We start from the raw sequence: 72,089 nt of genomic DNA on the forward strand, positions 1-72,089 counted from the left end.
GGTGATTTAAGAAAATAACCTGAAAGTGGAGCTGCCTCATTTTTGCAGCAAACCCTTTAATTGTAATTAAACATATATCCTTTACCATAGATACATTTCAAAATTACATTTATATTATTTTAAAATGTACATTTACAAAATCAGAAAAGTATAGCAACATGAGTAGTTTTATTGGCAGACAAAATGTTGCAAGAAATACTATGTGGTCAAGAATAATACATTGTCTAGCAGAAAATAATCGAGATCAAACCATCATGGATATAACATACGAAGAAATTGGAAGAAACATCTTTTGTATTAATATTCGCCACGTGATATCTATCTGGGGAGTTTTATACGGATGTTGTTCGGTTTACGGTATATAATCCCTTGGAAAAACTCCTCCCTGCAGGCGTTTTATTAAGTATTCCACGTGGCGCGTGTCAGTCGTTTGAACAGTCAGGGGTGAAAAGTTACACCGTAGGATTTCACCGGAAAAACCCTGGGATCCGACGCTATCGAGAGCTGATCAAAATATATCATTTATCGCGTGAAACCGTCTGTCCGGTCGACACGTGGGAAATTCTGATTTTAGTTGACCATGGGGAACGAGTTTTGCGAGGATTACATAGATACATATTATATTGCGGGTAAAGAAGCGTAGGGTTTAGCATTCAGAGTTTGCTACAGTCAAGAGGAAAAATATAAGCAATGTATTTAAAAGAAAAAATGGCAACTTTTCATTATTCAAGTAATATTTACATTTAAACATAAAGATGATTCAAGTTGTTTAAATAACGAATATCTAAAGTTAAAATTATGTTTACTTTTATTAATCCATTTGTACATATATGAAACAAAGTGATGATATTCGTTTATCAAATATTAGAGGGATATCTGTTTATTTTGTTAAAAAGTAGACTTTTGTGAAGAGAATAGAAATTCGATATTACCGTAAACAAATTAATTCTGTAACATCCAATTAGATTACTGTAATTTTCAACGTTCGCGTGTGCACAATTGCCATGGAAATGAATGGCGCATACTTTGTATTTTCATTTATACATGTAACAATTATGATCATATTATAAAATACAAACATCGATAACTGAAGTCCTTTGTAATGAAAATAAAATCCTATTTAGTTTCAGATTAAATTATTTAGTTGTTAGTGATTTGATGAAAGATTTTGACAGGATAATTTTTGGACAGGTCTTGCATAAATAATTGGTACAATTGTAACTGCAATTGATGTCTTTCATTTGTAATTTTAATTCTTATTGATTATTTTGTAAGAAAGTAGTTAATTCTTTTAGCCTTCATTTAAATGTGTTACAAAGAAATTATGACCATTTCCCTTGAGATTGCTCTACTTGTTACACGAAGATTCTCCTATTAGAAAGTTGTATAAATACTTTCGTTTAACGAAATGAAAACAATTTTTAACATATTATTTTTATTTATTTTTCTAATTAATCATTCCAACAAATTACTCTTTCACAGATTTTTTTTGTACCAATAACAGTTCCGAATAATTTTTTCTTATTCGATTGTAACGATATTACCTACTTACATAGTGAATACAATGACGTTTACAAAGTTTAGCACATTTTAAAATATATGCTATATATTATAATATAAATACAAATTATTCATCAATTAAAGATACTTTTAACATGCAATGACGATCACCATTAATTATAATTACACTGCTCTTTTACTCTATTGTATTCTGAAACTCGATTGGAATTTAATACTCGGTCTTGATGTGTTCGAATTTTCCGCACATTAATAGGTAATTAACTGATAGGATATAATTACTGAAGTTGTACAATCTATATTCAATTTTAGTTATTAAATATGAAGACGTACAATGTTTATATTTGATCTTCATTAAATGCATATTATGTAATAGAATATCTGTCTGCTATGTTCATGAAAGTAACCAAGAGGTATATTTCAAAATTGTTCTAAAAAAATATGTTGTTTTATGATATAGCAATCCTACGGTTATCCTTACTGTACCTTTAGATGGCTATGTTATTAGTGAATATGTTCCTGCATCATAGTAATTTTGCTTTCCTTGAACTTTATAATTATTTATTACAACTTTTGCGAATAGCTGTTATGTACCTATACTTTACTCACTAATTTAACATTAAAACTACCAGGTGGGTCAACAAGATCTATTCCTGATTTCTTTCTTTCGTAATTATTAAATATATAATAGATGTTTCTCTGAGAAATGATTAAAGAAATTAGTTTAGCAATAGGCAAACTGAATTGTAAATCAATTAAAGTCTCATTAGACGCACTCTTGGAGTTTCTATACAGAAATTTCGAAAAGTCAATTTATCTGCTCGGTAGCTTGGATTAAAAACAAGCCTCTGAATCTTATATGATTACAGCTAGAAGTAGATCCAATTTCAATAATAATTTTTAAAGATGTTACACTTAGCACAAAAGCACTTTCACAAATCGGCTGAGGAAACACAATTATTCAGCCACAGTAGCTGAAACCATTTATGGTTTACACTCTTAAGTCTTATACTCTTTTCGCGAACGATAGAACAAAATGAGACCATTTCGCCCAGCCTCTTTGTCAAGCCCGATTTTACTGCCAGTTATACAGAAGCTATCACTCGGAATAGGAAAATTCGTTTCGAAGACAATAGCCGCAGTAGTATTTCAGGATTGATAAAGACCCAGGCTGTGTAACGGCGCACGTTGGGACAGGTAAAGCTATTACAGTGGTTTTTTCCTAGCTCGGACGTTTGTTCTCTCTTGCGGATGAGAGGACGACGTTCATCATGAGATCCAGCCACGCAAGCCGATGATCGATATCCGTAATCTCGGAATTCGCACCTGTATTTCAGTCCTCCCCTCAGATACTAACGGTATTAACCGTAGAAACGGGGGAAAATTCGGTGCTACCAGCTATTACGTTAACGACCAGGTGAACGCATTGCCCGCCGCTTCTCTAATGGGTACACATTGCCGTCGTGTCAGAGTAATAACGACTCTTTCGCGGCTGTTTTCCGGGTATGGAAATCGGGGGCGGCCGATAGCCGGTGTATTTTCGTGCAATGCCCAGTTCGACTGGCCGCTGTCGGGTAATCGTCGGCTGATTCCCAATCTCAATAAAGCCAGTAATAGACCAGTTACATCCTAACAGGCTCCCGTACCTATCGACCGCCGTGCCGCGCCGGGGTTTTCCCTCTTCTATCCGTGGCTGTCCCTCGAAATATCTGGCCGGGCGGCGTGGCTTAACCCTCGCTGAGAGCCACCCCTGACCATTACAAAAAGTCAAACATTTTTAGCATTGCATTTCCTTCGTGATGGTTTGAGTAGCCGTTACGTCATTCGAATTTGGGCGGCGGAACTGTTTCTGTAGGCTTAAAAGCTAATTTTTAAGTGAGGTATCGAATAAACTTAATTTTCTTGGGTCTGTGGGGTGCAAAGTTGAGAAAGTGTAAAAATGTGAATTTTTTTAATTTCTGTTTGCTTAGGAAAATCGTTTTGATTTTATTAGTAACTTGATGAGTGTTGATTTAACGATTAATGTATTACATTTTTAAAATATTGTAGTAAATTGATATGTTGGATGTTAAAGAAGGGGTGAATTTAGAGAGATATATGCAGGAACGTATTTAGCCAAATAAAAAGGTATTTTGGATTGGAATCGAAAGGCAGAGATTTCAAGTCAATATTTATTTACAAAACGTATTATCGAACGACTTGCACTTTGAGTGGAAAGTGGCTGTTGAACTGCTGGTCACCAAATGTACGTGACTATCAAGGCCTCTATCATCAGTTGTCAGATCATCGATAATCTCCAAATGATGCATCTTAATACTGATTTAAAAAGTTATAACTTACGTAGACCTGTATAAGAAAAGAAAAGAGGTTTCATAACCCAGTAACAAGCTTAAAAGAGATAAGCATTAATAAAGGTGACGGTTGAATGGAGAATGCCGCAGACAGAAAAGGGAACTAAACCATCATTAAAAATAAAAAAATATTTGTAAGCTTACATAAAATTCCAGAAAGTACTAGGTATGGTCCTATTAAAAACAACAGAATATATATAAATAATAATGATTAATTATTAATAAATAACATAATAATTAATACATAACTTATACAACGATCGCTTTTCATTAAAGCCAATTTTCGGTAAATAAAATGAAATCTTAACCAAGAAGAAACAATTTTTTTATATCATCAATACGAAACTTCTGTGATGATGTTGATTACCTTTCAGATGAGGTTCATCTCAACGACTCTTCTGCCATCAATCAACTTCTTATACTACTTACACAAGCTGTTTCTGTTTTTCTCGGCAAATGTTTTCTAATTCTCACCAAATTAAGCGTATTCTATGCTTAATAACAAGAACAAATTTTATATAAATATAAATCGTTAGTACTTATTAAGTGCATAAATAGAATCTGTATTCGTATATTAACTGTTTTACATAATGATACGAGCATTGACAAAGATATCGATGCTAGTTTTACTAACATATAACAGCTATAAAAAGTTTTCTCGAAAATCAACATTACAAAGAAAAATTTCTGATATTTTTCAAATAGTGTAGCGTTGGTGTTCTGAAGTAATCAATAAAACATCAACAAATGATCAGATATTCTGTTCGATCGGAGTAATTGAAAATTGTTGAATGTTTGACTACCGTACTTTATGACTATCCTGATTTATTAATTACAAGCAACTTATCGCTACTTTATGATATGATTATAGTCGATAAAAGATTTAAAGACACGTAATAGCTTCCCAAAGCCCTCGAATGGTTTTCTTTCAAGCTATTTGAAGATATCGGAACCCTGCCACCCTACGACGTCGTTTCTTGAGTTTCTATCGGGTGTCTGTAATTTATATGACCACTCGAAAGAAAAGTTGTGCAATGTCCCACGGACGATAAGAAACCGTTTTTCATTCTGTCTACACGGGACCAACGAAAACCAGTCGGCTGGAGGAATGGCAATAAAAAAAGGGGCAGCCCTTCGAGATTTCGCAGCTTCATGAAGGGTTCGATCGTTTCCCGAGACTTAATTTCATCGGCACACCCCCACTGCTAACAGTTATTCTTAGTATTTCTTCTTTCCGTCCCTAAATCATCAATTTCCCTTATTACCTATATTCTTAATTAGAAACAACACCCTGCGGACCACGTAATTCTCCGGAGATATTTTTGCAGCAACTTAATAAAATCTTGATATCAACGAAGCATTTTTATCCTTACCTTTAAGGGAAATGTTCTGGAAAAAATAAATGGGTTAATAAAGTCTTGTAGAATTACGAAGGAAATAATTACTAAACCTTTCGAAATTCTGAACCTCTATAGAACTCGTTCAGTTTAAGAAAGGAAGCAATATCAGAAAACTTCCTGATTATTTATTATTATATTATTTCAAATTGATGTTAATTAATTCTATATCGTTTTATATTTCAGTTATACCTGGGACATGTAGGTAGTTCCGATTTTCCAATAATCATTCTGAAGAATTGAAAACGATGAATTCAAAGTTACATGGATTATATGTTGTGATTTTCTAAAGAATGGTATTGACATCACTTGCATTTTTAAAATCATTATCACAGTCTCGTCATTATCATTTATGTATGTATAACGAATGTATTTTACCCGTAACAAATTAAATTTTGTTTATGTTTAATATGAATAAATAGGGAAAACAGTATTTCTGGTTTCAACTATTTATCACATTATTAAAAATTAAATGTATGTTGTTGAGCGTAGCATTGATATGTATAAGATTTCAAGCATAAAGTAATGCTTAGAGTTTAGAGTGTCAAAGAAACTTATAAGGAATTAAAAACATCTGTGGCGGAAAAAATTTTAATCAAGCTTTTAGCCATAAAATGCAAAGCATGATGTATTATCTCAAAACGCAATCAACGCGACCCGACTTTTTTCATATAAGATCGTTAAGGTCGAAGGTACTTCCCATTCAATATTCGATTCGGTTGATTTATTAACTCTATTAAGAATCCACGAAATTGTTTTGGCCGATAGGAAATGGTTAGGGTGGGACAGAATGAAAGTTCGTAATATTGAGGGTGGCGCAACATCTTGTCTTACTTGATTGCTAACATGGAAATCAGCAAAGGTACTACAGTTTCCTGTGTTTTTGTCCTAGTATTATGAAGAACTGTCAATTTACCAGTTTCAGTCTATAAATTGTTCGCAACGATATGATTTCACCTAATGGAGTTTTCAAATATTTAACACATTGTTGGCCTGCAATTTTACGTAGAAGCTATCCCTGTCACTGGTTATTATTTCATAATTAACACTAACCGTACTGGGAACCGGTCTAATAACAGAATTTAAAATTCAAGGTTTTTTCTTCTTTATTCAATTTTATATCAATTCCTATATTGTCCGATTAATTGGTTTTTCAATTTTTATCCTTCCTTTTGTTTCTGCTTCTATTAAAAAAATTTATCATCTAATTTGTTTATCTGTATTTTGTAGCCAGTTATTTAACTAGTTACGGTAAGAAAAGTGTCGGTATGGTTAATGTTAAATATGAAAGTGAAATAATTTAAATAAAGTTCAACATACTTTATTTATACGAAATGAATTGAAATGAACCTTTGGACATATCTGTTCTATAACTTTGAATATTTTGTTTTTGCAATATTCTATATTGCCTTGCGTTTCAGAAATTGTAATAGCTAATGCAAGTGCAAACACGAGTTGACTCCTGACCGGTCAACAATGTGTTAAGGCGTTCTATATCCTTTTCTATAACATTAATCCTAAAACTTATTGAACTTGAGTCATTACATGAAAACATAAGAGAGGGGTCTTTTGAAATCACTTTTTCGTAGACAGTTGCCCATATCGAAGGAATGAGAGAAATATTAAAATTTCAGTTCACTTGCATTTTATACTTTGCAAATTTGAATAATTCAAAAATTTATTTAACATCACGTTTATGGACATTTATTGTACGGTTTATTCCACTGTTCCTAGAAAAATTGATGTTCGTTCAGTGCGGTCTTGAAAGTACGGAAGTTTCAAGATAGGTAATTGCGATACATACTGATCATCAACATCCATCAAAGTTGACGTAAATATTTACCAAATAGTGTTTATAAAATTCAATATGCGTCAGAGTGACGCGTTTCGTAAAGCTAGTGTTAAATAAGTATATATATGCTTTAATTTACTAAATTCTAACATAAATAAGCTCAGTTAAAACTCAGAATTTAGTTATACATATGTAAATACTCATTATAAATGTCCAAAATTGTAATTCAATGGAAATTACCTGTATTTAGTTTAACCTCTTGCCCTATGATTTCCTATTGAACACTGATCGATCTACCTACTTTGTTATTAATAACTTATTGAAAATAAGAAAAAGAATTCTAGACATATTCTATGTTAACGTTTGCTGTAAAATATAAACATTGGTAACGGAGAAAGGATATTTAATTTGAATTCAAACGAATTGAATAATATTTATATTCGTTAAATTTTGTTTGAAATCTTTATCACGAGTCTGACACGATATTACAGAGCAAGGGGTTATACCTTACTGTTTCATTGCTTTATGAAATTAATAATAATACAAAAAATATTAAATATGATTGAGTTTATTTGTGTTATAAACTAATACTTCTGAATTCAAGTAAACTTTCGTTGTTCAAATGCATGTAATGCTACAATTTTTATTGTATATGTTACGAATTTATGTTACGTTATCAAATATAGTAGATTATTTTGAAAAAGATTCTAAGCAGTTGACACAACAGCGATTTGCAATCAACTGTTCAAGAAAAATGTTGCCTGAAATCATGGATATCTATTATTCTTCAGTTCGATTTCGGAAGGGAAGCTGGTTTCACTGCTGAGAAATCAGATTACGAGAATTTATAGGGTCACTCTTCAGCCCTAAACCCTCGGTCGATCCCATGTGATCTGCAGAAAACGTACACAATTATACTGCCTTAGGGCTTTCGTGAGTACTTCCAGCCAGCTTAACTATGCCACGATCATTTCCACGTTCATCGTAGGTTAAACCAGGAACATGCTCATAGTTCTAACATAATTAACTTCTGTTGGGTCATCTCACAGCTAATGAGTTTAAAACAACGCAACTGATTACGGCACTCGGTTATCTCTTTGGTATTTATACTACCGTAACTACGAACGTGATTCGTAAGTGCATATGTAGGTGCATATCGAATGTAGCAAATATTACATATAATTAAAAGTAACGTCTGACAACACAAGTTTTTATTTCTTTTTGTGTTTTTTAAATATTAGTAACTAATTCTTCTGGACTTTTAAATGCAGAATAAGAATCTGAAGTTTGTGTATTTCTCCACCACTATCAAACCAAAATGTACAAGTTATAGAAAAATATTCACGTCGTACAGTGTGAAAAGTATTTTGCTGTTGTAATATATATTGTAGTATTATTTTTGCAAAACATTTTCGTATTATATTTACTCATATATTTTTATATAAGTATATATTATTATTATCTTATCGAAGAGAATATCTACTATTTCATTTGGAACAATAGAATGATTTTTTCCAATGCACGTTTACATAACTTTTATAGTCAACACACAAATAATTATGAAATTTGAAATGTTAATTCTTTCTTTAACATTAAGTTTGTTTTAAAATAAAGAGTAACATTTCCTAATGTGTATTGAGTGTACAAAAGTCTACAAGTATTACCTATTCAATATTGAAAAACCTAAACATAGCTGAAAATTTATTTTCGACATACAGTTCCTGTTTCAAAATTTCTTATTCCATACTTGATACTGGTGGTCACTAAAATTTTATAATTTTCTATCGAGAAGGCCACAAAGTTCTATGAATTTTACTTTGAAGCAGTGAAACTACCCCTTGAAAAAAATGCAAACTTTTCTTTCTGGGAAAATGCAAAAGTTTAAACGAAGAATACACTGTTCTTTCACATCTATAAAATTTCAAAATAGAATTTCTCAGAAACTTAACATTCTTTTTCTTTCAATTTGATGAAAAGTTTCACCCATTCAAAGTGAATTTCGGCACGAAAACAAATTGCGATGCATCAGGCTTGACTTACTCTACTTACACACAAAGTTTCATAACTTTTTGGAATTTCCGGGTTCGATCACTTCCTCTGTGAGTTCTGCATTAAAAATACCGCGGACAATGTGTTCACGCGTGTACGTACGGCATGCCGGTAACCAAGGACAGGATAGACAGCCGGTAAAAATCGTCCGTCAGACCCCACTCGATTGATAGACTCGACAAGCATGAAATATTTAAACCGCTTAGCAAAGACTCCGCGTCGTTTTTCGAGCGGCTTAAAACGTATTCACCGCGCCTCTGCAGGCGGAGAAATAATTACAAAGTTACCTTCCCGGGGAAAAAGTTTTCCCGATACGGCGGTAGGCCCCGGAATATCGTTTCCATCAGACGGATTGCTATCGTCCGTGTCGGAAGGGTCTTTCGAGTCGTAAAGCGGGTCCAAGTGCTCTTTACATGCATATTGCCCTTCCTCGAGGAGCACCGAGTGTAGTCGAACCGTCCGTTTGTTGAAGCAGCGCCGAGGATTTCGACGGTCGACGCGCCGTGACGCGACGACCGTGCAAACGAGAACTCTTCAAATTTCACGGCACATTTCACCTGTGATCGATTTTCTCTTTAGATCGGAAGAAAGGAACCGCGAAAAGATAGACGTCAACGAACGATCGTGACGAAAATGCCGTCACACGTGACGCCCTTTAACCAGTTAACTGTGGGACTTAGTTTGAAAACTCTCTGATTGTGCGCGCAATAAAATTAAATAATCAAATAACAAAGTCTTGTCAAGTACGGAGCAAATGAATCTATAATAGATTCTAACGAAAAGCTGAAGCAAAATGAAGAAAAATTACATGTTGATTTGAAGAAATAACTAATTTATTGTTAAGAGAATTAGTACCATTTTGTGTTTTAAGATGGCGTGCATACTCGTTGAACGCGGTTAACTGGTTAAACTTTAGAGTTGTTAACAATGACGTTACGTTATCAACCGCCTTCTTCCGCACTTGTAATCATAGTTTGTAAGTATAATGTATAAAATGAGATGAGAGTGATGACGGTGTAAATGGTCAAAAGTCAGTACGTTTTAATTCTTGGATTATGGGTCACTTTGATCCATGGCGAAGTTTCTTTTATACGCGGAGTTCTAACTTTAGTTGGAATTTTACGAATTCCAACGGATCTTCTTCTTTTTTTAGTATACATTATATTGATAATGATATTATTGTAAGTACAAAAAGAAGAATGATAAGTTAATCCATCGTTTCCATGGAACGCGATAGCACTGGAAATGACAAAACCAATCATTTCAACTGAAACAGAAAATTATTTATAACTTTGAAAACATTAATTGTTACATGTTCATTAGATTTTTTCGTGCTGTTTAACGAGTCCTTTTCTGAACGATTTTTTAAACACTTTGCATATCAGAAAATAGTTTACATAATAAAATGAAAATTAAAAAATTTCAACTTGTAACAATTTCTTTTTGTAAAAATGTGTCTTTTAATTTGAAATGTAATGACTTTTATACCATTATTAATCAAACATTTTTGCTTATTTTCATGAATATATAGGCTGTATACGCATACACAATAATATTAATAATTTAAAGTGAATAATGTAATTCGAAGAAAAAGATTAAGTTATCAAATTCATTTAGTCTTGAGTAATATAACAATAATAATTAAGTTTATAAATAATGTATTTAGGATATCGACCAAGTTTCAGTGAAAGTTACGCTAGCGACACGAATGAAACTGCGAAAAATGTAACGAATCACGGAATTTTCCGTCAACTCGTCGTGCGATGCAGCCACAACACAAGCCACGATAACAAGTAGCTTGTGATTAATGTTTTTGCTGCAGACCGTTCATGGTGATGAGCCCATAGGGAGCTCTCACTGTTTTATTCTAGCTATTTGCCACTCGCTTCCATACCATGTACTACGACAGGTACGATGTCCACGTCAAGACTCGTCGCTCCGAATATCATTTTGATCCAACTGAAATGTAGCAAAAGGAAAATTGATTTATTACAACTAAGTGTTTAATTATAGTAAATATAAATGCTCACTCTTAGGATCAATGGAAGATAACTGATAACTGTCAATTTGGAAAACCTCGATTTGATTGTGCTGATCTCTTTATATTTTATATAATATTTATTTGATTTCCTTTATTCTTAAATCTGTGAAAAAATTATGCGATATAAAGAAACAACTATGTTTTGCATAATTAATGCAATGATGAATATGCAGATGTATTTTTGACAAAAATGAAAATTATTATAATCATATCTTACTTTATCTAATATTATTTTAATTCAATCCTGTTTATTCTTAATTTATAAGCAAAACGATGTGACATAAGAAAGAAATTTTCTTATATAACTTATAATAGTAAATACAGTGGTGCCTGAAGTTCAAGTTTGAAATCTCATTATGAGTAGCGTTCAAGGAAGTATATATTTCCGAGAATAACCTGACTAACTGATTTCTCTCTTGAACTTGTACACCTCTGAATGCGTTAGTAGTTACTTCTTGTTTAGCACTTAATATTTCTCAGGGAGAAATACAATAGAAGAAAGTACGAGAAAACCGCGAATTAATATTTAAGAAATAAAGGAAAGGGTGTGAGAATATTGGATTATCTCATAAACAGTGTGCTTTTTCAATTTGATGCATTGTATTTTTCTTTACGAAGAAATGAATTTTGGAAAAGTAGAATCGAAAGTTTATCAGAGGGATAAAACAGTATTGGGGATAACGAATAAGAATACATTTTAGGTTAAACAAAAGTTTCGTTCATTTTAATGTTTAAAAATAAATGAAGTATTAAAAAGTCTCATTATTTATGAAATGATAATAATGAGATGAATGATATAAATATTGTCGAATTATTACTAATGCTAAGCTAGCAAAAGCAAAATTGCCCAACGTTCATATATCTTTAATCTAAACAAAGGCGATAGAAAGTCAACCAGATGTGTCTGGATTTAGTCACGCAAAGTCAAGAGACTTTTCTCCAGACAAGGCCATAAACGGTCTTGTAAAGAAAAGCGGACCCCAACTTACCCTTGGGTGCTCCGAGTTATTCGCATCCGAGAACCTGAAAGAATTAGACGTGTTGTTCAAAGTCGTTATAATAAAATCATACTGTAATATATATACTATTTCATTATTTAATCACCCATTTCCAATAAGTATTAATATGTACTTTAATTTATGAAGGATCGTAAGAATGGATATACGCAAGTGTGGTTAGTATTCGATCAAAGATTTCCCTTTATTTGAGTGCACTACTCCGCACCCTTCCTCTAATAATAACGACTTTGACAACGGTCGTTTCGGTTACAAATCAATTGTTCACGTTCTACGTGTTCTTCTTTGTAAGAGTACTTCACGCCAAATCGATCATTTTTTGATGTCAACGTCAGCGATTTTGTTGAAAATGAAATATGACCTCCTGCCCGCGAAATTAAGAAGAAAAAAGGTTTTAAATCTTCATTTTATTGGTTCTGACTCCATTTAAAAAAAAACGAACCTTGAAATTTGCAGTTATTTAAAATTTTCTAACTCGACATTGAAAAAAAATTCGTAGAGTAGGGATTGCTTTATAATTTTCAGTTATCAAGATAAAGTCGATTAGAAAAAATATCATAATAGAGCAACCTGTATAAATATTAAAAAGACATCAACTCTATTTGACATACATGATTGTCTTCAAGATAAAAGTTTAAAAGTATTAGGAATTTCTACAAAAATTGGCAAATTTGAAACCTAGATAAAAAGTATTGGAAAAAGTGATTAATTTGATGTAAATTGTAATGATATCACAGCTGATGCATTTGTTCAGTTAATAATAACATTCTAAATTAATAATCTAAAGAAATTTTAATAAGTCAGAATGTATGATTCTCTTAATATCTTACGAAATATTCAATAATACTTCTCTTCCTGTGAATGCTAAGCTTTGATGTTGATGTTTATTATTAATCAGGTTTAATTCACAATTTTCTCTATTCAGAGTCTCAGTACAACCAAATTCGCGCTGAGATTTTGAATCTTCTTCATATTTTTATCATTTACATTGCCAAGTTAATAACAAGTTTTAATTACTAAGTCAGCTTAAGAGTTTTTTTCTTTAAAAAGAAGATATTCTTCTCAACCTAAACACGAAGTTATTACACTGGTTAGAAAATCTCATTGCATCCCTGAATGAAGTTTAATAATATTTCTTCGTATACTGTAAAACAAACGTCACATTGAAAAGTGAGATGACGATACCTTTTGGCCAAGCTACTATACATGACTTAATGTAAGGGTACTGAATTAATTCGAGCATCTTATGAATGCTTGGCGTCGAGCGTTTTACATGGAAATACAGAAAACCTGGTTGCAGGCCAAGTGTTTATTCGCAATCGTAAAGTTTTGTACGCGGATGAATTCATAGATTCACGCTGTGTTGAAAGTTGTCGACGATGCTAATTGGAAGTGGTTAGCTTGCGAGCCAACCCTATCTCGCACTGTGCCACCCCCAAGTTTTCTGAGATTTATGGGCTCACAGTGGAATGGCGCGAGTAAGCTTAAGTCGAGACCAGAGACAGAAGACACACAAGATTCTGAATTAAACGTCAACCACACGACAACACACAAAACTAACGCCATGTTCACAAGCACTAGCATCCTTGACTTTGTTGATGATTTGCACCAACTATCTGCATAATAATTCATGGAGAAATATTTCGGGTGTAACTTTGAAGATTATTACTCGTCTTGTACTCCACCATTAAACACATTTCTTCTTAGGTCTAAACAAAGGTTTATTCTACAATAACTTGTAGTCATCGTGTAAGGAAGTAATTATATATTTATAGAAGGAGGATTAAATAATTGCATTGTTCCAAAATTGAAAGATAAACTGGGAATGATTATAGTTTTTAATTGTGTGTATAATCATTCCATTCGTAAAATATGTAAGAAGCTATTAGACATAAATCATGTTACTTACTTTTTTTCACTGACATTACCGGCAACTCGAAGTAATTTTAATAGAAAAAGCATATTAACATATAAATAAATGATACGCTCATGAAAAGAAAAGTCATAAATGTATTTTACTGTTTCTTATCAATTATAAATATAAATATTATAATATATTTAATGAAAAAATGTTGCAGTTTGTCATTATAAATTTTAAAAGCAAAGGGTTAATATTGCTGACCATATATTTTATTGCGAACAGTATTCTGTAGCCACTTATTTCGTGCGTGAAAACTTTTAAGCTACTTGCAACATGTCAATAGTTGAACTCATTGCAATTTGAAATATCTAATCCGGAAAATATTTTTAAATTGCATATATTTCTAAAATTTGCATTAATTATATAAGATATAATATAAACTATAAAACTCAAAATACCTAATCATTAGTTCAAAATCCTTATAATATTGATACCAAAGGAAATAAAGACTGCAATATGTGCATATGTGAATGCCACAAAGTACTAGATAATAAAAATAATAAACAAACTATTGTTAACATTTTTCTGCAAATTCATAATATTCCATATTTTTCCCAGAATTTCGGTTCGTTTCGTGCTTTCCCCAAGTAACATTTCGTTTATTTCGCATTTTTTATTTCATAATAACCAAAACTGTGATCTTTTCGGTTTCCCGTCTTTACGAATTCCGACTGAAATAATTTTCTGTTAACCTGAAATGAATGTCGCGATCGATAACGCGATCTATCCACGTATCATAAAACATTAATCGCATCGGTGTTCGATCTACATTATCCTACCATTTGGATCACAAAATTCGTTGTGCACAAACCAGCACAATGTTCGATCACAATAGATACACATCTAGCTAGTTTAATAAACCGGAAGAAAAGAAAATTCGTTACATGTAAAGAATTTCTTTCTCTGCAGTCTACATTAGCCAGCGTCAGACAATGGGAGCGGAGTTTTAAAATTCACCGCAGCTACAATAGAATTCATCCCCGATTGCGCTCATTCAAATCAAGGAAAATCACACGATCCATCGTGTTGCCTGAAATTCCCCAAGTAATCTCAGCAGGACGAAAAGAGAGAAAGAGGGAGAAAAGGGTTCGCCGGGGGTAGTCGGGCCATCGTTGGACCATCGCCGAGCAGAAATTCACGTTTCATCGGGCCGGATCTGCGGAGACAAAACCACTCACGTCCACCGAGCGACGTCAACACGAGAAAGACCGATAATTTCCGAATAAAAAGGTAACGTGGCTGCGCAGTGCAGCTTTCACATTTCTCGCATCTCCAGGGGAGGCTATTTTACAAATTCACGACGTGGCATCACATTTTTCGGCGGAGTTTTCACGCTCGAACGCGTCTCGAACCGTCCGCATGGAGCTACTACCTATCTTGGGTTAAACAGGTTCACCATCGAAAACCGTCTAAAAATAGAGTTCGCGATTTTCCTAAAGGTTAATTAAACGAATTGAATCTTAATAATCGTTTATCAGTTAAATCAATTAATATATGAAGATTTTTTTGAAGAATGTAAAGGGAAGACAGAAATGTATCTTTTAATTATTGGGAAATAAAAATATCATAAAATAGAAAATTTATGTAGTATTTTTCAAATTTCTTTTGTTGGAATAACTGTCGTTGAGAAAGTTGAAAATAGTTATTTATATATAAACAGAAATGTATACCTTTAATGCAACGCATTATTAATTTCTTATAAAATGTATCTATAAAGTTTGCAAAAATTGTATGACAGATTTTGCATTGGTCAAGCGAAAAGTATAATTTCAAGGAAAATGCAAAGGAAATTTCAAAGTAACATTTTTTTTGGATACAGCAAGGTTTCTTAAATTTTACTTTCAAAGCACGTTAACCAATTGTCGAACTGTATGAACTTTTAATTTAAACTTTTAATTTAAACTTTTCAATTCTAGTTCATTAATGTGCTCAAAATTTTAAGAAAATTAAACAAAAAACATTTAGTATTTTTAAACTACCAGGGTGGTATATGCTGTTAAGGGTACAGTGAGAAGAATACGTGAAATTATATTATAATCGAGCGGTAAGGGTAGCTTCGTGTCTCTGAACTGTACCTGAATAATAAGAGACTTTCTAATAAATTAATTTTCGATCCTAATATCTACCGAATCTTATTTTATCATTATAAAATATTAACCCATTATCTTACGATGTTTTTCACAATTATGCTTGGGGAACTATTTTACCATTAATAATTTAGTAGAAAAAGATAAGAATTTGATGCTTGTTCTATGTCCACATTTACCCTGAAGGATAAAGTTTGATAGTAAACAAGTAAGATTTAATTTATATGAAAAATAAATAAATAACATTTTGATTTGTAGAATTTTGAAAATTGTCATCATGAATCTGACTCGATATTATGGGAGAAAAGGTTAACATATTAATAAGATTAATTGGCTTGAAGAACAATATTCTTAGAATATAAAAGTATATTAAAGAATTTATTCGATATCCGTGCACAATTAATAACTAAAATGAACAAGAGATGTGATACGTCCCTCGGGTTTGTTCGATAATTAATAATGAATGACAAACGCAGGCGGAAACCCGATCAGAAACTATTAGCCGCCCCAAAAACGAAACGACCCTTTGGGAAGGAAAGAAATTGGCATTGTGCGGTACCTCGAATAGGCGTATTCCGCTCTAAATTGGATCCTTCGAATCTTGTCCTGCGCTTTTATTTCGTAGTATTGTTCTTCCAATCTTCCCATCCGACCAACCATTTCAAGAAAGCGACTCGCAGTTCACGAGCAGCAGACACGTTGAAGAGATAACGATTGGAAGCTTAATTCGATTACTTTTCAATTCGTTTTACTTACAAGAACTTGTTAGCCGTGATATCGGTAGTAATGGGTCGCGAAACTTCCACTTGTTATTTTTAGGAATTGTCTACTTGACATAACTGAACTTCATTTATTACGTTAGTTGATAATTCGAATAAATCGTTTTGCTTTTCGTTATTGAATAGAAAACATCGTACATCCGTATTTTTCATTTTCCAAGCTGTTCGGAAGCAACATATATTTGATTATTACGGAAGAAGATTGAAATTTTTATATCATATTTAAAGTTGTGTACTCTAAGACATCAATTGAAATACATTTTATTAAAAGAGATCATTTCATTGTGTAAAACTTTATCAGTACGGCACTAGATTTCTTGTTTTATCATTAACTCCTTGTCCTATAACTTCTTTCGCAAGTATGCTTGATAAAACTACTTTATCGTTAATAAGTTAAGTAATATATAATTTAAAACAGATAAATTGAAAATCAATACATAATATTTAGATTTGCTGAATTCAGTTTCAATTTTTCACACATTATAAATACCTTAAAAGTGGTACATATAGTTTACGAAACTCTAAGTATTGTATAAGATAGTAAAAAATGTTATTTTTTTTATAGACAACTTCAAATCTAACATAATAAATTGTACGTATAATGTTATAAAGGATTATACTTATCAATATGAAGAATTACTATTTGTCATTGATATTATTTGTTCTAGAAAGAGGATATATTTTAATAAAAATTTGTTAAAGATACATATAATAAATTATAATATATTTTAATAATAATTTCCACTCTTATGGTTTGTATACTATACGAACATAAAATTCATTGTAGCGGTACGTGGCTCGCAGCGTTGGTAGAAAATAGCATTGACCGCTTACAGACGTTTAGGTATAGGCAATTAAGCCTACCCTAAAGTCTGTAAGTCGGCGAAAATATTTTACACTTTTTACACGTGCGTAGCTGAATAGGCTACCCTACCATAAACGCTGCCAGCCATGTCCCGTTAAGGCTTCTTCGGCCGCACGGTCAGCGCGGCTCGGAAAAAACATTGCAAATTAGAAATGCACAATTTTTCCCCTACCAAAAATCGAGGCGACGTTGGAGAAGGGAACTAGCTCCACCCTCGAAGTTTCTAAGGGGTAACGCCTTTCCGAAGACTAGTATAAATAAAGCGGAAAGGCGCGAGGAAGCACCTTTTTACATTACATTACTTTACATTACAACACATTACCCGTTCTGCCTCCGAACACTCATCTACGCAAATAAATAACTTGTAAACATATTTGTCGCGAATATTAAATAACACTCTACATTCCGACATTCATAATATTTCTATTTACAAGTAGTCACAGTTAATTGCTTGTGAAATGTTTTTATGGGCAGTAGAATCAAATTTCATATTTGATTTTATTTTTGCCAATACTGGATTTCAATATTCTTTAAATATTGAAGCGTTCAATTATAATGGAGAAATAATTTTCTAATTTGTAATTTAGATTTTGAGTGTTTACTAATATTTTATACACTATTAATACTTTCCTTCTGAATATTTTACGAAAATGCTTATGAATCATCAAGTCATTATTAAAATCATTAAATAAAATACATGAATATGTCCCTAACTAGTCGTTTATTTGTAAATGTCGATTGAAATATACCGTAAATGATGGATTCGCATTAAATATAATACTGGATTTTTACTTTATCTGAAAAGGGATCTAAAAGTTTTCTATTTCGGTGAATTATAGCTTGAGTTATTTCTTTCGGGCCATTGGTAAGAAGCGAAATGTTTCAAGCTTAGAGTGAACACCGTTGGTTCTGTTATATTGGTCTCGAATTGATCGGATACAATTTATCTTAAGTTTTATCGAGACGGATTTCCCTGTGATTGGTTTCATGAAACAGGTTACATAATTTTTCGTAAAACTTTCATGATATTACAAGTTTAAATCAAGGCATGTTCAATACGTCATATTAACTAAAAAATGTCGTAATTGTAATTTATTTTATAATAAAATTTACAAATTAAATTTATCAAGTTCTTTATTCTTTATTAAATTTGTCAATAGTATGAAAATTATATAACACTCAATATTACCAAACACGTCTGATAAAATTAATGCATAATTAAAATACGTTCTTTTGTTTACATGGCTTAATTGTATATAATTTCCTGAACTGTACATTTATTATAATCAATTTGAATTTGTCCGCTATTTATAGTAAAAATTATTAAATTTAAGATATTTTAATTTTAATTTAGTACAAACTTGTAGTATTATTTTCTTACATTCACAATATTAGTTCTAGTTTTCAACATTAGATGGCTGCTTCAATCACTTACTTTCTCACAAGTGATTCTTGTACATGCATTTTGTATATAAAGATAATTTCAAGGAAGCTCCAAAATGGGAAGTGAAGAGAATTGTATTAAGAAAATTCATGATTGAAGTATTATTATAACATAGTAGTGGACGTAATTCTGATCCCATTTTTTATAAAGTACTTCGCGTTCTTATCTCATTTAAATACTTCGTCGAATAATTATATTTCGTTGAATATGCCTAGCTTAGGACTTTTAGAAAAACCAAATTATCCATAAAATTTCAAATTACGATTCCATGGATGACCTTTAAGAGATAGTAAGTCCTGAGTAACTGAAAATAATACAATTGTAACATGAATGAGATGTATAATATAAATATTATAGCAAAATCCAGATCGTTAACATATTTGTATTAATCAGTGTTTATTAAACGTGGTCGACTCTGAAAATGATAGATTTACTTATGGAGAGGCACAGACTTAATGTTTGTGGAAGAGGTAAGTAAGTTACTTATTTACCTACACGAGTTTAGTATCAACACATCTCGTAAGAGGTCTCTGATGGCAATTTTCATTCACAGACTTTACATTAGGTGACGCATCCGAGTTATTTTTAGTTACTTCTGTTTTCTTTTGTAGATATCGGTTCGCGTCTGATTCCAGTTCCGGGTAAAAACTCAAAAATGTCTGTTGTAGGTTAGTTGTGGATAAACAACAGACCAGGTTAAGAAATGGAAGTAACTCGATTAAGTGAGTAACCGGAATAAATTAATGTCATACAATTTATACTCTTAATAATTGTGACGGACAGTGTACTTCTAACATTTTGTTTTTTCGGTGATGAATTTCTTCTGCTAAAATTTTATCAGCGTGTACATTGCCTTCTTTGAGATAAATGTGAAGAAAACACGGTGTGAAGTATGAAGAAAAATAAGCTTGGGTATTATTTTCTCCACGTGTTTGATCTATGCAGTGCTTCCTTAATTTTTAAATGAAGTTTATTTTGAACAAATTAGTATAAATACTTCTTCTGTTCTGAAATTACAATTAACAAGAGATATTTCTGTGAAATCGTTCATGTAAATGTATTATAATTTCCATATGACATAGATGCAATCTTTATTCTATTATTATTTCCTTCATGGTTACAATTTGTCTACTAGTGTAAGCAAGTATATATAACAATAGTGTTTATTAAAACATAAGTGTACAATGAACAATGTGAGTTTTAGTTTTTTGAAATTACGTACATATTAAATTATTATCTGTTTATTGTAGATACTGATATATTATTAATATACAACTTGCAACTAGAAGAGGTTATTATTGACCACTATGGACAGTGTTAGTTTCTTAATACTCTGATTTACGTGAAAAATTACCATTAATTTTATCCTGTACATATAATGTAATTTATATATAATATTAGTAGTAACTTACATTTAGTTTTAAAATGTGTTATATATAAAGTCTTTGTATTATTATTGTACGAATAACATATTTATAGCGACTGCAAAGGATACAAATTTTATTTAACTTAAATTTTATACTGACAAACTGTGGCAAATATAAGCATGATGTTTTATACATAATACTTCTGTGATTTTTTCACTTCGTATCCTATTCTATATCCTATTATGTCTAATATACATATGTATATGTGTACGTCCTTCTCATAATTTTAAGCGGTAGAATAATTCAAATCAAATTTCGTATAGTTAGAAATCTCAGAAGGACATAGTAATAATAATAACTATTATTAAATTCAAACAATCCATTCTATTCCCATTTTATTCTTATTCTATAATGCTAATGAAATGTCTCAGTTATCATTAACAATATAGATATTGAACAGATTTTTATAAGAAATATTAATATGCACGCGAATAAAGCTGGAGATTTGAAATAATATATGTTATACGAACAAGAATAAAGAAAGAATCTTTAATATTTTATCGAGCATATAACATATATGTATTTCAAACCTTTTTCCATTTTGAAAAAAACAGAATGTTATAATACTTTGTACCGTCTATTTTTAACTATATATTTTTAAAAGTAGCAAAATAAAGTTAAATTTTTATTTGATTTTAAGAAGAATTTATTATAATTAACGATTAGGTAATATTCAAAAAGTTAATACATCAAGGAAGATGATATCTATTTCTTAAACTTATATAGATATATTTTTGAATTTTTTGTAGATTTTCAGGAGATTCTGTCAGAATTGGATGATGTTCTAAAAAATGCATCATTTCTTGCAATTGATGGAGAATTCACAGGACTAAATTCAGGTCCTGATGCTGGTGCTTTTGATATACCTGCCCAGTATTACACAAAATTAAGAGCAGGTTCAATGGACTTCCTTCTTATACAATTTGGCCTGTCTGTTTTTACATTTGATACACATACACGCAAGTATGCTATTCCTTTTTTTTTATTTGTACAGTGGTACCTTGACTTATTACTCTACATATGAACTGTATTCATACTTCGTTTTAACCTTTAGATACAAACTTAATTTCGTGAAACGAACCGTAATACTTTTATAATTCCGAGTTATAATATAATAAAAACTAGGTTTTGAGATACGAACTTCGGACTGGAACAAATTAAGTTCATAAGCTGAGGTACCATTGTATTCTTCTCTCATGAGTCATGTTAAATGATTCCTTGCTATTTTGCTATATATGGTTGATGCTCATAGTCTTTATCAGTAGGCTTGAATTTTCTTTACTATTATTAATGAATAAATTCACAATTATTCAAGTAACATGAATATTATGATCAATATTTAATGAATGCATTTTAAAATGGAAAGATCAGTATAATTTACAATCTTTTGCTACTGCGTTAAATTATTTAAATTTATTTTAAGCATTGATAATTCTTTATTTTGGAAACTGTGCCAAATATTATCACATACTTTAATCACTATACAGTTTATATTAGAACCTATTATTTATTATTACATATTTTGAAGAATATAATGTTTTTTTTTGGAAGGTACAATCAACGGTCGTACAATTTTTATGTTTTCCCACGGCCTTTAAATCGCGCAGCGCCAGATTCAAGATTTATGTGTCAAGCATCCTCTGTATCATTCTTGATTGCTCAAGGGTTCGATTTCAATAAACTTTTTAACTTGGGCATTCCATATTTAACGACGAGCGAAGAAGAAAAGTTATTAAAGCGGTTAGAAGAGAGGCAAAAAGCACGCGACGAAGTACCAGAGTTGATACCCATATCAGATGAAGATAAACCTCAAATCACAAACATTTGGTGAAATGATTAATAATATTATCTGTTTAATTGTATCGAAAGATATTCAGTGTCTAATTGTAAATTATTTCAGCTCAAGGATAGAAGAATTCATAGCTTCTGAGACGAAAGAATTGATAATAGACAAATGTAATGCATATATTAGGCGACTTGTGCACCAAGAAGTAAGATTACGGTGGCCAAACGTATTAAGAGTTGAAAGTAGATCGGATTGTGCCGGACAATGTCTTGTAGTGCAAAAGTCAGGAACTAAGCAAGAAGAAGAACAAAAGGAAGTTGAAAGAAGAGAAAGAGAAAAGTTGGAAATTAAAGAAGCAGCTGGTTTAAGTACACTCCTGAGAAAGATTGCTGATTCTGTAAATTGACTGATAGCATTTCATTTATTAAAATAATACCAATGCATTTTAAAATATATTTTTATTCTAGGGTAAATTAATAGTTGGGCATAATATGTTATTGGATATTTGTCACATAATACATAAATTTTTCGGACCATTACCAGAAAGTTATTCGGAATTTAAATCTCTTGTTCACAGTTTGTTTCCTAGGTAACATTTGAAAATTTCTAAGATTTTTTCCAACCCTCAAACAATCGATAAAAATACTTTCGATCCGTGCCAGAATTTTTTTATTATGTATACCATAGATAAAGAGAGAAAACAATGTACAAGAAAATGTAAATATGTGAGTCAAGTAATTCAAGATATGTGCAACTCTCTGCTCTATTAAGCATGCATAGGTCAAAAGTGCTTTTGTATTGGTGGAGTGAGGGTTAAATTGCATATAAATATTTTATATCTTTTCATTCTTTTTTAATAGACTTTTAGATACAAAAATACTTTGCCAATCACAACAGTTCAAGGAAAAGATACCTTCATCGAATTTAAATGAATTACTAGAAAGTGTTAGCAAATCGCCGTTTGAAATTTCAGAAATAATACCTATTGATGGTAGAAGTTATTCCACATCGGCGGAGAAATGTCATGAGGCAGGTTACGACGCTTATATCACTGGAATATGTTTCATTGCATTGTGTAATTATCTTGGTAAGTAGATTATATATATATTATATTAATATATTATATTATTATTATATTACTTCGTGTAAAAACTATAAATATTATTAATTTTATTTTTATTTATAATAAATTGCTATGTCGTAGGTCGTTTACAAAAGCCCGAAATTCCTATAGTCCTTCCGGAATCACCTCTTCTCAATCCATTTCTAAATAAGTAAGTTTTATTTTGTTAAGTGATGTTACATTAATTATTACTACAGAACGTGTAATTTTATTTCAGACTTCTTATAGCAAGATTAAAAGACTTTCCTTATATAAGTTTAGTAGGAAAAGACCGTAAGTTTCTTGTATATAATTTCTCTTACTCATAAATTTAATGTATGATTTAATGCAAGTAATGTTAATTTTTCTTGTTGGCAGCAAATCCTAGTAGAGATCACGTGTTCCATTTAACATTCCCGAAAGAATGGAAGTATAATGACATTTCGCAATTGTTTAGTCCATTTGGTAAGTACTACCTATGTACATACATATATTGCACTAATTTTTGAATTTTACTTATATACTTATTCTTAATAATACTTCTTTTTCTAATATGAGCCTTTATTCTTCCTCTCACTACGTGCATTCTGCACATCTACTGTCATGTTTGATCGCAAAACTGCTTATATCTTTAGAATTAAAAACCGTCAGCTGAGTTTTTGTTTTAATTCGTGAAATGTGTCGTATTAAGCATTTGAGATATATATGAATTTCTTATTCTATGTTCACGATGTGAGTTTCGGCAGTTTCGAATCACAAAAAAGTGCAAAATTTTGAATTCTATAAATTTGAAACTTTTTTAGATTTGAAAAAGTTTTGACGTTTTGATGTTTCAAGTAATTCATTCTTCTACATAATTAATAAATTATGTAAACTTTACTTTCATATGCTTTAATTTTTTTGTATTTGTATTATTTTGATTCGTATTAATCACTTACTATTAGTAATAATATTAGTAACTGATATTATTTATGTTAAAGTATTTGAAATCAGACATTCGTATCACTTTATTTATTTTAATATATTGACAACCTTTGTTTGCAATGAAATTGGTAGAATAATATTACTATTGTGCGGCAGCTTGAAAGATTTATTTTTGTAATTGCATACAAAATTAAGGTTTACATCAATGCAACTTCTGTATCAATTTATGTATTCACATATGTATGTACATACATTTAAAACATTTTGTGAGAGAAACAATTTCATATTGAAACAAAGATCTTTCGAAAAGAAATAAATAACGTGGTTGTTTTATCTGTAAGAATTTTGCACATATATTGTCGATCTATTGTTCTATGTTTGATTACGTTAATATTGTATTTGTGTTATCTATACAAATTAAAATGTTCTAACTGTTTGTATAAAATTAATTTATATTCTTGTTTCAGGAGGTGTGTATGTGTCATGGTTATCGGACACATCCGCGTATGTAGCTCTGAATCGTCGAGAACAAGCTATTTCAGCTGCGAAGAGTTTACGTAAAAAATCAGGTACATATAAAATACAAAAGTATGCAGAGTACCAAGCATCGTTGGAGAATCTTAACAGGGGAGAACGGAAACGAAAGTTAAGTAGCTTATATATAAGCTATTCCACGAATGAGTAAGTAGTCTTGCATTATTATTTTTTCGTTGAAATTATACTGTTGGATGTAAAAATAGTTTTAAAATTTTGTTACTCTCTTCGAACGAAACGTATGTATAGATTAATTTCGGTTTAATTAATCAATTAAATATTGTATAGGGTGAGTCATTTAAAATTAGAATTTGAAATATTTCTAAGGCTTTCAATGATAAAAAACGTTTATGAAAGTATTTGGTACAGAAAATTAATATGTGTATTAGACTAAAGATTTTTTTATGAAGGATATATTTTCCGACATTTTAAGATCATCTATATGTATTTTTTTTTTTTTAATAGAATAATATATTCTTATTTTTATATTGTTGTAACTGATGTCTAGTTTAATATGTTCGCGATCACGCGTCACATATGTATGTGTAACGCTATTGATTACCGTTGTTATGATGATACACAACATATATTTGACGTATAGTATACCCTATTATTGCTTTAGCTATATTAATACATTGAGCGCCGGCGACCTAAGAGACATTTAAAGCCTGAGCGCCGGCAATGTATCGGCCACTTACATGATCAATGAGTAGCCAAAAAAAATATTCAAAACATTATACATTTTTGTAAAATAGTACATTTTAATTGCATATTCGTCATATACAATTTAACGGATCCAGAAATTCGCATTATTGCGGGGCCGGCACTCAAGCGACAGACTCAGAATCCCGCGTTTTCACGGGGCCGGCGCTCAATGTGTTAAGATATCATACATACATGACATTTATGTAAAATGCTTCGTTTGGTTTATTTACTATGTTTTAAACGTATAATAACAATTTGAATAGCATGTTACGTGAAACAATTGCAAGAAAGGCACAGGTCCACAGTGAGTATTTCAAATTCGACAGTGGTCGCAAATGTGTTAAGGCTCAAGATCAATTCAAGGTTATCAGTCCAACCTTATTATAGACTGCTGAATTTATTGTTTCGTTAGCTATTACGCAATGTGAAAAGATATGTATGTGCAGTATCATCAGAAGAAAAGGTTTAAAATTTATTTCTTTAACGAAACTTATGGAGTAGGAAGTAATTTGTACGGAACAAATTCGTGGCAATTCTTATATAACAATCGGTTGGCTTTTAATTTAATCAACATCAAAACCATGTGCGCTCGTTTAATTGTGTAATATTTACATCAAAGTAATTTTTGATAACTTAATAAATAGTGCTTCACTTAGAATAGAATAATATTACGTTTCATAGAGCGAAAAAACCACGAGTACAAGATAAATGCAGTTATTTTAACTATTAAGTTCTACTTTGAATTTCTTAAAAATGAAACGTTTATATAAGGTAGGTAAGTTTCAAAAGTATTTTAACCATTTTTATCGTTGAATCTAAAATATTGTCTATATTACGTCTTCATTTTAACTTTTTACGGAGAAACATGTAGAAGAAAATGTCAAGTGAACATTGTAAGGCTTAACGGTATACATGGTAGACTTGAAATTTATCTGTGCGATCCGCTCGAAATTCACCGGTAGACTGGCACTTATATGGCTAAGCTCTTGCACTGCACCTTCGGTCAGTGGTCGTCGAGTGCACCCATTATTACTGTATAAGACGATAAATTTGTAAACGAGTTAATAATCAGTAAATGAGTTAGTAATCAGCCTAAGTGTAGTTCAAATTAGAGCTGAGCCTCTATTGACCTTAGTTTTGTTCTGTAATCTAATTTGGAGCGTAATCCTAGTAGTTGAGCTATAGTTTGCGACCTAAGACAAAATTATAGTATACTTTGAAATGATTGTAATATTTATCTGTTTCATATTATTTATTTAATATTACATTCATTTAAAAATATGCTATACCTTTGTCTCAGGCTATAATCTATAGCTCAAGGTGAAGCTGAATTTTGTGAAGCAACATATTCGACATTCGACGTAGCTTTATCAACCAGACTAAATAAATAACAAATTCATCTATAACATAATTTATATCATCATGTATGACACCATAGAGGTGGGATAGTAACAAGATTGTAGTCTTCTTTCTCTTTATTGAGAGTTATCACGGTTTTTCGAGAATGACGTTGACGGTAATACAGAAAAAGTTATATTTTTTCATTCGAGACATCAGAATTCGGATAATTGTGGGTTTATTGCGAAATAAATACATGTATTGAGATTATACTTATATTTTGTGCACTCATTTCACAACTAAACAATTGTATCTTTCTTATTTAGAAAGAATATTTTGCATTCTTAAATTTAAAATAAAGTTTCTCCTGTATTAAATTCCATAACTTCGGGTCCCAGCAGTGGAATTTAACTGATCAGAAAAAAAGGGACGAAACTATATATGCTTCTATGAATTGACTCGACTACACCGTGACGAAGGCAGGGAATCAATATAGTGAGTGAAAGCGAGATAGACACAATCCTTCAAGCATTGGGGGTTGAGATGCGGGACTTTAAAGTGATGCCGTACGTGTCGAATAAGAACATGCAATGAAGAAAATTTGAATTGCAGTAATTTTAACCTTAGCTTTGCAAACCTAGTACCGGCGGGTTGTTGTGATTCTTCTCATTAAAATGAGTCCAAACACGATATAAATTGGCCTAGTTCTATCGATTTTGGGGAAATAAACCTTTAATTTTGTCGATTACATTAAGTCAGTAAAACTAGCTCGATTTCCATTGTGTTTGAACTCTTTAATTTTAATCACATAATCTCAGAGATTCACTGGCAAATTTACTAATTCGATTGACTTCAGATTTTTGAAATAATTTCATTCAGTTATCTGATTCTTCAGAAATTCATCAAATTCATTTTTCGGGGATAAAAAAGATTCTTAAATTATCACTGTTTTTGCAAGTATAATACACATCTGTTTATGATGTAATTAAATCCGTCCCAGTTTTTCTTGATTATCCCTAAATTTCTATTTCTAAACGAATTAAGAAACAAATTTGAAACTTTTCTGTACATCCTTCGATAAAAATTTAAAACTTTTCATTCGTCGATTACTTCTCACAAAAGATTTCTAAATTGTACCCATTACAGGTGTATACGTACCTGTTTCACGGACACCTTTAAAAATAGTTATACCCCCTCAGTTTTATTTTTTATTCGAAGGACCAACAATACATGGCAAAGGGATACAAAAGTTAACACCGTGGACGTCTTCTTACGCGACAGGAGGCTTTAAAATTACTTATTTCCTCTGAAACAAAAAAGGCGTTTCATATTATCACCTCGTCCCTTATTTTCTCGAGCACCGGACGTGGTGAAGAGATCGGTACCGCGGGGTGTCAGGCTTACGGGCATTGAATACCGAGCAGTGGTACAGAGAACCGACGCAAAAGAAGAACGAGAAATGCGTTTTATCGGTAGTCGCGAACCGAGCGACGTGGGATAATAGTTTTCAGCGGTGCGGTGAAAAGGAAAGAAGCGCGATACATACGTAGACGTGAAAGAGGGGCGGTGGTTTCATACTCTACGCGGCTTCTTAGGGTTTCCTGTACACGAGGGATTTGCATTGGGTCGTAGAGCTTATTTTGAATTAATGCTCGTGACGCTTGTTACACGCGTGGCTCGCCTTGGCCAGCCTTCTTCTTCATCTTCCGCGGTGAATTCCTCGTCTTTCTTCGCTGGGCTCCTCCGCCTCGTCATTTTTCTTCGTTCTCGGCCAACCATCGGCGTCCGCCATCAGGGTCGCCAGTAAATCAGAGTTCCGCGCCGCTGTTGGCGAGACCGTATTTGCTGATCATCGATCGATTGGAACGGATATCGATAAACCAATCGACGCGTATTGAGAAATGATTTCTAAACGTTGATTAATGGACACGCGGAACTCTTGAATGGCCTAGAGGAAAAAATGAATTCCGTTAGGTGGGATCCCGAGCGGAAGGAGCGGAATAAATGTTAGCATCGTAACATCCGTAATTGTATGCTTCTCGGCTGTACAACTGCTTTTTGTTGGGGCGAAAAATTTGAGAATAATTTTGAACGTTCACTGCATGTTCGGCAGTTGTTAATTATTTATGAAAAGTGTGCCAGGCGAGAAAAGGATTTGCAGTTCCGTTGATTAACCTGTTAACTATGGAATTTAGTTTAAAAAATCTCTCATTTTGCGCGCAATTAAATGAAAAAAATTAAGTGTGTACTTGTCAAACGCAAGGAGAATGCACCTAGGGTATATTTTAATGAAACACCAAAGCGAAACAAAGAAGAATTACATATTTATCTGAAAAAGTAAAGAATTCATCGTTGAAAAAGTTAACACCATTTAGAGTTTTAAGGTGACATGTTTACTCGTCAAACGCACTTAACTGGCTAAGCTGTGTTGCCGCGTCAAACAGCGATTAGCAAGATTTTGTTGATCTTGTATGTGTATTAAAAATGTCGATGCTCTTGTTGAATATTTCTCTAGACTTTTTTCTGTTTCTGTTGTTTCGACGAATGTAGTATATAAATGTTTAAATTGAAATGAAACTTAAATGTTCCTTAGATTATGTTGCTTCGGTGTAGATAAAATGTTTCTGATGCTTGCTGGAGATATCTTAGAACATCTTTAACCACTTGCCTTACAATCTTTATTACAGGTATATTTGTAAAAATTGCTTTATTCTAAACAGTTACCTACAAAAACAAAAGATGCCATATTGGTAGTATATCTTTATTTCCTTTACCTATTAAATAGTTGACAAGAGAAAGACAGTATTTTATTTCAAGTGTAAGGAAGCTGATAATATTCATATTTGCAAAATTCAATTTGTAAATTTCACCAGAAATTGGATTTGATATTGTAAGGGGAGGGATTATAGGAAAAGCCAATGAAACGAGTCATTTGTTTGAACGAATAGATCGTTCGAAACCGTCCGTAGAATCGGATACGGCGACGTATAGGCGCGCCCAATCGCGCTCATTACGGGTACAAACGAGCCGCATTGCCCACATGCGAATAAAACGAAAAGCGTGCCGGTATTAGGGTCTTGATTAGAATAATGCAACGTGCTTCGAATAACGTGTCGTGTCGCTCGACGGGGACGCGTCCGAAATGCAAATGCACGAGTATGAATCAGTTAGAATGAACATGTAGACAGCCGTCGCGAGAGGACTTTCCAATTGAAATAAGAATTACGTACTCTTTTCACTTGGAAAAATTTTCATGCGGATAACGCGAAACGTAGACTTTAATATTCATGTATTTAGTAACTGTTTACTTGTTTCTATTTTCAAGTGTACAATATCGAGGAGAAGTAGAACAATTTTTCATTTATGTTGGATCTCTTTAGTTTGCTTAGAATTTAGGTTTAACTCCTTGCACTACAATATTGCACTACATTATTTTTTCTAGTCGAAATTGAATGTTATCTTTTTTTTATTAATTATAACAATTCAGAGTAAACGTAGACATAGAATAAACGTAAAGTTTTCTTCTTTTTTTGTTCAATTGTGAACAATAAAATTGTTCCATTGAGCGTAATTGTGAAAAAAATCATAGTGCAAGGGGTTAATATGTTTGGGGTGCGGAGTAGCACTAATGATAATAGTTTCACGACTTGTCAGCTTACATTTCGAGAAAATTTGAATTTGTAATACAGTACGCTTTGTATTTATACAACAAAACGTATTGTTGTTTAAAGCATTTACGAGTTAAACATGTAACTGTCATTTGCTAAGTACACCAAACAAATTTACGAGTCATTGTATCATTGGCAGTTAACTGATTCGTAAATTCAGGTCTCGATCATGAATTCGGAACGCAAATGATGTGAGATATCCAGATTTATTGTTAAAAAACAGTTTTATTGGAATTTAAACAACTTTTTTTCTTGTAAATTATTTCGTTAAAAGTTTGGAGAGCTTTACGTTGCTGCAGTCACGTATAATTTTGCGTTATCGTAGAGATGTTTTAAAACTTAAATTCCAAGTTAACAAATTAACGATATTTTATACCAGTTTCCCTTAAGCCTTAATACCGTTGTTTATATTAACGATTCGTAGAATGGATAAGAGGGACAGCTAATTTATACAAACGAGAAGGTGGGTAGAAATTACGCAGCAACTTAATAATATTATAGTTGCGTTCGCAAAATTGCGGCAAACTTAAATACCACAAACAAGAACATTTCAATTGAAATAAATCGTAAGATAAGGGGTTAATAAACTGTGTTATTTAACATTAGAACTACCAACCGGAACAAAATGACCAATTCCGAATTTCTTCTTTTACGATTGTTGTCATGGCAAAAGACGCTTCTTTCAGAAATGATTAAAGAAGCTGATTTAATCATACCTAAACTGACATATAAAGTAGATTTATTCGAAAGTGTGACATTTTTTAATTGTATTATGTCGTAATACTATATTTAATAGTATTGGTAAGAAGAATTGTTCACGCTGTTTACTATTACTTAATCGTTTTTCGAAATACACTTCAAGTGAAGCACTCAAAGTAATACAAAATTATGGAAAAGTAAATGTGAAAGGAACTCGGAGTGCAAAGGGTTAATACATTCACCATTTTAGCTGTTATAAAGAAATCGTCAAAAGACGGTTTAAGTGTTCGGTGGTCCTAGTGTTAAAAACCGAAAGTTAAAAGTTTATTAACTTCCTGCCTCGAATCCAACAGTCACACCTATCGCGTTTCGCGAATTATGTCCCCGAACTTCTAGATCCTATATTGTGGATGAGCAAGGAAACCCCAGGTGGGTTTCGCCATATGAAAAGTTCGGCCAGTAAAGTTTTCCGGAGGTATTTAATCGTTTCTCTTCGTAGCTGCGTTGCTTTATGATTTGCCAGAGTACATAATGAATACGCTATGGGGCCGAGCACACGTGTATCTCTTACGGGGCCTCGCGTGTGCGTGTCCGGCACTCCACATGCCCCATAAGCATATATCACTTCGCGGTACCAATACATCACTTCGTGAACGCGCGCCAACACCATCGCGGACTGCTTCTGTGTCGCATGCGACTTTTATCTGGAGCCGCGTTGTGGCCTTGCTTCGCCCTCCCCCCTTTCCCTACCCAGCACAAAGCTTCTTTCTTCCGAGCGGAGCTTTCGTGTCACGCGGAAACATCGCACGACCGGTAATTTATCGACGATACCCGTTCGCGTGCTGCGCCCATGGACACAGTCATTCACGGTGAAAATCGTACGGATTGAATCGCAAAAAACACAGCACTATGGGGTATTTGCCCCCCAAATGTGGTAAAAAGCATTTTCTGAATGAAATCGTGTGTAAGGCTTGTTTAGTAGAATTTGGTGTCGTTTTTGGTATCATGAGAAAGGGAAAAACCTACTCTTTTATATAGCATAAAAATTCGCTGCGACTAATTACAATTGTGGCAGTTATTTGAAATTCTATTTAGTATAAATAAAAATTGCTGCACTAACCACGGTTGCAGATAATAGCATATAGTTTTTGTTCAGTATTAAAGAATAGATCGTTTCGCTCCTATCAATGTCAAAAATAACTCTGAACTTTATCAAGTATATCTCAAAATTAAAATACATATACTGTACCCATGCAAATATCGCTTGACGCACCGTGAGTGTCAATATGAATAAAAATTGTTACAATTTTCAAGGTTGCAGTTGATAGCAGCTAATTCGTTCCCCATATGAAAGAATGGACCTTCCTCTTTCGATTCATATCCGACACAAGTCTGAACTGGACTAAGTAAGTTTCCAAGTTAAAATATCCCGTACCCATGTAAATATCGCTTGATGCTCCGCGAGCATCATTTTGAATAAACATTGCCATAGCTACCCCAATAGCAGCTAGTAACAGCCAATTTTTGTTTCTTTTTTCTTAAGGGTTAGGTTATCTCTTCCCAGTGATACCAAACAGGATACAAAACTCTATTAAATTCGTTTTCGAAATTGAGAGTGAACATCAAAAATGTTAAAGAACGTGTAAGTAAAGAAATGTTTATGGTATCGACATAAAATTTGCTAATATATAAATGCATACATAGTACACTTAATCCTACTTGGAATTATATAAATTGCAAAACCAGTAAGGTTGTAGTTGATTATTTTAGTTCTTAATCTTTCCGAGATTGTCTTCTTTAAAGCTGTGTAGTCGCGCCAATAATTAACAAATATGGAAAAGATCATGTCACATTACATTTATGAGAAGGGACATTTTATCGTATTTGGAAGGTAAATGCCGGCAAATTGTGAGCCGGTTGCTTCAGTTTTTAAGGTTATAGGAGGGGGATTTTCGTCGGACGTGTTGCCAAATTCTAGTTAATCCTTTGCCTTGTAAAAACATGTCAGACTCGTGTTAAAGATTTTAGACCTCTTTAGACCTCATTTTCGTGGAAATTATCTAAACTGACGTGAAAACAAAAAAATTGTTATTCAATGTATGTACCATCAGTAATGACATATATTTAGAATAAAGTGTGGTATTTAGTGTACTACTTCTCTGATAGACATAGGCTTAAACATAGGGGGTACGTACCGTTGCCTGCCATAGTTTTAATATTTTATCTGATACTGAAAGCAGTAAACAGTGTAAGTACAATATAATGTGCGTCAGGTCTGAAGGGGTTAAAGAGAATTTTACAAGGATTAATTTTACTCGATCTTTTTGAATTCAAATTAAACATTACTGTTCTGTTACGAATAATTATACTTTAGAGCAAACGTAGACATAGAATTTGTCTAGAATTTTTCTGTTTTTTCAATAAATTATTAATGGCAAAGTAGTTGTATCGATCACAGTTGAAAAATAAATTATAAGTTAAGGAGTTAAGTTCTCGAGCATTGAGAGAGTTATTAGAGTTAGCTTAGATCTAACGGTATTGCAAGTGGCAACATGGTTTCGCTTTTGTGAGTTCTATGAAAATCAGACAAATTCTAAGATACTTATTATAGTTCGAATTTTTAAATAAAAAAGATATTTATTAATGTTCTTAATTAACATGTTTGCGGACAGTCTAAATTCATATAGGGTGTTGATATGAATACTCTCTAGGAACTTCATTTCGATATTTGTTAGATGCATTTTTTTCAGGTGAATTTTCTATTATTATTGACAATAGAAAGACAGGAATTGGATTCTTGTATGTATGATGAACGTAGATTAGATAGATAATTTCACTAAATATGAGTATTTAATGATATTTATTTTTTGCCAAACGCCGTCGCGGAAACGTTTAGGTAATTATTTATACAGGGTGTCCGGTAACAAGTGGAAGAAAAGAACGATTCTTTATAACAACGCAAGTTGACTCAAACTTCCGTCTCTGTCTTTCGCAAGGTGTGCCATTGTTCGCGAACTGACCTGCCTCACGCGAGCCACTGTTAGCAGATTATCGCAGTTCACAGAAAGTTTTAATCGTCAATAGCCTGAGAACAAAGTTGAAACTACAATTTTCTTACTCTTGATTTTCATTTTATATTGTCATAAAGAAATAAATTAGCACTTGTCGCTGAACGATCTTTACTGCTCCTTCTTTCTCTCTTACTTTCAACAAATATATAAAACTTTAAGGAGTGTCATCGATTTGTCATCACCAAACAGAAAAACACAATGTTATAAAATATCCGAATGACTTACATATTACTCTATGTAAAAAGGTACATAAAATTTCGTTTAAAAAATAAAAGGTGAACATAAAACATTGGAGCACACAATAGTGTGAAAGTGTGAAATAATAATTTCTACTTACTCCTGTGTTCACCATATGAGCCGCTCAAAAACCAATGCGGTTAAGTGCAGAAAACAAAAACTGAGAAAATTAATGTTTTGGCTCCTGAAATTATTATACAATACATTCAGAAGCTGTAAAAAGAAGGGCTTTCTGATCCAGATAAAACGAAGAAACGAGTAAATCCTTTAATAACTAAAAAGAATATTATTTATCCTATTGAAATTTACAAAAATCAGAAAATTCAAAAAATCGACTTAACCCCATTGGTTTCTGAGCGACTCATTAGTGATAAAGAAGCTGACTAGTAATAACGCGAACACCCTGTATATTACCTCGCACTCAGAGTTATACATTACGATAGAAATATCTTGGTATGTTATGGGTGAGTCTAGCCCGTAATTAAAACTTTTCAACCGGGATTTCTTATCTGTCGCTGAATAAGGAACACCAGCAACGAAGAAGCTGGTTGCTTTGCATATCTGGTCAGGTAAATAACCTTGGTGATTCGAATGAACAGACTGCGAATCGAAGTAATTCGCGGCAAGTAATGACGATTTACGATGCAGATCACTGCAGCTCTGCATTAAGCTATTAATATCAGTCAGAAGTACATTAACCCCCAGCCGCCTAGATTACTTACCGTCCCGTGGACTCCAAAGAAATCGCGCGTAGAACACTTATTAAATGTTATTTATTGTGATCCCAATTCATTTATTAGGGGGATTATTAGATACTTGCTTCACCTGTATCCGAGCCGAAACGAGCTGAGCGTAATAAATTTCTATTCATCGGTGCGGCAGGACACAGCAGACATTGTAGCAAGTTTCAGCATTTTTATGACGATCCTGACTGACCGTTAAATAAATTGAATTGCAGATACGGTTATCGCGTCGCGACACGTGAATTTGCGATAATTGCATATGTATTTACATACAGGTTACATTTTAATTTACGAACTCAGTACATTTATTAAAGTCCCGTATAAATACATCGAAATTATGTTTCCATGGGGGGTTCTATCAGATAAGGAAGCCAAGAGTGCTTTTAAAATAACTTATACGATACTGGTTGATATTTATCGGGGGAAAAATTTTCTAGCTTTCAAGTTCCTATACTCCCAGACAAAACTATCAAACACCCTACACTATCATATATAACAGTATTGTGCGAAGGAATTCGTTTACCCTACCAGTTGATTGTTCTTGTTTACCGTAGATATTCTTCCGCGAAGTATTGGGCCTACGGTTCTCCCAATGCATGTATGATTATAAAAATACCTCTGATGACCTGCGACAAAACTATAAGACAGTTGTTTTGTTTAGTAGTGGAACTGTATACTTCTTTAGAAATTTGTATGTCAGTTCTGTTGCTTGTTATTACAATTACTATATGGCGCAATATTTCGTATATTTTTCAAAATGCCACACGGTAAAAAATTAAGCGAAGTCGAAATTAAGTTAATTGATAATTTAAGAAACGAAAATTATCCAATCAAAAAAACAACACGACTTAATCGGAAGTAATCGTTGTGCATTATCCAACTATTTAAAGAGTAAAATAAATTAATTGAGAAAACACCCTGGAGATCGAAAAGCAACAACATCGCGGGAGAGACGTATCATTTTACGACACGAATCGTATTCTTACAGTATGTCAAATTGTAGTTGAAGCAGGAATAAATCCCAACATCCGCAATGTTAAAAAAATCATACAAAAGGCAGAATATATTAAACAACGTAAATTAATGAAGGAACCTCCCCCAACTAGTCAGCATAAGTAGACAAGAATAGAGTTTGCGGGGTATCACGTACATTGGCAATGAAAGAAAGTGATTTTTTCCGGCGAAAAACGTTTAAATTTGGACGGGCTCGATAGTTTACTTTATCATGTTTTCGAACTACGAAAGGAGGAGATTATGTTGCAAAGGAGGCAAACCACATGTCAACCAAATAGCAATAGAAGAATAGATTTTCCAATAAAATAATGTAGCAGTGTATAATGCCCCTATAATTAAACGGTATTTTGAGGAAAGGAAAATAAAAATTTTACCATGGTCCACTAGATCTCCCGCTTTAACTGTTTGAGTCTCACGCGCCGCTTTCGTGCTCTTCAGATTTTATGTCGAAAAAACCCAGCTCATTTGAACGATACGAACAACTGATAGTGCACTTACAATCTGACAAAACGCGCACAACTTTTCAGACGCATCTTCGTCGTATCGGTACTCTTTTGTATATAAGTAATCCAAGTAATACATTTTGTATTTCGTTGTTACCTATTATAAATTAATATATATTTATAATAGTATTAACATAGATTAAAATAAGCGCTGTCGCTCTGCTTGGCTTTTTTTCGATATGAAATCAAAGGAGCGCTATCGCGCTGCTTGGATCTTTCCGCATCACATTCAGAAGGCGCCATTGCGTTGTTTGGCTTTTTTCGACCGTGTTTTTTTAAAAGCCTCTGGTCCTCAAACGGTTAAATAGAATTGTTGGGGTATACTTGTCAGGGATATACATGTGAAATGTCGGTAGTTCAGCAGCATTTAAGAAATCAAGACGTGCATATAGGAGAAATGGAGAACTATTAAACAGATAATGATAAAAAAGCTATATAAATTTCTTCTTAAAGGAATGTTAGAGATTGCAAAAAAACGAAGATGGTAGCACACGTTATTAATAAAAGGTAATAATGGAATTTGCATTTCACGTTTGCATAAGAAAAACAGCCTGTCTTATAGATTTGTTGCGAGTGATCAGAGATAATTCTGTGATCGTACATATATTCGGAGAACTGTAAACCTAATACTTCGCAGAAGAACATCTTCTAAGGTAAATATTAACAATCCACTAACAAGAGAAACAAATTCCTTCGTACAGTACCAATACGCGCGATTTTATACAGTGTTTTATAGTTTTGTCGCTGAGTGTAGCTGGAGCAATGGTAGTACGGAAACTGTAGAAATGCAGATTATTAGTTTGTGTTTTTCTTCTGCATTATCTCTTACGGAAGTATTTCTGAAACTAGTCTAGCACATTATAATTTACTATTAATTAAGGTGTGGTTAATTATAGTTTATTCGAGTAGTTGCAACATTTTGTGCAGTTTTAGCAAGGTTGCCATCAATAAATAATTCGGTTTCCTTTGATTCTCATTTTAACAGTTTTTTATATTCTATGTAGAATTTAATGAACGTTTTCTGACTATCAGCTTAATAATTCTTGCTAACAGGAACATATACTGCAATCAACGAGAAATAGTTTCCTCGTATCTAGCAGACTAAACTTTTTCATTCAATTTTATTTTCAGTTGTAGTTAAGGGGCATTCAAGTTGGCATGTATGCAAAATGTTTCGAGTACAAAAGTACTGGACTAAGAATATTCTATTCTTTCTTCCAACAAGTAAATTTAATTTTTAACTAGCAGCCTTCTGGCCTACTAGCCTTCCGGAAAATAAAGGAAGATCATTGATAGGATTGTATATTGGATTTCATTGGAGTTCATTTAGATTGTTTCACTTTCACATTTCACACTAACCGTATCCAGAACCAATTAAAAACCCGGATTTAAAATTCTAAATTTTTTTTGTATATTTAACTTTAATATCAATTCCTGTATTGTTCGAGCTTTTCAATTCTTGCCTTTCCTTTTGTTTTATTGTTTTCACTACAAAACATTTATCACCTAACTTGTTTAGATTTATTCTACAACCAGTTATTTGACTGGTTACTACTAACTTAATATTAGTAAACTTAGTATAACTTCTAACTACTGTATAAAACTATCGGTCAACAATGTATTAATCAATTTGGTCATTGAGTGGTTCATGCGAAAACATCGTCTCTGCCTTCAGCAGAATTCCGTCGCTCTCGATTCTCGTTTCGGTTTGACGCGTAGAACTTACAGTCGAACACCCTGTATATTGACCGATCGCGGGGGGTAGAATTCCGTGTAGAAAAAGACACGTTAACGGACTTTAGGAACGGCGATAGTCGTAACGGAGACATTTATTGTTCCATCGACACTTTGTATTTTTCCGGTAATGCAACCGATATTAATTACGAACCATATATTTTCGCGACTGTCCAATAAATTTCGATATCAGCTCGGGTACGTTTTATTACGACGCCGGTCGGAGGACAGAAAACTGTCCCTTCCATACGTGTATATTAATTGCTGTGAAACAGGTTACTATGCTTGACCATTCGCGTAATTACCTGCCTCCGAACGAGCAACAGCGGCGGATCCCAGCGATCGAGGCAAACGCCTTCCGTAGCGCCAGCAAATTGGAAAAAGATTAAGATTCAAACGCAGCCGCGATAAATCGGAATGGCTTATTGCTGAAAAATCCGGTAATAGCTCTGTATATCGTCGTGCACCTTAGCCACGTTATTACCGAGTAATTTTCGCCGAGAGCGAACGTTATTTCGGTAGAGACAGCTCCCTTTTCTCGTCGTGTATTTTATTACGTTGTATCCTGTTACGTTTAACTCTTTCGAGTTCGGATATTTTGAAATACGATTACCAGCTCGCCGGAGACATTCTCGGATATTAATACAAAAATTGCCTTATAAATTCCCGTTAATGAACTGTTTAATATAAACGCATAAAAATCATATTTAATGATTTTATCGTTTCGAATATATGCTCCCGTTACCTCGGAACGATAACTTGCGAGGGAATCGTTAATGTAAGCATTTCATGTTTTTCGTAATTTGTTGGTAACATTTTCCGTATATTTTATATTGGGACAGCGTGCTTATGTAATATATACAATCGCACGGCTTACACCTGCTTCTTTCGTTTCAGCGACTAATGCCTGCATAAACTATAGATACTTATTTTCGAATTGTTTTATTCTTTATATTTTATTGTTGTTTCAATGGGTTAGATTTTTAGTACGTTATACGTTGCTTTCTTATATGTTTCTTCTTGATTATGATTTTTGTCGGTGTTGGACAATATTTAATGTTTACAGTTAATAGTTAATGACTGTAACGAAACTATTTCATTAAAAATTGGAACGCTAAATGAAGTTCTCAATTCAAACGCTGTACAGTCGCAATTAACGATTAATGTTGGCATTCATTCGCCAAGTGAATTAATGATTAAATTACTGATTGATCAATTGGAGTAATAATTAAACATTAAGCGTTTATGCAATATCTGGGAAGTATGTATTGATTGAAATTCTTATTACATTTCGACGAAAATGAACAGTTGATGATTAGTATTTAATATCTTAATCAGTGTTCGTTGATCACCGATTGATGTTAATAATTGCCGAAGTCATTTCATCGATCGATCAAATCAATTGCTATTTTTAATGATTAAATTATTTTAACCACAAGTATTTTAATTATAATCGATCAATCAAATTAAAAATTTTAATCGAATGCTGCCCAAAATTGCTTTCTATAATATTTCGAGTACTTACCCACATGTTCATTGCAGATTGTTTCATAATCTGTAGCCATAACAGTAGTAGTGAAGCGGACAGAATGAAGAAAAAAAAGCTGATATAAACATATGTCAGATGTGACCTTGTTTCCGACTTGAATTAAATTACTTTATACAGGGTGGAGCACGTAAATGAGATCATGTAAACATACCCGTTATTTGTGGGTATACGAAAAAACTCTTTAGAGCATCGTAAACTGTTTTATTTATACCATGCAATTATATAGGGCGTTCTCTAATTAGTAGTACAACCGTGAAGGGAATGATTTTGTATGAAAAAATAAATCAGAAATATAAATTAATATAAAAAAAAAACTATTTTTAATGAAAATTATTTTGATAAAGAATAAGCATATCGCAGGAACTAAAGAATATTTGAATAATAGTTACCACGAAAGATTCTATTAACTACGTAATAATTTGTAAAGAAAATAATTCTCTATTTTATTTTAATGCAACGGGTACAATGGGAACTATATCATAGTACTAAGAAATTGAATGCACGAATTAAAATTCGATTAAAAGATCAACAACTCGTTGATTACTACATACGATCATATACGTGTGTATTATAATGCTCAATAGTATATTTGGAGAATCAAATTAGTTGCATGAATACATACTTTTCAGACCTTTTCTTAACAAATCTTCATCTTCTCTGTTATTTAGAGTTGTTTCTAAAGAAAAACGTACTCTATACGTATTTACAATAGTTGAAGATCTTATTAAATGAAATATTTATAATTTTTACAAAAATTAAATGCATAACCTGCAATCGCATTGGAAAGAAAAGTGTTCATAATATTAGGTTGGTCAAAAGGTCTTGTCCTTTTTCTTCCTAATGTAACGTTTGCTTTATTATGCACGAATAAATATTACAAATAAATGAACAAAAAAATGACAGATACTTGTTGACTAAAATGAACAATGCATAACTTTGTAAAGTTCAATTTACCTAAGTGAAGTGTGTCTTGAAATTTTATTCAAACATAAGTTCAGATTATTTGGCATATCTGAGAATGGGACATCTTTGGAAAGTATAATTTCTTATGCTTAATCTTTTTTCTGTGTATCGGGGTGTAAATGCACCCTTGATTGGTAAAAACCTAAGTAAAAGGAAATGGAAAATTTCCAAAGTTTCTTTAGGAATGCTATCTGTGTGATATGTTTCACACATTTGAATAAATTTCATTGAAATCTTCGAATTTGAATGGAGTAGTAGATATAGTTGGTTTCTCACATGATCTTAGCCGGCCTGCGTCTGATACGGTTAGAGAGACAAGGGGGACGTCCAACTCGCGGCTCTCGGCCCGATAGTAATGGCGGAATTAGTTTCGGCACGTTTTTGTTACTGGCTGAGCCGCGAGTTGAGGTGGAGCGTGCGGCCGAATCCCCTTGCCCTCTTCACTTTTGAGCCACAAGCCGGCTGAGATCATGCGAGTAACGAACTGTACTTATGAAGCCAGATTTGTCTCTATATTCGAACGTGCAAACATTTGTGCACGAAGAGAAGGTTAATTACAATAAAAGTAGTCGTGATGGTAGAATTCAATGGATATTACGCATTCGCGGTTTGCTAAATTTTGTCTTTGCTTAGGAAGATACCGGATAATATTATCAGACACCATGGTAATGTTTACGGTCTAAAAAAGGTGAAGCTAGCAGGGGCAGTAGATTTCCATGCATAATGCAAATAGTTTCGTGCAAGCAGTATGCTGAACACAGCTGCTGTATCTGGATTATACCTTCGGCATCGCGGCTATAATGAGTTTAACATGCTTCAGGACCTCTTATTCTTATTGCAGCTTCTTTTCTCCTTTCACTGCCCTTTTTTACCTTGGCGTGCACATTCTCCAGTTTACCGTGTTAACTGAGTGTCTCTTATGAAATGACTGATTCATTTATCAAAATTATTTATGCTATTAGGCAATTTACTTGTATAAAATAATTCTTATTCAAATACTCTAAACAAATGAACGTTCTATTATCCAAACGTTTCACAACTTGAATAGAAACAAATTCGGATTACAAAGATTTAGTATGGTCAGTTGTACAGTAACTAGTAAAGAAACTATCAATCTTTATAAATTCTACTGAAATAAATGAAATTTAGTGTGCAAAAGTGATTTTTCTATCATATAAAAACTCTCTTATCTGAATTTATGTACTCAGGGAGGGATGGAAAGAATTTAGTGTAATTTTTAAATTAAATTTTCGTTAAATTAAATTGTTTATTTGAATAGATTTTGTATTTTTTTTTATTTTATTGGCCATTAAGATTGAATCGAATTGAGTTTTTAATTAAGTAAATATATTTTAACTTATTTAATTCAACGATCTGGTTAGGTAGATTACATACCCATTTCAAACGGATTATTGGGTTAACTATGTCCTTTATCTTATGCAAACAAGTTTTACTTTAGTCAATTAAATTATGTTAATTAAGTTATGTTAAACCATGTAGGTTGTATCTAGTAACTGGGACAGGTTATAACCCTGTTTTTGTTGAAGTCAGAAAAGAATTTCAAAGGAAATCTTTTAACTATTTAACAAGCTCTGTCATATTAGAATACCAGTTGCTTCATAAATGTATTAATGCAGTTGCACTGGTTTTATGAAATGAAACTCATTGAAACTCCTAAAAATCTTTATGGACAGATACATCGAAACGAAACACATGCGTTTCTCAGATTAGTGGAAAAATCACCGATTATAATTACAACTATATAAGTTTATATTATAACTATATAAGTTTCGTTATGTAGGTAATATGTGACAAGGAAGGCGAACGAATGCAACTGAATACCTTTCGCTTCCATTAATCCTGTAGCCCCTGAATACGTACTTTTTTGAAAACGAATTTGGCGGAAAGAAACTTATAGCTGTACATTAGTTAACCGAAACAAATGTACTGACAGCTGATTAGCACTTAACCTCCTGCCCTATGATTTCTTTCTCTATTCTGATCGGTACGTCTACTTTGTCATTAATATACGTATCATTAATGTCATTAATTATAAATAATAATTTATTGAAAGAAGAGAAAAATTGTAAACATATTCTATGTTTGTGTTTGCTCTTTAGTATAATAATTTATTACAGAAGAATAATGGTTATTTTGAATTCGAATAAATCGATTAATATTTGTTTCTCAAATCATGTTGAAAATAATCACTATGAGATTGACATGCCGTTTGTATAAGGCAAACAGTTAAACTGTCAACCATTAGTAAAGATACCTGTGTGGTACAAATTTCCTTTATCTAAGGGGTTTCTTGCTTTCCAGTAATTTAAAATGTTTGCCGTACCTATGTGTACTATTCGGGATGAAAGAGTTAATCTCGACTTCTGTCTCTTCGATTTTACACGATACTTAACATTCAGAACATGGAATTAATATTTGCTAATGCAACAGATCGTAGTGTGTATGATACCCAACGATTAATCCTACAATTCGTTTATGCTGTGAGATGAATTTAATAACACATATTCAGATACTAGTTATGAAACATTTTTTTCGAAACAAGTGACAATATAATTTAGTGATGTTCGATGAATTTTCTATCTATTCGCAATTATTGTCAATAATAGATAATAGAGATTATAAAAATCTAGAATTTTGAGGTAGCATGAGAATTATAGCAATATTTAAAAATCTAATGTACTTCTAAATGAGCCAATGGTACTTTTCATTATACCTTTCTTGAACCAATGATTTTCTATAGAAATAATTACATTATAGATTCCGAAAAATCAAGTACAATTGTAATAATTATACTTTGAAATTACCCTATAAATTTTACACGGTTCAGCTTTCCGTTCCACGCATGCGAGATGGCAGCGACGTGTACTAAAGGACGAACGTAAAAGGATATCTACTTTCTGAATAATTATCGGAATGTACCGGAATAATTCGAGCCACGCTCCCATTGAATTCCTCGTTATTTAATGCCACTCGCGGAAGTTCACAGGAATGAGAGATGCGTATATACGTACATATGTTCGCTACACGAAGTTCAAGGTTTTGTACAAGATGCAATAAAAGCATCGGGGTCGTGCTCGCTGCGTTTGTAGTTATAATGCAGTTACCATTCCGTGGAATGACGAGAGTTACGAGCGTAGTAATTGGTCGGCACGTGGGCGTCTCATTAATACCGTGTTGCCGGCGTGTCTGACCCATGTGTCTTATAGGGTCGCTGCAAGTGTCGTGACAATGTGTGTGACGGGAATGCTTGAATGAATTTCTGGAATGGTAATTACGATGGTAACGGTGCATTCATTTTTCATTCATGAAGTCCACCGGCCAGAAAAATAGGTTAATTTGCCGTAAAGCACAGTGTGAACTCTCCTCCATTCCCTGTCTCATTAATGGAAGAAACAATTATTCGAATCATTTGTTATCCACGCGTTTGCTTTCCTATGAGAGTACTTGGATGTAGAACCATCGCGAAATTTACTTTTTCTATTATTTTATTAAACCCTTGCCCTATAATATCGCGTCAGACTCATGATGGAGATATCAAATAGAATTTAACAAACATAAATATTATTTAATTCATGGAAATATTATTTAACATGGAACATGTCTGGAATTTTTCTCTTATTTTCATCAATTATTAATAACAAAGTAATTGAATTGATTACAGTTCAGGAAGAAATCATAGGGTAAGGGGTTGATACTAGAACTACTGAGCATTTCATATGATTGATATGTAATACCCCTATAAGAATTGTAACAATATATTATTTTTAGTTTCTTCAGACATTCGTTATAGTATTCGAGAGAAACTATTTATTTTCGGAATCATGCCGAATATTCTATAGAATTTGAATTTGGGTGATTTCTATTTATTTTTATGCAATGAATATTTACTTTCTTTTTTTAAAAATTTATTTACAATTTTGAGGATAATACAACAGATAAGCCTTTTTTGAAGGATGTTTACACTAATAAATTTTTCACTCGATATCAGTAAACTTAAATATCGTGTCAATTAATTCACAAATTACTTTGTAAAATAAATCTACATCGAACATCTTCATCTTTGCATGCTTCTTTTGTATTAGCAAAATTAATGAAGATATTAATCTGTTCAAGATAAATGTGCAAAACACTGTTCCAAAGATTTTTTCAATTAACAAAATTAATTTGGTCAAGTAGGAATACGATCTTAATCCTTTTTGAACGGAGATTTTTGAGGTATTAGGAACCTTTTTCATAGAAAGTTAAATTAGATATCGAACTCTTAAAAACTAGGAAGTACGAAAACAATGTATTGATCTTTTATTCTTTCATTTAATTAAATTATTTGCAATTTTCGACTCAACGTATATAAAGTTCATACAGTCAATAGTACGACACTCGTTCTCAAACGGTTAATTACGTTCGTGAGACAAAATGCTGCTAGAATTTCCTATTGACAAGTTACGTTCGATTTTTCGAATCAATGAGGTCGTTGACGTTTTGCGAGAGGCAGTCATCGATAGAAAATTCTTCATTGAAAGGGTATTCTCGTGGTGATCAGCTATACTTAACGAGGATGTACACACGTGCATTCTGTATGCACGCACGTGATGTTGCATATTCATAAGTTGTGACTACAGCCAGCAACATTTCCGCAGCAAGCTTCAACACGTGCACCGAATAAATTCTTCGTACTGTTAACGGCCGGTGGTGTACGAGTAAAGGCAATTGATCTGCTTTCTTTTCATTTATGAGTAGTATCTGTACCGTGTAGGTATTTTTGAGGGGGCTAAGCTCTGCTCAGTATTCAACCGTGTTCGATTAATTCCCGTTATTGTATACATACGTGCATGATCGTAGAACTCGATCTGGAATATACGAGACATATCGCCATATTTAATGAAAATCGATACTCACGAATACACTAATAATGGCAAAATGCTTTTTCTTCAAACTTTGCTATACGAAGACTTTGAAATTTGGAATTTTTCGCTTATCATTTTTCGCGTAGAATTATAGTCATTTAGGGTTAGTCGGGGAGAGAAGGCCCACTTTTTTTTTGAAAAGAGGTAATACCTCAAAATGTTATTTGTGAAGATAATATTTATTTATATTTTTATATTTATTTATATTTATGAAGATAAATGTGTCTATATAAGAAAAATAGGTAAATAAATCTTTGTACAAAATTCAGTATACCACCCAAAAGAATTGAAAATATTTGACAATTTTTTCAAACCTGAAATATGAACAGAATAATAAAGAAAAGACAAATAATAAATTCGTAAGAATCATACGATTTTTATTTACATTAAATTTTCAGAAGAATCCCAAAGAGTAAAATTGCAAATTTGACAGGTAAATTGTGAAATTTCCTACAATACCTTAGAAAAGCATGGTAAAGAGTAAAAAATATTTTCAATACTCCTTGATTATAAAATAACACGTCAACTCATATAAAAAAATCATGTCCACATATTGCGACGTCTATTTTGAAGACAGATTTTAAATGCCTCAACTGGTCGCGTAAAAGTGAATAAAAATCGCGCAAAAAAAGTTATTTTTGATATCCCAGTTCGTGTAACTCCGGACTTGAGTAGAAACAGTTTGCATAAACAGAGATTTAGGTGTACTGTATAACATCTAAAATTCAGTTCAATAACGACGCTTCGGTGATTTGTTGGTTGAACTGCTACAATACAAAGTTACTATATAAAGTTTAAAGCTTTGTACTTACACGTTACCTATAGAATCGCCAGCAAACACTTAAATCGTGCAATTAGTTTTTCTGTTAGTTTTCCTTTACAGAGTCTTTTTTTATATTATAGTCATTTAGTTATTTCAAGTATTTAGAGCGTATTAAGTGATGATTCATACAGCCAGTCCAAGTGTCTGATACCGAACGAGTTACTGAAAGGTTAGAAAGGCAGTCAATAATGTAAAATATAAAAAAGCTTCGAACAGTCGCGAGCAGCCGGTTTTGAACGCTGAATGACCTGCACCCATAGTTCTATAACTCTTCATTTTTTCGAAATTTAATTACATTACTTATGGAGCGCATTTTTGTGACCCAATAATAATGCTTTTTTCAATCGTTACTCTGGTTTTCTCTCTCTAACCAAAATCACTGTTCCCCGGATAATCGCAATATCTCTTCGTAGCAACTTGATAGAGTGGAATCTATACGAGACTAGATTAGAGATAGAAGCAGAAAATTATTTCGTGATCAAAGACAATTAGGTTTTTATGAAACTACTATGTGCGTGTCGGAACATATAAGCAAGTTGACTATCGTAATATTCACTGCTACTGACGTCACTGCTGTTGTTCGGGTTATTGGATCGTTAATTATAAATGCAATTCAAAATTATAAATTAGATCATTTCTGAATAGATATAACAGCGAGTTGTAATCCATTTGAATGATTTGTGGTATAGTGTTCGAATGTCCTTAATAACACATAATTAAATTAATGTCATTTAGTGGCATATATTTACAATCACAAATGTACATGACATTAATTAATAAAATCACACTATTTAAATGAGAATTAAATGTTATGTAACACAAAATTAATGATAATTTAATAATCAAAAGAAAATTCGTTTTCAAACAGAATTTAGTGTTCTTTCTGATTTATTTTTACATATAGAATCACTTGTTTCCCCGGTTATGCAATATGTCCTGTTGCATACGAAACAAGTACAATATGTACACGTAGTTATACCTTTATTTAAGTACACTGTTCTGTTGCAGTATCTTGTTTACAAGAATAAATAGAGTAGGGAGTGGTCATACTAATTAACATTTGTCAGTGTACTTTTATAAATGTAACTTTTTTAAATCGCGAAGAGAAAATTTATTTAAAGACTGCGTAGTTCAAAAAATATAATTTCGTTTAAAAAAAGGGGATGATCTTAAAATTTTAAAATAGAAACTGGCACATATGATGACTTCATGAAAAATTTGTTTTCGTTATGTCTACCGTTTCAGACTGAGTATTAACACTGTATGTGCGCCATTTTCCTAATTTTAATTTATATCAACTTCATTCGACTCATTTATTTATTATTCAATACGTTTAGTATATTTGTTTTTATTGCAAATAGAAATACTTTCAAATCAAACTTTCAACATGAGATATTATTAAACACAAACAAATAAAATAAACATGAACATGTATTTACCACTACATAAGGTAAAAGTACCAATACTTGATTCGTTAAGCAAAATTTTCTGCATGAATAATGGTAAACACTTGCTCCTTTATTAAATAGAGAGACTCTTACCATTTTTTTAACACTAAATCTACCAGACAGGTCAAAATGACTAATTCCTGATTTGTTCTTTCTGCAATTATTAAAAAGATAATAGATATTTCTCTGAGAAATTATTCAAGAAATTGACTTTGCAATATGCAAACTGAATTATAAATCAATTAAAGTCTCGATAAATGCACTCTTGAAGTTGCCATAGGGGAATATCAAAAAATCAATTTACCTGCCCGGTAGGTTCAGTGTTAATCCAAAAAAATTACAATTGATCATATATTAGTTAGCAGTTGATCACTTATAGTAAAACCAAAAATGTCAAAGGTGATTACTTTAATATCGTTTATTTGCAACGATTATGCGAAATTACAAGTAAAAGGACAAATACAAATGAAAAGAAGTTAATTTTACGTTGGAAATTGGAAACATGCAACCAACGTCAATGAAATAAATTGTTAGTTTTTAGAATAAAGAATTCAATTCAGGTAAAAGTGTTTCGGAGTTGGCTTGGTAGATGCTGCAATATATGTATTGTATTTTTATCGAAAGATTATTACTTTTAAAAACTTTATTTTTTTATGTTTTCCTGAGAAATGGTCAACTACTGATACCAGGTCAATTACTGGTTCCTTTACCTTACTCAATATTACACGAAAAACGTACTAGTACGCCTCCCACACGTAACGCATTAAAATAACTGGAGAAATAAAAATAAAATTTAAAGTTAAACAATTTTATCTTACTTGATTGTTTCAGAACTGCCGAGAAGGAAAGCGAAGAAAAGGCTACGCCGACGAGCGAGACGAACGCGGCAGATGCTGACGACGGCTGGAAAGTGGCGACAGGTAACGAATTCCAGTTATCACCAGACACCGTCATCCCTAGCACTAAAGAACGATCGAAAGTAACATTAAAAACTCGTGAAAACGATCACGAGATGATTCAGTCGCTCTTCGAACAAATTAATCTTGATCAGCAGGTCGATGTAAAAAAGAATCGTCACCGGTTGTCAACGAGTCACAATAAACAGAAAAAGAAAAGCATCAATTCGAAAAATACTTCTCTGGACTCGAAAAGTTTGAAAAATAAACTAACCGACACGAAAAAGCACAGTTCCACCGATATTAGTAGTATTAACAAAGCGATGCAGACGTCTAGCGAGAAATTGGTCCAGGTTAACACGCGTATTTCGACGAAGCCTAAATCGATCGAACCAACAGTTTCATTGAAAAATGCATCTAAAAATGTGACATCCTCATCCACGGCTAATCGCACTGTTAGAAAAAATGCTAAGAATCATGCGAAAACGAAACATAACAAATCGACTGAGTAGCAAGGAAGAATTGGCCCTTCGAGAGTCTTATCTTTGATAAAATAGATGGAAAATTATTTGAATAAAGATAAATTGAAACAGTGCAGTGTACACGGTGATAAAAATGTTGAAGTCCCTTTCACGCAACGATTTATTTTAAGGGGTTATGCAAGTTTGCAGATCTAAATGAAATATGTAGAAGTTTGGAATAATTTTTTCACACACATGTAATGGACAAGAAGGAAAGATTTTTCTATGAAATATTGATCAATATTTTAACTGTATATATCTGTAGTTTATTACCTAAAAAGACAAAATGGTAGAAATTTGTCAAAAGAAATAGTTAGACAAATGTTGTCTGCATAGACAAACTATATATAGTTTGCACCCAGTGTTCAAAAAGGCTGGTATATAAAAAATAAACAATTGTTGTGCTTATCTAAACAAAGACAGATTTTCTTGTATATAGTATAGGATTTTTCTATTATTTTCAAAACTGAGAAAATCCAAATGATTAATAAAAACGTAACTTCATTTTTTACTGAAAAAAATTAGCTTTAATTCTTTCTAAAAATTCAACGATTTAAGATACTAAAAAATACCGTATGCTACATTGGGGGTGGTATATTTTTTTAAGTGGACACAACAATTTTCCAGCTTTTATAATTGAGTCTCTCAACTGGGTTGATGCTGTCTGGTCGTAACGTCAAAAACACTGTTTTCTTTTATAATTGTAGGTAATAAAGGAAAGAGTATATAGCTAAGACATAGCTTAATATTCTTCATAAAAATCTTTGTTCCTTATCAGTTGCACATAGGTGAAAAAATATGTTAGGATTACCTACTTCTTTTAAGTTGACAAGATTCATATCCTCTTAGCAAAAAAGAAGGATGTTTGGAGGGTAATTCGTAAGGCAACAAAACGACGATTTAATGTGTACCAAATTTGTCCATTATGCTCGTAGCAGTCTTCATATTTCTTTGTTTTATTATCATTGTTAAAACAGGATATAGTAAATCAGTTTTCTTTGAGATTGAAAGGATACTGTTAAATATCCCAGCGTGTGCGATCGTTGATCCACTTGTGATTAATATCGTGCTCAAGTTTATAGTCTGGTTTAATGAGAGCGTAACCGCTATAATTTAACTACTTTTGTCAGTTTCATTTGAAAACGAAGCAAAATGAAATAAAAACGAAAAGAATCCTTGAAAGAATATCGAGGAAACTAATACCTGTCGCAACTAATTCTTTTGATTTGGAAGAGCAATATGAGTAGTGGAACTTTGAAAATCAATTTCATTGATTTATTCTCAAAACTTTTTCTTGACATGCACACGAATTAAAATATGCACTTTATTATCATACTACAGAATTTCATATTGTTTTTAATTATATGTTACCAAACATGGATATTGCATTTTCATACTAAAATCGAAGCTTTTCATGGATACATACTATAAAAAATGCAGAAAATATCTCCACAATTAATTTTTGTTTTGTCACACATTCTGGTAAATGGTAAACTATTTTTGTTTTCTTTTGTATCTTTTGTATTTTATAAAATTTCTTGTGATATTTCTCGTAGTGCTAAATGTGCATATAGAAAGGCTGTTTCGAAAGAATTCGTCAATATTCTCGGTAATTACTTTTGGGTGAATATTTCTTTACTCACGCTCTTATTAGACAGTCTGTATTTAATTTATATGTGCCTGAAGTCCAGGTGATTTTATAGAATTTTTCACTGGAAAGTATTTTTACTTTAATAGAGTAACGGTAAATGTGACACATTTCATCGCGCCTTATTCACTGGCATATTGATCGCTTTATTCTCGATAAAGACATTATTTTTCTAGCTTTCTGGGAAGAAAATATTTTTTTATGTTTTTAATTTTTTGACGGTCACATTTTTTCTAACAATTTATTTTGTATCGCGTAATAGTTTGTATTTCTGTAATGGCACGTTAAAGTCGCAGGTGATTTCAAAATGCGAACGAAATTTATCGAAATGTTATACGAATTTCGAGGTGAAATTAGGATACATTCTAATTCATTTTATTATGAAAAATGTGGCATTTATTATCTATTATTGCGTATACCAGGGGATTTTTATTCTCCATCTTTCCAAAACGTACATTTATAATGAATGTATTACGTTTTGATACTAGATTTACGCCCATTTACTTTACACTCTGTTGTATAGTTTTTAGAAAAATTCATATTTGTTCATTTAGATGAATTATTATGTGCAAGATATATATTTGTGTAACTGTATTAATCAAAATCGACCGAAATATTTATCAAATAATGTTTATAAAATTCAATAATGATCAAATTGACTTGTTCCGTAAGTCTAGTGTTAATTCTATACATAGAAGTGTGATGTAAGTAAATATTTGCTATTAATTAATTTTCTACATTTAATACACCAGTTAAAGTATTCTTCGTTACATTTATCGCTTGAGATGCTTTAACATAGATTGTTGCGAATACTTATCTTTTAAATTTTGGAAACGTGATGAATGGCGTGTTTATTGTACCGTGGTCGAATAGAGCTGATGAAGCCTTTTTCGGTGATGAATTATCCTAATCTATTTCTACACTGATTAAATTTTCATAGTTATAAATTGGGAGAAAGTAGGTTTTGAATTTGAAACCCTTTCATCGAATCGTTTCATGAATTGTGGAAGCTTTACACGCAGAATGAAATAAAGAAATAAAATAGTTAAAGTGAGAGAAACAAATTTATATTAAACTAAAATTTTGAATATTTACCACATATGTTGTATATTTTTATAAGATTTTCTTGATGGACTCTTATTTGATTTTTCTACGGAAGATCGTTGAACCTGTTGAAAGGAAAAACACACACGAATCTAATGTAACTAATTGAACATTGAAATCCATAGCGAACTACGATAATCGAATAACGATATTAAAATACAAATGGACATATTCTAAAGTTGAATGGAATTTTCAAACAAGGGTTTAAAGCATATTACATAATTACATTATAAATTCTATTACAAATTACATTACTGTTATAAAACATAATTGTTCATGTCAGCTTCGTACTGTTGACTCTGGTCTAAAATTTGTTGCCTATGTCCGTAACTTGTATCGGTAATAACATGGTTGATAGATATGAATCATACTGTAATTTAACTTTGACCTAAATGTGCTGTAGACCTTTATTCAAAGTTTCCATTTAATTGTTACACTGCATTGTTGTTCCGTCTACGAATTAGGATATGAATTCGATACGCGATGGACTATTCGCTCTCTGTTTGATCATATTTTTCTTTTTTACAAGCTTTATCGAAATTTCCCTTCCTTTACGCGCCTAACATTGACCGAGGGTTTCGAATTGCTTTCGTTTCAAATGAGCGATTAGTTTAGCATGGAGCAGTACACGTAGAACGGGATTTCTTACATCGTACTGCGTTACCATGAAATTTCCCTCATCGACTCTATGCTACATTTACAACTTCCTTCATTACAAGAAGCGAATGAATTGCATTAATACGTCATTTCTCTTAGTTTGATTGACGAATAGTAGTATCTTCACAATAAGACGCAACGCGAAACTAGTAATATAAGGTTGTTAGTTATTTTTGTTGTTCTATAATGCGTGATACGTTATCAAAAATATTCGACCAGTTTTCACTTCGTATCTGAAATGAAATGATTTTGAACGCGTCGAAATCATTCGAGCGCGAAACCGAGTTGGTTTTAAGAAAGGAACACCTTATGCTAACTACTGCTCCACGTCACCAAAGAGAAAAATTATCTCATAATTATTAAAGACATGTACTGTGTGCAATTAAAGAGTCCCTGTGTTATCACAAAATAGGAAAAAGGAAAAAGGGACAAGAAATCTTGTTCGTTATATAGGGTGTCCCACGGAATTGAAACCAAATATATCTTTGAAAAGATTAGAGATAGAGAAAAATATTGATAATATTAACATAATATTCCCTATATTAAGATGTTTTGTAGAAGTTGAAAACTGAATGGATAAATGTATTCAAGATTAGAATTTTATTTTAAAAAAACAGTGCTATTTTACACCTTGCAACTGCAGCACAAAAATATATAAAAGTTTCGTAGGAATGTGTCGCGTTTAATAACATTTAATTTTGTCCTACGATATTTTGCTTTTTTCTCCAATCCTTTGAAAAATATAGCTAGACCCAGTTCCGTGGGACACCCTGTATAACGATACACGAATTTCAAGTAGAAATTAACGTACATTGCAAATCACTTTATGCGGAATTTATCATTCACTACGATGAGGAAACTTAACAATTTGCTCTTTATATTATCCATTATGGCGTGTATTAAGATACCACTTACTTTCCACAAAGTACATTTAGGATAAATGTTTTATGTTTTGACAGGTTGATTGCCACTCGCTCCATCCTCCGTCCCAGCATCGATTAAAGGTGGTTGTGTATACTTCCTTAATATTAGGAGTATACTTTTGTTCATATTAAGGAAATAATAAATTGTTGTTAGAATTAAATACACATATTAAGGTATTAACACTAGAACACAAATTTCTTCTTTTACGATTGTTGCCAAGACACAGACACTTCCTTGAGAAATGATTAAAGAAGCTGTTTTAGCCATACTATTCTTCTAGTGTTGAATAAGGTAATAAGAAATATTATAAAAAAACAATGTCGGCAGCCCAGCCGACAACTGAAAATATTACTGGCAGTCAACCTGTTAATTCGATACACAGAAGTGTTTTGCTAATTCATTTTCTACGTGTAACGCACCAGTACAAATATTCTTCGAATGAAACATTCTGTTTCGTTGATCATGTTCCGAAGAGAAATCTAGATGTCTTTTTACATAAATTGTTCACATGATTATTTTTATTATATGTATACAAATTTTGAGAGATAATGTATATTACATTTATATACTTAAATATACATTTTTATGAAAAGTGTTATGGAAATTGATAAGCGGCGTGCATTGTTATAATTCAATTTTACAGCAAATCGTTGTGAATCATGTACACCGTCGTATTATTGAAAAATATTTCCTTAAACCGTACTGAGGTCAGTAACTGTTAATTATGTTCTAAATTCTTTAACGAAAAATTATTGTATTATGTAGCTTTTCTTAGAAGTCTCACGTTCAGATTTCGTTTCATTAAAAACAACATCATTTTAAATATTAACAACGAAAATGTATTCAAGTTCGTTAACATTCCATTCGACATTACGTTATAATGTTCGTGTATGCAAATAATCACTTCATATTTTCATATTCGAAGAGTTCTTTTTTATTCAAAGCTTAATTGAAACTCTCAGCAGAGAGTTATAAAGCTATATTTGAAATTTACATGAAGTATTACAATTGTCTTTTTGTAGAATAGTATAGAATACAATAAATTAAGCATATAACATTATACTTTCAGATGACATGCATCAATCCTTTAAAAAATAAGTTGACACGCTTGAACATTCGGCCCGCGGAGCAGCGATCTAATATTTAATAATGAATATAGTTTGTATTTTCTCGATTAATCCAATCGTTCAATTCTCTGAATATTTAACAAGGGACACAGCCAAACGACACGATTCAGATCTTGTATATCATAACCACGACTACATTTCGGAGTATTAATAATATTTAACCGTTCAAGAGATGCAGAAAGATGATAATGATTTGATCTGCAACGATTAATGGCTACAATAAATTCACGTGAGAATGTTTTCCTTGAAAACCATGGTTTAGAACTGTCAGTAAACTAATACTGAAAATATCCTTTTCCCTTAAATTCGCCTTGTTTTAACGCGAATTCATTGGTACTTTTACTTTAGGTAGAATTTAATTTCAAACTCTCGCATTGTAAGCGCAGCACACTAGAAACACTATACGCGCGAACGAGTGAAACTCCACTCAAAGAGTTGATACCAATAAAGTATATAGATATTTTAAAATGGTTCTTTCTTAATGTCATTTATCACTTATAGAGAACGTAGAACAAGAAGGGAGTAGAGAAGACGACAATTGCGCCACGCAAGACAAATTCAAAATGTAACTTCTCTGAAACACAACGTCAGGAAGATTTTTTTACTTCTTTTCTTTGCTAAAATTTTGTTTAATTCTCTCACTATCACACGTCAGCATGTTTAAAAAGTCTACGTGTAACTGACTATTACATTTTTTATATTTTTACACAAAGGTTTAATTCCAGGAATTGACTAGGTATCCAAATGAAATTTAACGTCTGTATATGAAACCATTTATAATCCTGTTTCGAATTGAAATATGCTTTCGTCGTTTCAAGATTTCGTTGCATTAATCGTAATATTTCAAAGACACCATTAATCGGACAGAGATGGTAATAAAAAAATAAATAGAAAATGCAAAAACTGGATTAATGGATTCCATATGAACTGAGTCTGAAAGATATAACATTTATTCAAATATCCATAGAATTCAAACTAAGCCTGGACACTAAACAGAAAGATTCGCTCAGACAAGATTCAAAGGATTTTTGCGCAGCGTCGTGGTTGGCGATATAAAATGGATTTTGTACGACAACCGTAAGCAGAGAAAATCGTAAATCGAACTTGATCAACCATAAACATCGACATCTAAAGCCATGTTTACTCTCGAAAGGTGTTATTGTGCGTTTGGTGGCGTATTACTCGCGTTGTACGCCATGAGTTACAGCAATCGGATCAGATTGTTGATTTAGAATATTACCAACATCAACTCATTCGTTTGTGCGATGGAATAAAATGAAAAAGGTTGGATTTACTGACAACAGAACTGGACAAGTCATTTTGTAGCATCAAAACTCGGCCACAAAAAGATCAAAGAACGTTATTTATTTCTTGCTCTCGGAAGATCGTTCTAGTGCTATTGTATGACTGCTTATTCCGGTTGCTTGAAGTGGAAAAAGTCTGAAAATCAGTTGACCCATTCTTCGACTTAAAGCCACCAGCTTTTCTGCAAATTTATTTGTTAGGCGATCGACAAATGGAGTAAAATCATTGAAAATTATTTTATCGACATTTTTATTCAGACTCTGTGAATATTTATATGCTTCGAACTAGATATTTCGAATATTTATTAATTCATTTTATTTATTCAAAATAAGCTTTCTCTATAACTTTGCTCGAATTATAACGGTCTATAAAGAAATCTGAAAGCATGTCTAATATGAACAATTTTATATAGGCTAATTCAACATGGTATATCTTAAGAAATTGTCATCTTTTGCTACAAGATTTCAAGAAAGAATGTTGTTATATTAATAAATATTTGTTCAAAATAGTCATCTTGTACGTTTCTTTTCGTCGTTAGAAAAAGTTTTAGGATTGACCTACTTTTAGATAGGTTTATTTATCTCGTAAAGGAAATTATACGTGCCCTATGAAACATCTATAGCGGCTCACATAAGCAAAATACTCATAAATTCATGTAAAAAAATTATGCACTAGACAGTTTTCTAAGAAAACACTTCATTATATAATTTAATAATACACAACATTTTTAAAAAATGTACGTTGAAACACAGTTTATATAGGGTGTCCTAGTTTAATCTCCCGAGGTATATATTTCGAAAAATATAGAAGATAGAAGTATTTTCAATATAAATTTTATTTACAGTATACCCTGAGAAGCCTTACTTTAAAATAAATCTTACATTTTTAAGTGAGATCTTTTATATATTTTACAATTATAAATAGTAATTCTATCTTAAGCAGATTCATTATTCTGGTATTAATTAACAACTTCAAACCTTAGGGTAATTCATGTTCAAATTTTTAGTCACTGATAACATAGCCATTGGTAAATTTAATGGTTGAAAATTATTACTATTAATATCTTCAAAATAACTGACGCAAAAGGCACAAGTACTAGTACTTTGAAAATCATTTAATAGCAAATACTAGACTATTATAAAAACTATAGATTTTTGTTAAGAAATTTAAAGCTGATTTTCCTAGAGTTAAAATCGTTTCCTTGGAACTTGTTTTCCGAAATATTTGTCTAAAGAAATGGAAATAAGACACCTTGTGTCTATTTATTAGTTGCCGTGCCTGCTTGTAACCTGTTAGCCCGTTCGGTTTAACAGATTTATAGTTAACTAATTAATGCGAACGGTTATGTCGTTGCGCATAAACCAATCTCTTATTCTGTGCACAGGTAAACGCCACCGCAAATGGAAGAACGAAACGAATGTCGAAGTTGGTCGAGATCCCGTGAAGAAGAAGACATTTGAGGAGACATCCTGGGATTAATTCGAACCCAGAGAAACTGCATTTGGCTGTTACATCGACCTCCAGAATAACAGTCAATAAAGCGGAAAATACAAAAACAGATCGGCAATATTTTATTGTATCATTTCCTGTTTTGTAATTTTTACAGCTATTCAGAAATGTAGAATCATCTCCTTTCTCGTGTACTTTATCGTTCAATAGTTTGAAAGCAGTTAAATAAAATTTTTTTAAATAACATTACAGACTTTTTTGTTGGAAAACAGGCTCGAACAAGGTTTCATATTACTTAAAACTCAATTTAATAGTAAGGAACTTCGGTTTTTACCCTATTAAAATTATTACTTTTCTTCTTAATAATTCCCAAATTAATTTTGGTCATTTTGTTTATCATTCTTTTAAAAATTCCTTACAGTTTGCAACAAAATAAAGAATTTCTGAGAGATATAGGTGGACAACATTTTTCTAGCGAATAAATCAGTCTGTTCAATAAACTTCTTTTCCGAGCAATCAATTTCTACATGTTAATAAAATATTAGTTACTTCAATGAAAAATACGATTACTTCCAAACTTTTGATGTATCATAATATGTAGGTAGTGCTGTCTGCAGTAACATATCATAGGAATCACAATACATATATTTTCGTTTGACTCGTATTATCGAAAGAGTTAAAGAACGACAATGAGAACGACAGAGAGAATAATATTCCTTTCAGAATGTTCGTTCTTCATTGTCGTCCAACGAATAGATAAATTATTTCAGTCGGCCTGTACTTTCTTGCAAATAAACATAAATTCTTTAGTAAGAACATAGAAGTACAAATGTATCTCACTGTAATTAGATAATATAATTGAACATTGTAATCTAAAAACCGTTTGAAGACGTTTCGAAACTGCTTTGTCTCGCTAAATATTTTCGAATGTAACTATGTACACGTATAAGTTTATAAACATATTTTCCTATACTGTAGATCAAGTTGCCCTGTATTAAATGTGACAATGTAAAGATTGATACAATAAAAGACTTGTTGCAAAGAATTATATTCCTTCAGTATTGTTCATTTCAAGGTTTTGTTACCGAGGTCGTATTAGGATTAGGATTTTTTTATTTGATTGCCCGCTAAACCAGAGATTTTTTAAACTAAATCCCACAGTTAACAGGTTAATTGCCGTGGATGCCAGATATCCTCGAGTCGAAGATCCTTCGAAACTCTATGATTTATGGTATCAGTAGATTGCTAATAAGGCAGTGGTTAAAGTTTTGGCGAAAAATGTATATCAAACTGCGGAACTAAACAGATTTTCCAAAAATAACTTTTTCTATTTCCGCATACCATAAACTGTGCTTAGCCGTTTGCACGAAACTTAATTTTTACATATAATGGAACGGGCCGCAACAGACTCTTATATTGAAACTATTTGTCCGTAGTAAGCAACAAAATTCGTAGAAAATTAGTTATTGCTAATGTATAATGATAATATATTATACGAGAAAAACACAACTGTGAACTCATGACTCCCTAAAATTTCTTCTTCGAACACGCACTATGTTATAGTTATTATCTCCCTTAGAAGCTTATTTTTACTCGTATTCTTGAAAACTGACAACGTTAATCCTGTGGTACTATGCCGACCATCTTCCTTTGCTTTTGACCTTTTACAACTTACTACTTTTTGGCCCTTTTCTTTGCACTCATTCTCACTTTCATATTTCTTATGGCTAAACTCGCAACTTTAAATCTAAAATGTTATAACTAAATTCCGGGGGAGGGAAATACTATAATATATAATTATTTTTAGGTGGTACCTTCTCCTGTTTGCACACATTTTATAAAATATTCAATATTTATTTAATAATTTCAGAACGTGTTAATATCCATATATAAGTATCCGTATAAAAGAGCGGTAAAGATAATGTTAATACAATAGATGGTAAAAGAATAATAGTTATATTTCTTACGAGCAAATAGCTGATACAACAATTATATTGATAAGTATATTGGTAATTTTCCATTACATTTAAACCAAGAATTTCGACACGAAATTCATTTGTTTATTATATACGAATTTTTTATACACTAAATTTGATGGACACAATTCGATTAATATAGGGTACATTTCTTAAGAGTTGCGAAACCTTTTACCATTACTTTTTTATTACTGTTGACAACATTTGTTTATCGTTTTATAAAGCCTAAGAGCGTAATAGTGTTATTCTAAAAAGTAATTACAACAATTATTTTAATAATATAATAACAAATTAGATCAGGGAAATACAAAGAAGTTCGAACTTCAATTAAGGATACATTTTTCCTATTTTTGCAGTATTAAGCGCAGATTTTTGGTACAACTTATTTCATTAATTAAATGAAACATTACGCTCTCGTTGACGTTGACGAGCGTTGGACATTTTTGGGATTTCGGAGGGCATTGCATTTTTAAAGCAAGGCACATGCCGCATAGAAACCCCAACTCTGCCACAACGAACCCCACATTTGTCTTCGGAATCTTCATTCTTGCACTTCAATTATCTTTGATGTCGCGATTTCTTTGTCTTCGATTTCGCGTGATACACTTACTATTTAACATAACCGAGTAGCATATAACACATGTATAATACTTTCAATTGACTGTTACATTTTTTAACATGCGGTATGAATCGCACTTTCGTAATATCATCAAACATTATGATGATCTATTTATTAGGTATTTGAACATCTATTACAAAAATGCATTCAATTCTTTCGTATTATTCACCTTTATACCGACATTGATTATAACTTCATTAACCCTTTGACTTATGATTTATTTCTTAACTATGATCGATACAAATACTTTGTAACTAATAATTTATTGGAAAAAAAGGAAAGTTCAAAGCATACTCTATGTTCATATCTGCTCTAGCGTTTAATTGATAACACGAGAATAATTTGAATTCACATGAACTGCGTAATACTTATGTTTGCTGGATTCTGTTGAAAATTTTTGCCACAAGTCTGACACGTTATCACAAGGCAAGGGGTTAATAGTAGTTCTCTTTGAGTTTCATTTAACAGTCTATCCGAAAAATAATTTCTTTTGATACGTTCTACTTAATTTTACGGTTTGAAGGTTTCCAATGAAGACTTTCAACCTTTCTCTGTTACGTTCTAACAATAGGCTCGTTTCGGAATCATCGATTATTTAATCCGAAATACATCCCATATACTGGGTGATTCGCAAAACTGAAACATATCATAAGGGAAAGTAGGGAAAAACGGAAAGGTCATTGATATCGTTCATATTTAATAAGTCCTCAATGTCGTTTGAGATCGATTGTAGAGCAGTGCATGAGTTGTTTTACGATTAAAAGCATTTGAAAAATTAAGAGAGTATAGTTTATGGTATATCTAATTTTATAATAGAATTCTAGAATTCTAGAATTCCATTCTATGTATCTGTTGCTTGGAACGTTGTTTCATACAATCATTGAAAATGCCTAAAAACCGTTGAAATCCATAAATTGTACAGGCTATATAATCCAAAATTGTAATTAATTTCTCTCCAAGTCTCTTTACCTACAATATCGTGTCAGACTCGCGATGAAACTTTTAAACTGAATTTAAGACATCTAAGTGTTATTTATTTTCTTTAAGTATAAATTAAGTATTACTTTTCTATTACCAACCGTTAACCTTTGGAGTAAACATAGACATAGAGCATGCATAAAAATTCTGTCTTTTCCCAATAAATTATTAACGACAAAGTAGTTGTATCGATCATAATTAAGAAATAAATCAAGGGGTTATGAAACTGCACGAAATCATGACTCAGCCTAATACGCCACGCCTGCGGAAGAAATATGATCCCAAAAATATAAACATTCGACCATTCGTATTTCCAACATTTTGCTGAAATTACGGTTGGAAAAGTGACACGACCCGTTCCAGTTGCGAGAATCGCGTTGCACGTGTAATTCAGCTAAACATGTTGAGTGCGTACGGAAGGCAGCTTAAAAGGGCGTGTTGCGCTATATTAGCTGCAATATATTGCGTCCGAGCGTAATGATTTCTTCGAGTTCTACGGGGCCGCGAGATTTACAGTGTCTGGCAGCGGGACACGGACAATGATACAACTTCGTTCCCCTGCATAATGCTGTCTCTATTCGGCTGAACGTTTCTTTCCGATCGGAGAGGAATTGAACTCTCGGCACGAAACCAGCTTCGTCATCGTGTTTCGTGTATGCCTCCATTGTGGTCCGTCGATCGGACTAACAAGTAATCAATCGCTCATGGAAAGATAAGTCGACTGCCGATCTCTCGGTTCCGGATAGGAATATCTCTTGACCGTGTACAACGGTAGATGAATATAACGTTCTCTAAGAGTTAAGACGATTGATTATACAGCGTGCATTGATCCTCGAAAGGCGAACGTTCTTGAGGACTTTATAACCAACAATGTCTAGACCCGTTCGAATCCTTACCCGTACGCACGTACGCTGCGGGTGTTCATGTAAATTCGTATTTTCATGGATAAATCAGTGAATAGCGGTGTTGCGTAAAATTCCATTTCCGGCTGCTACAGCTTCGTTGCAAACGAAATTGACGTGGTTTTGAGTTACGTTGAATTATACTATTATATTGAGAATGAGTTGAGTAAAGTTCAACACCAACCCTCTTTCATATTATAATTGCCTTCCAGCAATTCAGTAGCGTAGGTCATCAATGACTGTCATGGTAGTCGACGTGTTAACACTTATGTTAGCCAACTGAAAGGAGAAATCTCTCATTTTTCCCTTAACAATGTATTGTCGTTTTTTTTTGTTAATTTTTTGTTATTTACTAAATCTTGAACCAAGAATATTTACAATTCGTTAAATATTTTCCTCACCTGTATGATACAAAATTTTCACTAAAATCTGTTGAATGTGTTCAAACAAATTTTAATATTTGTTTTCGAAATCGGTGTCGCCAATATGGCGGCATGTTCTTTTTTTCTGACTAAAGTGTTGTCTTACAATCGAGAGGTATTGTATCTATTATTCTTTGCAGAATTTATATTCTATAAAATGCATTAACTTCAACAAATTTTTAATATCGATATATTTATTATAAACCACCTATAGAAAAATAATCTTGGAAATATGTATATATTTGCTTCAACTAGTTGGTACTGTCATCAGAGAAATGTGCCGATCGTAGGGTTAATACATTATATCTATCTGTGCGATTTCAGCATCGAAATATATTCATATAATAGTATATTCTGGCTAATATTATTACCCGATATATAATGGACCGTTCGAGAAGAAATCCACGCGTTTCAGCGAATACAGTCGTCACCGCGACCTAAGCCTCTCCACATACCGTCCTTTATACAACGGCAACACGAATGGTTTCCGGTCACATCGAGAGCATCGTGCTCGAACAACGCAGCATATGCTCGAACATCGTTCGCATAGCGGGTGGTTGCCGTGTAACTGGAGCACTTAAGAATTTCCTGACCGATTCTCTAGTACTTCCCGAAGAGTGCTGCCCCATAAAGTCGATTTTTCCCCTATACACATGTTCCCCGCTTGTTCGAAAAGAAAAAAATACGGGAAACGTATTCCCGACTGATAAACGATCACCAATATGTACTGTGCTGGTGGGGATGAAGGGGAGTCCATAACATTAGGATACCGCTAATCCCATTGCCCTTATGCCTTGCACCACTCCTAGTTTCCGTTTAACGCTAAACGTATCGACACTTTGTGTGAACCTATTTCCACCGTAACCAATCAAATAACTGATTATAAAATAAAGGTAAACAAGTTGAATGATACATTTGTCTTATTGGAGACAGAAACAGGAGGAAAGACAAAAATTGAAAAACTGATTAACCCATTGCCCTATGATTTCTCCCGTAATTACACTTGATAGGACTATCCTCGAGGTTAGCAATTTACTAGGAAAATATAGGAGTTTTATTCTTATTCTACGTCTACGTTTGCTTTACAGTAGACAAATCGATGGCAGATAAATAAAATTTCATTTGGGTTTAAAAAGACTGAATACCATTCGTATTTATTAATCCTTTGCACTCGATTTAGTTTCAATATTGTTCGCTGTAAACTTGCTTTTATTTCTCGGGAAATAAATGAACGTAATTTGCAGCGGTAGAATTCAACGTTTTATATTTATTTTATTTACTATTATTATAATAAGATTCAATTTTTATAATTTTCTCAAGCATGGTACTTTTTAAACCAATTTCCAACGTTCTATAACAAATTTGTACTGACATCTTCAGCATGACATACGATTGCAAAGGGTTACATTTTGTTTGAAATCTTTGCCGCAAGTTTCATACGATATTATAAAGCAGTCTGTAAGAGGCAGTTGTTTTTATGGAAAATTTTTGGCTTGTACAGTCAAAAAAGAGACATTTTTAAAAAATGTATCTAACCTCCGTACTTATGTACAGAATATCTATACCACCTCTCAGGACACCCACGCTTTAACACTAACATTACCAGCATTTTGTACATACCTATTCCTACCGTACTTAATGAAGTAACTGGTTGCAATATAAGAATAAACAAGTTTAATGAACAATGTTCTCTTATTGGAAACAAAAACAGGTTGGTATACAGTTAAATGAACGAAGAAAAGCGCAGAATTTTAAATCAAATTAAATACCAGTGATTTGATCCGTCGCGGTACATTTAATGTTAATGAACACCGCACCAGATGATAATTTCAAACGTTTCCTGGTCGATCATGTTCATTTTCTCGGAGCGTCACCGATCGCTACGATTTATAGCGTTCTACGATAGTGTATACTATGTTGCCGCGCCGGCAACAATATTAGTGTTATTAATCGGCTATAAATAGCCTCGGTATATCATTATGGAATCGTTATTAACGTGCTCACTTCGCCTGACGGCCGACGTTGATGCCGCGCACTTAAAATTCCAAGCTTCTGTAACACGCACCTTCAACGATAATCATTATCTCGATCTTAGATTACTTATTTTTGATGGTGCACTTTATTCTTGCGTACAGTTTTAGCAGGTTAAGCCACGACCGAGCATAATGTTCTCCACTTCGATCGCGGAGATGCGATCTCCGATGAATCTTCGTCGTCTATTGCGATATCTCCGATTTAATGGGCGTATCATGAATGCAACATTGTGGAAAATCACTTTTCTGTAAGCACCGACGTATTCTGTTTCTTAAACTGTGTAATCTTTGAAGCATTATGGTATTTCAAGAATTTATAGAATATATTGGGCGATGTTTTCAATTTGATTATTCTTGTTTTAAAAATAGACGATATAAGTGATGGAAACGTTCTGTGATACTTTATGTGTTACTTTGAGTTTGCGTTAACGAGACATTTTTGTTTCTTGAAGAGAGAAATATTTAAGATAGTTAAATCTGTTGAAATGTAGTAATATGATTCTTATAACAGTAAGTAACTTATCATGTATTGTGCATTTTTCTTACCAGATATCTATAGTTTATGTTACGTAATTGGCAATTCAATTCATGTAACTATTACTTATCGTACCACTAAAAAATGATCCTCTTAAAACTGCATTTATATGACTTTTATAATTATCATTGTACTTGTACAATGAATAAGGATCAGTAATAGAAACTATTATTTATGTATTTATTGTTTGACACTGTGAATTTTAGATATTAGCGTTAAGGCAAAATATAATAGGCCTTCAACCTTTTGTTTCCAGTGAAAGTTTCTTGGCATAACAATGGTAATATAGTAGGTACTTTTTTACAATATAAATTCTTTCACAAAGCCCCATTAAATGTAAATGTAAATTGAATCTATTTTGATTTAGCCAAATCATAAAAATTAATTCTGTCTAATGCAGTTTCAATATTCACTTTTATAATAACTATAACAGAACAGTAGTGAACAAGTAAAGAAGCATACACGGTTTGATAAACACATTGTTTATCAATTTTGCAATGGTTCATTTAGGAAGAAGAGGATTACAAATATGTTATAAATCAATAGAATGTAAAATAATTTTCAAAGATCTATCTGCAGAATTAAGTCTCACATACGAAGGTAGTAACATAATTGCATTATTAGTCGAAAGCTTTAATAACAGAAATCCTCTTTAAAACTTCAACCCTCCGCCCAGTGATTTCTTTCTCAATTATGATCGATAGAACCACTTTGTCACTAATAACTTATTGAATAAGGAGGAAACGTTTAAACGTGTACTCTACAATATAATAATTAACAAGGAAATAACAACATTTAATTTGAATTTGAAAAACTTGAATAATATTTATGTTCGTTTAATTTTGTTTGAAATCAGCATCACGAGTCTTACACGATGTTACAGGACAAGGGGTTAAAACGAAACTATTACTTACTGCTTCTCTTCGGAGTTCTCCATATGAACTTTTTCTTAGAATGATAAAATCCATCCGCAAGTTCACTAGTAATTAACAATCTCACGATTCCTTGTTCGACGCGTAGTAACTGTAGGCAACCTTGGTATACGCAAGCCGACGGATCCATCGTAGAAACTGGACGCGTGCATATGCACCCTTCGATCGGAGCCTTTGCTAAGGATAACTTGGGACTTAGCAGGCCAGTAGGATTCATACGCAGCCACCACAGGACCACTAAGGCCCAAATCACCCTCAGCCTTTGCTACTCCCTTCGCTCGCCGTGACACTTGAAACAGGACTGGCGGTCTGCCAGCGTCTCGTTTCATGATATTTGCATTGTTGCCCTCCTCGCCAGTGTTCCTGTATGAAAGAAAAGCATTAACTGAATTAGTGGTGAATAATCGTCGAGACAGTTCTGTGAACGTGGACGTGACTCGCATTTGTCGGGGTGTTCTGTTTTTCTGTTTTGATACATCGGGTTGAAGTTTCACGATGCCTACAACTAGAAAAAATCGATCTATCCTCTGACGCGTCTCACTAAACAGAGTGCAACTTTGATATATTTTTCCTGACTTGACCTACAAATTTTGGAGTACTTGTCTCTGAAGGAAATCAATATTGTCTGGGAACACATACTGTCTTGTCGATATACAGCTCGAAAAATGATCTGTCTGTCTTACAACAGACAGATCAAACAGTCTGTAATGTCTTTAAACAGATGTTGCTGTACAACAGAATGTGAACGTAGGAAATTTGATTTGCACATAAATTTATGTGAACAGATAACGATAATAAGGAAACCCCGAATTAAAATGAGAAAGTATCCGTGATATATTAATTAACCTGTCCATTGTTTCATTGCTTCAACAATACACACAGTAAAACGACTAGATGAGCAAACTAAGTTTCATCAGATATTGCAATAATTACATTTGTCGCAGTTTTACAAATACTAATGAATAGTTAATGTTACTACTCTATGTACCCTTCTTTCTTATTTCTAACGGCTTATAGTGTCTTTGGCACATTATTGACTAGTTTTACAATACTTTTATTGTTCAAATATATAATTTTTATTGTACACTTTTCCAATCATTTTTTGTTTCGAATGGAAGCTTTAAGAAAAATGCTAATTTAAAATATCCCGATTAGCCTCAATGTGATGAAATCTGGCGTAGAGATAAAGAATCATTGGAGATGTGGAAATAACGAGAATGGCTGAAACACGTTCATTGCAATTGTTTGCAGAATGCCCGGTTCGCAGGCAATTCGTGCAAATGCCGGCCTTTGTGACTGCCCGCTTCCTTGCTTCGACAGGCAGTGAACGGAAGGTGGTGCAAGCCCAGATTCCGTGGCCCTGCTTGCAGTGAGCACTGGTCAACCGTGCTACGGTTGCGCAAACCTGCCCCTTCCTACGTCTTGGACCACGCGTCTCAGATTTGCCCGAAAATGTGGTCAAAATATATATCTTCGTTGTTCATTACAAAAAAATACGTGCTTTGTGGTTTTCTTGATCCGTAGAATCTGATTTTGGGATATTTTTCTACTAGAATAAGAAACTACCCTTATAAAACATAATCTCATTTCACATTAATTAAGGAGTTATTGTTAACTAAAGTCATACATACAGCAGGATGACGTATAGGACACTTCCCCGTTATCAAAGCTTTCTCTGAGTCAGAAAAATTCAGATAACCTGTAGTATTTTATATAGTTTGCAACTTAAACCATATACTTTTAGAAATATACAAGCAAAATTATCCAGATATTCAAAGAAGGTGAAACTTTGACTTTAATTCAGGTTTTCGCAGAATATATTGTAGTAAAATCACCTTCGAAAGTAAAGAATGTAAGGTTTTGATATTAAATATTACATCCTTAGTATTAATTACAATTGCAAGCGCGAAACAAACAAAATCATTTAAAAATCCATGCATCGAAAGCCGAGACGTTTCAAAAATTAAAATAGTTAATGCAAGTGCAAGCACGAGTTAACTCGTGATCGGTCAACAACGTTCGGGCATGAAAATACGAGTTGACTCGTGACCGGTCATCAATGTGCTAATGTGAGGGTACGATCGCGATAACTTCCAGAACGGAGTGGAATGATGTAACAATGTCATTAACCGATGACATTGAGAAATGAAATGTGGAGAGAGTGCGCGTGTCATCGTCGTCACGCCAAGAAGGTTCCATTAGACCGTAGGGAAGTGAGATCGCACGCAAAGGACAGTACTCGATGCTCGAACGGCACTCGACTACTCCTGGATTGAAGTTAAACCTTCCTTCCTCAGGAAATGATTGTCTGTAGCCAGGAGCCACAACCTGTAGACCTGAAAATCTCTGTACCAAAGTTAGCATCATGTGTTTAGACTGTGCTCCGTTGTACTGAAAATTAACCCTTTGCGCTCCTATGTCGAATGTGACTCGACATCAGTTTTATTCACAGGTGTTATTATGTTATTTTAAAAATCATTAGTAAGAAGAATCGTTTACACTGCTCGCTACAAACGAATTATTTTTTAAAATGCATTTTAAATCAAATATAATGATACAGAGTTATCGAGGAAAAAGTACAAAAGAAATTCGGAGTGCAACGGGTTAAAGGTCTCAATGTTTAATTAACCACTTGACATACAATTTCCTTTGCGACTATGTTCATCTAACAAATGTTATTATCAATAATTCGCAAGAAAATAAACAAATCTCCCATCCATTGTAAATGGAGGTTTATTCCGAAGATAAAAACATTAAGAATAGGAAAATAATTTTGCACTTCTATCTACGTATGATAAATAATATGGACTTTCATTGAATTGTTCTAAAAATCTTTACCACCAGTCTAACTCGTTATTATACGACCAAGGAGTAAGTTCAATGAGCTGCAAAGCATTGACAATATTGAGATGCTTTATAAATGTCGCGGTGTGGAACATTCATTGTTTTACAATATTATTATGATATAAGGGATCCTAAGTTTGTTCTTGTCCGCAAGGCACGTCAAATAAAATGGATTATTTATGCAGCATGTGAATACAGTCGTAAATGAAAGAACACTTATATCGAAGTAAGGAGACTGCCTATATTAGATAAATGTTACTATTATAACAGGAAATATTTAGTAGGTTACTAATGTAATGTGTTGCTAGGTAACAGAAGTTACTAATACATATTTATGTACACAAATAGCAATTCTAAATTTTCTATTATTCGCAATTGTAAATGTACCTAGACATGTATTGAAAACGAGGTTCGGTACCCGTGGTTACAAATAACTTCTTAGACTCTCTTTCACATACTTCATACTAATTTATTAATAACTTTGTTATCTATACCCGACCAATCTTTCAATAATGTATTTTGAACACATTTAATATGAAAAATAATGTTAAAATATATAAAATTGTTAAATTCCTCCAATTTTGTTACATTATTTTTATATGTCTGCAAATATTAGTCTTGTTGACTCAAATTCTTTAATTAAGTATAATTGATCATTAGGGGTTGATGCAGCACTAAAGGTTTTAACTATTATGTTAATTTTTGTTGGTATAATTGACATTTTTATTTGTATTAAAATTTCTCATCTACAATTTTCTTTTATTTCATTACTTTTTGTTATCATTATTTCAATTTTGCATAACATATAAAATACTATAGAAAGTTCAAACAAAAAATAAGTGGGAACAGTATATTCACAGATTGAAGTTAGTTTGATGATACAGTCATGGCTTTTCTTATACGTGAAAAACTTAAGAACGAGCGGCTAAAAATTTGTTTGCTTCACATTAAAGTTGCAATCGCAAAGTCATGCGTAACTGTGTTAAAATTCTTTCTCTGCTAGAACTTCTACCTTTTACGATGAAGTGGCCAATAAAAAGTACTATAAAGAAAAACAACATACATATTCAATCAAGGAAATGACAATATTCGAATCACGCGAAGAATTTTTCACATTAGTCAATTTTTATCAAAATAAAACGATATGTTTTTATCGACTAAAACCGGACAAAGTTGCAGTGTCACGTAATATCATAACCTTTGAACCGCAAGGTAAATCAGAAATTGTCGAATTTTATAATGAAACACAATCAGGTGTAGGTGTGCGTCAAATAACTAATCGAAATAATACAAATACACAAATGCATGGATAGTCGTTAAGATCCTTTAAAATAATATATGCATTATACAGGATGGAAATTACAAAGCGTTACAGTCGAATATTTCCGAAAATATTGATTATACGCAAAAATGTTTCGGACGAAAGTTGTTCAATACCGAGGGGGACATCATCTGGTGGGACTTTTATTTTTCCTGGTGGACACTCCAAGGTGATTTGAAGGTGAACTTCCTTTTTTAAATGGAATGATACGTTTTTTTATCCACCATCAAATATTGCGTTTTAAGACGAATTCATCGACCTATGACTCAAGGTCATTCAAGGTCAAACTTTCAGGGAAATGGAGAAAAGGTGTGATCATTTTATTTGTATTGTACTTTAGTTCGTGCCTTCGCACATTCACACCAAAACATAACATGTGTCAATGTCAGCATTACTTAGAACAACATCAAAGTCATTATCAATAAAATGAAAACAAACGTATTTACGTATTACTGTGCTCTTCTGCAAGATAGTTTACTTTCATTACCATTCGCACTCAAATATCCTTCGCTGAACGATAGTACTTAACTAAGTGGTGAAAATAGAAATGTATCAAGATTATTTTGATATGTTTATGGTACTAGGAAAGTGCAGGAAAAATTACAGAATGGCTGCTAATTTGTATGCACAACGCTACCCTTCTTCTCCTTGCAGAAGAGCACAGTAATACGTAAATACGTTTGTTTTCATTTTATTGATAATGACTTTGATGTTGTTGTAAGTAATGCTGACATTGACACATGTTATGTTTTGGTGTGAATGTTCAGTTTTCTTATAATACTTCTTACAATAATCTTAATAACTTATAAGAACTTCATAATTTCTTTATATTATAAAACACAACGAATAAATACTGAATTAATATTTTGCTATACATCAAAATAATACGCTCGTTTATAAATATTAATCTTTAACTACACGAAAGTAGTGTGAAACCGACGAACAAAAAAGTATTGGCACCCTGCTAATCTACGTAATAACAATTTACTAGTTACATGTTCCAGGAAAAGCAGCAAGAAATACATTTTTAAGTGCTAAAAGTTTATTCACTGATATTATCTCGAAAGGATATTAGTGGTCAAATCATTAAACTTATATAATTCCTTATCGGTAGATTTTTCCAAAGAGATATGTTGGTTTATGTGAATTTATTTTTACACCTTTTAATCGTTTCTGCTCACCCTCATCTTTAATTTATTGATAGATACTTGTAGTTTCACGCTAACATCCCGTCTAGATAATGACGCAATATCGGCGCATAAAATTTTACTACTTACAAATGAACTTTTCAACATATTTCTTATAATGTACAGATATTTCTTTCATCATAATATTCTTGCTGATTTTGCATTATTTTTGTCTACCTAATTATTACTGCTTCTATGCAAGTTGGTTCTGTATACAATTGTATTAAAAGATCCATAACTGCGCCGGTATGCTATT

At 32.5% G+C, this 72,089-nt stretch overlaps 1 protein-coding gene and 1 non-coding gene across 10 annotated transcripts; both read left to right on the forward strand.

Annotated features, from left to right (window-relative positions):
* The first annotated feature begins 19,314 nt into the window (after positions 1-19,314).
* Positions 19,315-19,400, forward strand: LOC116435013 (small nucleolar RNA Z122). The gene has a single exon (XR_004236677.1). It is a non-coding gene; the product is annotated as a small nucleolar RNA Z122 (small nucleolar RNA).
* Positions 19,401-19,805: 405 nt separating this feature from the next.
* On the forward strand, positions 19,806-59,132 carry LOC116434979 (poly(A)-specific ribonuclease PARN). 9 transcript variants are annotated; one of them, XM_076372205.1, is made up of 12 exons: positions 19,806-19,982; positions 21,437-21,650; positions 22,239-22,514; positions 22,588-22,870; positions 22,941-23,062; positions 23,334-23,560; positions 23,678-23,747; positions 23,814-23,869; positions 23,954-24,040; positions 24,967-25,068; positions 49,285-49,373; positions 55,273-55,790. In XM_076372205.1, exons 1-12 carry the CDS (start codon positions 19,964-19,966, stop codon positions 55,348-55,350), a joined length of 1,623 nt encoding a protein of 540 aa, XP_076228320.1. In that variant the 5' UTR covers positions 19,806-19,963; the 3' UTR covers positions 55,351-55,790. The 9 variants fall into 9 exon arrangements, with proteins under 9 accessions (XP_076228320.1, XP_076228293.1, XP_076228203.1 ...); XM_076372178.1 differs by lacking the exon at positions 55,273-55,790 and adding an exon at positions 54,239-55,222; XM_076372254.1 differs by lacking the exon at positions 55,273-55,790 and adding an exon at positions 55,832-57,994 and having other exon boundaries at positions 19,807-19,982.
* The last annotated feature ends 12,957 nt before the right edge of the window (positions 59,133-72,089 follow it).

This window comes from Nomia melanderi, chromosome 1, assembly GCF_051020985.1.
Source record: "Nomia melanderi isolate GNS246 chromosome 1, iyNomMela1, whole genome shotgun sequence".
In the NCBI taxonomy this organism is placed as follows: domain Eukaryota; kingdom Metazoa; phylum Arthropoda; class Insecta; order Hymenoptera; family Halictidae; genus Nomia; species Nomia melanderi.

Excerpts from the sequence above, each read along its gene's own strand:
- LOC116434979 (XM_031994004.2), top strand. Across the intron at positions 21,651-22,238 it reads TTTGATACACATACACGCAA|GTACAATCAACGGTCGTACA; the intron begins GTATGCTATTCC and ends TTTTTTTGGAAG. Across the intron at positions 25,181-49,284 it reads ATAAGCTATTCCACGAATGA|AACTGCCGAGAAGGAAAGCG; the intron begins GTAAGTAGTCTT and ends TGATTGTTTCAG.